General features: G+C 34.7%; 4 protein-coding genes across 6 annotated transcripts; 3 read left to right on the top strand and 1 right to left on the bottom strand.

Annotated features, from left to right (window-relative positions):
- Positions 1-28,236: 28,236 nt before the first annotated feature.
- Positions 28,237-30,148, bottom strand: LOC130798923 (uncharacterized). Its single transcript, XM_057662019.1, has 3 exons — positions 30,141-30,148; positions 29,544-29,641; positions 28,237-29,417 (listed from the first exon to the last, which is right to left on the bottom strand). The coding sequence occupies exons 1-3, from the start codon at positions 30,146-30,148 to the stop codon at positions 28,237-28,239; spliced, it is 1,287 nt and encodes a 428-aa protein (XP_057518002.1).
- Positions 30,149-30,234: 86 nt separating this feature from the next.
- On the top strand, positions 30,235-31,292 carry LOC130798922 (uncharacterized). The gene is made up of 4 exons (XM_057662018.1): positions 30,235-30,276; positions 30,358-30,525; positions 30,622-30,640; positions 30,682-31,292. Exons 1-4 carry the CDS (start codon positions 30,235-30,237, stop codon positions 31,290-31,292), a joined length of 840 nt encoding a protein of 279 aa, XP_057518001.1.
- Positions 31,293-47,031: 15,739 nt separating this feature from the next.
- Positions 47,032-47,486, top strand: LOC130798921 (ATP synthase subunit alpha, chloroplastic-like). Its single transcript, XM_057662016.1, has 2 exons — positions 47,032-47,178; positions 47,223-47,486. The coding sequence occupies exons 1-2, from the start codon at positions 47,032-47,034 to the stop codon at positions 47,484-47,486; spliced, it is 411 nt and encodes a 136-aa protein (XP_057517999.1).
- A 5,876-nt stretch (positions 47,487-53,362) lies between these two features.
- On the top strand, positions 53,363-63,894 carry LOC130799004 (pentatricopeptide repeat-containing protein At2g13600-like). 3 transcript variants are annotated; one of them, XM_057662108.1, is made up of 2 exons: positions 53,363-56,215; positions 63,477-63,894. In XM_057662108.1, the coding sequence occupies exon 1, from the start codon at positions 53,652-53,654 to the stop codon at positions 56,193-56,195; it is 2,544 nt and encodes an 847-aa protein (XP_057518091.1). In that variant the 5' UTR covers positions 53,363-53,651; the 3' UTR covers positions 56,196-56,215; positions 63,477-63,894. The 3 variants fall into 3 exon arrangements, with proteins under 3 accessions (XP_057518091.1, XP_057518093.1, XP_057518090.1); XM_057662110.1 differs by lacking the exon at positions 63,477-63,894 and adding an exon at positions 61,098-62,194; XM_057662107.1 differs by lacking the exon at positions 63,477-63,894 and adding an exon at positions 61,059-62,194.
- The last annotated feature ends 8,195 nt before the right edge of the window (positions 63,895-72,089 follow it).

Genomic DNA, 72,089 nt, shown 5'->3' with positions numbered 1-72,089 from the left:
TTTGGTAACATGGCTCCGGGTATAAGATCAATCTTGTGTTCGATGTCTCTTGGAGGAGGAAGTCCCCGGGGAATTTCTGTAGGAAAGACTTCTTTGAACTCTTATAGTAAAGGGGTTAAAAGTGGGTGATTTGGTTCAGTTCTTGGGTTCTCTTCTTCATCGGAATTGGTAAGGATTAGATCTTTTTGGGCATTGACTTCTTGGTGTTTGGCTGTGAGAAGAGTAGTTAGGGCTATGGGCGGTTCTAGAGAATGGGTAGTATTTGGTTTTGATTTTTCGGTTAGGGTGACAGGGATTAAGGTTATTTTTTTGTTATTTTTTGTAAAGGTGTAGGTGTTACGGTAACCATCATGAATGACTCGACGATCAAAGAGCCATGGTTGAGCTAGAAGTATGTGACAGCCATCCATGAGTATAATGTCGCACAAGAGTTCTTCGTTGTAGGAGTTACCGATTGAAAAACAAACACGGGTTTCGTGAGTGACACTTCGTTAGAAAGATCGATTCACATTATGCCTCCATTCCTCGAGCCAAAGTCAAATGAAGTTTGTATCCAAGTAAAAGCTGGCTCTGACACCAATCTGTTGTAAGATCGCCTATAACTTAGGGGTTCTTACAAGCTTTATCAAAGGAAACGAAAGAAAGAACGATGAAGGGATATTAATGGTGATTTTCGAATGGGAAGAAAACTAAAATTTTGCTGTTTTTTTTAATGATTTTCGAAAGAGAAAGGGAAAAGACAATAATGGCTAAGTTCGATACTCACTATAAATCCATGTAGCAAGTAACGACGCTCTTAAGACACAAATACAATAAGTATAAGAACTTTTGCAAATACGACTCTAATCCAAGAATCATACAAACAACGAGGATTGAAACAAAGCGTTTTGGGTTTTCTTTATCATTAATCATCTCCTAAAAACGTAATGCATTCTGAACTATATATAAAGGAAAGCAAACAAAAGAAAATTAACTAAAAAACAGACTAGGAAACCGTGGGTATGGCCAGCCATGTAACATTTGGTAGTTACCACATTTGGCCGGTTGTAACCTCTTGGTAACCACTTCCTATGTGTCCACTCTGCGAGTAACTTCTCGAGTAATTTTTGTACAATGATTAATTACTTACAAAACCGAAAATAACTTCTAGTATCTTGCAAATAAAACCGAAAAATAACTACCTAAAATAACTAACTAAAATTTCTGATCTTATTATTGCTTACATGGAATAAGTACCTAGTTAATATGGACTAAAAATTAAACTAATTTAAAAACACAAGCTGGAGCTGTGTGACTTGGGTGTTCGAAACCTCCTTGCAGGTTCTTGGTGATCAATTGCACAACCTCATTGTCTTTAAATTCATCCTCAAGGGTATTGCTAACAAAGGAAAAGTCTTTACCAGTAGCTGTAGATCTGATAATAACCAACTGAGTAATAGGAAAACCTAGAAAGATCAATAATGGAATAACTACTAACGGTAAGGGGAAACGTGTTAGGAGGTAATGCAAACCTCTAACACAATTTCTTTTTTTATGAATACTTGTATGTTCATCAATGTTGGGTACGCATGATTTTGTTGCCCTATTGAATTAACTCCTAGAAAATTTCTTAAGATAAAGTAAGCCTTTGTTAAGTCTTCATGACATAAGAAAACCTAGCATTAATCTTGCAAGTTAAAGCCTACAATAAACTTGGAATTAGGCTATATAGGTGATATGGTGATTAAGGTGTGATTAAGTTTGACTTTGGTCCTTAATCCATGGTAAACATAATGTGGTGAAAAGTAGTGAATATGGGGTAAAAAGGATATAAGGTCAATTGGCTTTAAAATGAACAAAATTATTTTGGAGACAAAAGTTAAAGCCGGGTCGGCTTTTCCCTTGGCCATGGGAAAGCCGACTCGACTCTATGTGTTGGATTCTGTTTTGCTTCTTTTCTTCTCGGCTTTTCTTTCCTAGGATATTTTATGTACGTAATTAGGTCCATTAAACTATAAATATTCCTAATTACATAGTTTAGATGCTAATTTTTTCTTAAGCACTCTCTCTACAAATTACTCTTTTCTCTCCTTATTCTCTAATTCTCTCAATTATGATCATCATCATCATCATTGTAACGCCATTAGAGATTCTTGAAGAAGCAATAAGACATTTAGGCTAGGCCGTGGACATAGCCCAATTAAAGGGTGAACCATGTAAGTCTTTGTTTTGGCTTTGTTTGCGCTTTAATTGCTTTGTATTTGGATTCTTAGTTGTATTGCAACAAACTCTAAGTTGGGGTGTGTTTGTGTAAGTCGATTCTTAAGACTTAAACCATTGCTCCTTGGGTAGTGAGGGCTAAATTCTTCGATTGGTATCAAAGTTGTAGGTTGTTAGAGGTTGTTTGGTGGTTTCTTGATTGATTTTGAAGCATAGATGGTATCTATGAAGTTGAAAAATGAGAAATTTGATAGAAGTCAAAATTTTGGATTATGGCAAGCGAAGATGAAGGCAATACTTGTGCCACATGGAGTGTAAAAGACATTGGATAGTGTGGACAAGATGCCATAAGAGATGACTAGGTCAAAATGGAAAGCGATTGACTCAAAGGCATTGAGTGCAATTTAATTATGTCTTTCAAATAAGGTGCTTAGGAAAGTTGTGAAGGAATCTAATATTAAGGGTATATAGACAAACTTGAGTCATTATTTATGGCCTAGAGTGTCACCAATAGGTTGCTGTTGTTAAAGAGTATATTGTATGATCTTAGGCTTGAAAAATTAAGTTCTCTTAAGGCACATTAAGATTAGCTTTTCACAATACTCATAGATTTACACAATATTTATGTAATTGTTGATGGTGAAGATTTGGCTAATTTCTTGTTGTGTTCATTACCCTCCTCTTACAAAAACTTGAGATAGACATTGCTATATTCTAGGGAGAATCTTAGTAGTGATGATGTGATGAATGCTGTGATTCAAAGACACCTTATTAAGAAGCAATTAACTCAAAAAAAGAATGGTTCCAATAAAGGGTTTTTTTGTGAGGGGAAGAGCAAATGATAGTAGCTTTGGGGGGAAGAACCAGAGTAAATCCAAGTTTAGGGCATCCAACAAGTCTAAAACTTGTCCTTATTCCAAGTTAAAGGGGCATATAAAGAAAAATTATTGGAAATGGAAGATAATGCAAAAGGAGAGTGGCTGTAAAGATTCTACATCTAAGGATGCTAGTTAAGTTAATGATAGCGATGATGGTGGAGCCTTTATGGTTACACATGGCTACAAGGGAGATAAAGAGTGGATTCTTGATTCAGGGTCTTCCTTTCATATACTCCTAATAAATATTTCTTTTCTACTTATGAGAAGGTGGATGGTGCAAATTTGACCTTGGGTAATGATGATACTTACAAGGTAGTTGGCATTGGTAGTGTGGCTATCAAGATGCATTATGGGATTGTAAGGACGATTAGTGCTGTTAGGCATGTCTCGGGGTTAAAAAAGAATCTCATATCTCTAGGTACATTGGATGGTTTAGGATGTAGATGTTCTTGTAAAGGTGGTGTGATGAAGATAATGAAGGCTTCGTTGATTTTGATGAAGGGTAGCATGGTTGTGCGCTTTTATGTTCTACAAGGTTCTTTGGTTATCGAGTTGGTGAACATCACCACTTCTACTATGAGTAAGCAAGAAACCAAGCTATTGCACATGAGACTTGGCCATTTGAGTGAGCAAGGGATGAACGTGTTTGTTGTTTCCCTTTTGTAAAGATTGTGTATATGGAAAGCACAAACGTGTTAAATTCAAACCCGTTGTTTATAATACCAAGCGTATTCTTATTACATTGACTCGGATCTTTAAGGTACTTTAAGAAGGATTTCTTTTGGTGGATGCAACTACCTTCTTACATTCATTGATGACTACTCAAGAAAAGTTCGATGTTTCTTCATCAAGATTAAAGATGAAGTGATGGGAGTCTTCATTAATTAAAAAACAATGATAGAGAAGAAGATGGAGTGTGGTATCATGATATTGAGGACCCAAAATGGGCTTGAGTTTGTTAAGAAACAGTTTCTCAAGTTTTGCGCTAAAGAGGGTATCACAAGGCATCGCATATATGTAGGTAGGCCAAAACAAAATGGGGTGGCCGAGAGGATGAACAAGACATTGTCAGAAAGTGAAAGATGTATGTTGAGTCAATCAAAGCTTGGTAATGAGTTTTAGGCTGAAGTGGTGTCAACAGAGTGCTACTTGATCAACCATTCTCCACATACTGCTCTTGACTTCAAGTGTTCCTAAGAGGTACGGTATTCTTCTCCAATCAATTATTCAAGCCTGAAATTTTTGGATGTAATGCATACATACATGTCCATGAGGGGAAACGTGAACCTAAAGCTAGAAAATACATATTCTTTTGCTATGGGTTGGGTGTCAAGGGTTATAGAGTTTGGTGTGAGAAATCTAAAAGGGTAATAACTTGTAGAGATGTCAAGTTCGATGAGTCATCTATATTTTCTTTCCCTTGAGATATTTTTGTCAATAACAATGTAGGTATAACACATGATGTTTTTGAAGAGGTGGAGCCTCCTATAAGTATGAAAACAACAAGAGTTAGAATGACATGTATCCGCCGATGGAGTTAACTCATAATGTACAGCGCAAAGAGGCATGTAAAGCCATCTAGAAGATACATTGAGGAGTGTGATTACATAACCTATGCTCTCACGGTCGCAACAAAGCTAGGAGGTGGAGATGATCCAGGTTCTTACAAAGAGGCCATGGGTATGATAGATGCAAGTAAGTGGCTTGGAGCCATGAAACAAGAGATGGAGTCTTTTGAGAAATATGGTACTTAATCTATTGTGAAAGCTCCCAAAAACAAGATGATAGTAGGATGCAAGTATGTCTTCAAGAAGATTTACACGAAGCAATCAGAAGGGTTTGAGGTGATCAGTAAGGAGGATTATGTGTGTAGGTTGGAGAGGACTTTGTATGGCTTGAAATAATCTCCAAGGCAATGATATGGTAAGTTTGATTCTCTTATACTTGCACATAATTTGGCATGTAGTTCCTTAGATAGTTGTGTCTACATGAGGAGTACGAGTGCAGGGTCCTTAATCTACCTTGTGTTGAACGTGGATAATATTCTTGTTGCTTATAAAAGCATGCTTGAAGTGGAGAGCTAAAGGAGCCATTTTCAAAGAAGTTTAACATGAAGGATTTAGGGGAAGCCAAGAAGATTTTAGGGATGGAGATTTTAGGGATAGAAGCAATGGGTTTTTGTATTTTAGTCAAAACAGATACATTGAAAAGGAGCAAAGAGGTTCTGTATAAATAGCGCCAAAGTTGTTTCTACTCCACTTGGTTCTCACTTATTACTCTTTGAAGAACATTGCCCTCGCACCAAGTTAAAGGAAGAAGACATGCGGGGTTCTCCATACAAAAATGTTATCGGTAGTATCATGTAAGCTATGGTGTGTAGTTGTTCCGACATAGCACAAGTCGTAAGCATGGTGAGTAGGTAGGTAATCCGGGAAATGACATTGAGATGCGATAAAGTGGCTTCTCAAATACTTGAAGGGTACATCGGATATATGTCTCAAGTTTAGGTTAGACAAGACCGGGCTTATTGGCTATTGTGATTCCGATTATGGGGGTGCCTTAGATGGAAAAAAATCGATTTCGGGTATGGTATTCACTTCGAGTGGTTCGGCAGTTAGATGGATGTCTTCTCTACAAGAGGTTACATCTCTATCTACACCCGAAGTAGAGTAAATAGTAGCAGCGAAATCATTTAATGAGGAAAAATGGTTGAATGGTCTCAAAGGGGAATTGTGTCCCAGGTTGAGTTTGATTTGTGTGCATTGCGATAGCCAAAGTGCAATACATTTGGCTAGAAATCAGACTACGTTTCATAGAAGAACCAAAGATATTAATACAAAGTATAACTTCATTCGTGATGAAGTTGAAATGAAGTGAATAACTTTGATTAAGATTGCAATGGAAGACAACTCGGCGGATATGATGACTAAATTGTTACCTCGTGCCAAGTTTAGTCTATCTGTGGACTTGATTGGGCTTGCTCCATTTGACATGTAAGGTGTTAGTGCTGGGGTTATGATTGTATATAGAAGGAAGAGTCTATAGAAGATGCATGTGATTTGTATATAGAAGGAGGATGTGATTTCCTCACCAAAAATTGTGTATGTGTTTACACACTACTCTAGCTCTCGATGATGTCTTAGGATTGTTTATTTATTTATGATGATGATTAGAATATTTCGGATATTTGGCTTGCAGACTCAAGTCAAGGAAAAGATTGTGGTGATTAAGATTGACTTTGGTCCTTAATCCATAGTAAACATAATATGGTGAAAAAGAGGTGAAAAAGGGCTAAAAGAATATAACGTGAATTGGCTTAAAATAAATGAAATTGGTTTAAAGATAGAATTTAAAGTCAAGTCAACTTTACCTTGCCAGGGGAAGAGCCGACCCGGCTTTAACTTTTGTCTCAAAACCAAACTCAGCTTTATGTGCTGGATTCTATTTGCTTCTTTTCTTGTCAGCTTTTCTTTCCTAGGAGATCTTATGTACGTAATTAGGTCCTATTTTTAGCTGCATTTTATTCATATTTTATCCCCATTATTTGGCTTTATTGTATTGGGATTTTGCATAACTATGCTTGCTTCATTTGGGATTTTACGCTTGGATGGGTATTTTGGTGTTTTTATGCATTTAGGTAATATTCAACAAAACCGATCACAAACCAAGTATATTTGGCGCATACAATACTCAGTTAACTCCAATAACTCATGTAATCAAAGCCTTGATGACCCAAGTCAAGGAAACAATGCCAAAAAGAGCTCAAGTAGACCTTTCTAAGCCCACTCGGCCAAAATTGGGTCGAGCCAAGCATGCTCGAACATAAAAAAGACTTGTATTAGAGATAGAAGCTGAGCAGGACCATCCTGAAGGCCGCTCAACCCATCGAGCGATGTTGGCTCGGGTTGAGTGAAAGTACTATTCACTTCCAGTAGCTTTAGAATGTCGACAGAATCATTTTCAATGGGTCGAGCGAGCGAGCTCGGTCGAGCGGAATGGTCAAGTGGAGCCTTTTTTTGGTGACTGCTCTGTTTTTAAAGATTTTGATCTGTGTACCTGATGCTCGCTCGACAGGTCGAGCGGAGTGGCTCGGGTCGAGCGATTTGGGAGCGGAATGGTCAAGCGGAACCTTTTTTTGGTGACTGCTCTGTTTTTAAAGATTTTGATCTGTGTACCTGATGCTCGCTCGACAGGTCGAGCGGAGTGGCTCGGGTCGAGCGATTTGGGCGGTCAGAAATAATTACGGTTTTTAAAGCTACTGATTGGAAGCCCTACCCATTTTTTTATGCCTCTCATACTCTACTGCTCAACCACCCCTATTTGCCACCCATCTATAGCCTATCTATCTCACACATAGGGTGGTGGAGAAATCATAAAGCAACCACCCACCACTTGTCCTCCCTCCTATAAATAAAGAAGAAGAAGGCTCAAGCAAATCATCCAATCCTTCTACTACTCATTTTTCTGTACTTCAAGCTTTCTTTGGTATTTGTTAGTTTTAAACTTCTTTATGTACTTTCCATGATTCTAGTCATGTATTTTCAATTTCATTTTTCTACTCAAACACTTATTAGATAGTTCAAACTTTTGATTAATCATTGAAGATCATTTGATACATTAATGTAATTAAGATTAAGTTAATTCTATTGAAGCATTTCATTACGCATTTAAATTGCAATTGAAGCTTTATGGAGTTTATCATTGGTATTCATTAATTCTTTATTTGGTCGTCTTCCTTGGATTGCATTCCAAGCTAGTAATTCCTATTCTCTACACTTTATTGCTTTTGATTTTGTTGTTATTTATCATGAATTCAATGTCTTTAGTTATGTTCAATTTCAATATGAGTGAGTAGTTCAATTTGGCTTAGGCTAGGTATTATCACCATGTATGTAGTCTAAATTGCTTTCTTTACCTTTGGCTTGGTTGTGTTGTTTATGGTTTGAGATGGATTTTTGCTATTATTGTAGTGTCATTGGATTGCGGGCGAGTGTCGATTTCTAATGATAGTCTATGGTTGAAAATTGAATTATCTCCATGAGAATAGGTAGATATTTTGATTGGAAATGATGAATGTGTGCTCCATGTCTTAAAATATGCTTAGCTCCATGAGAATAAGTAGTTGATTATGTTTTTGGAAGCTTTTGTTGCTCGAGAGAGAACATTAGTATCCAAGATGCGTCCTTCCCCATAACCCATATCCATGACCTTAGGTTGAAGATTAGTAAACACTACTTTGGTGAGAAAGCCTAGCCTTTGCCTCTTCATCATCATATTACCTTTTGATGTGTTTGTATTGCCTTTGATCTTATGTTCTTGGTTAATTAGCATCTTTACTTGTTTTATACTTTGTTTTAGCTTTAGTCTTTATTTTCTTATTTTAGTTAATTACACCAACAAACATCTATATATACATTGTTGAACCAACTAATTGATTGAGAATCCTTTGATATACACCCCACTCCCTGTGGATTCGACCCGTACTTGCCAACGTACTACGCTACGCCGTGCACTTGCGGTATTACTATTGAAAAGTCCCGATCACCTATAAACTATAGATAGGCCTAATTACATAGCTCAGTTGCTAATGCTTTTTTAACCTCTCGCCCTCACTCTATACAAGTTACTCCCTTCTCTACTTATTCTCTAACTATCAATTGTGATCTGTAAGAATACTAATACATCTAGGCTAGCTTGTGGACTTAGGCCAAATAGGGGTGAACCACGTAAATCTTTGGTTGGCTTTGTTTGTGCTTTGATTGCTTTGCATTTAGATTTGATGTGAAAATTTTAATTAATCGCAAGTGCACGGTGTACGTGTAGAAATATGGGTCGAACTCAGGGAAGCGAGTGAACAAATTCATTCTGTTTATGACTACAAGATAGGGATAAACCACTAGTGGAAAAATGTCAATTGATGCGTGACATATGCTGCGGTTTGTGGGAGATGCATCATAAAATATATTGAAAAATTGAAAAACCCACGACATTGAGACTACTCCCACTGAATTCCACCATTGTCTTCAAGCTTTCTAAAATTTCGCTGTTGTCTTCAAGCATTCTTTAACCTAGTATTACTACCCACGCCTCACGCCATTGTCTTCAACATAAATTCTGCCATTTTGTTCAAGCTCCTCTTCATCTTCTTCAAGTACAAAGCTATGAAATTTCAACCTAAACCCATGAAATTTCAACCAACCAAACTCCATCAAGCTATTTTTTAAGGTAATTTTATATTTCAATTTCTTCAATATCTACATTATGTTAGGGCATAGTATTTTTCAAATGTTTGTGTACTAATGTTGTTGATTTTTTCCATTGTAGGTTACATAACTTCATCCTAGAGCACACCATTATCCTCTTAATCACAAAGTAATTTCTATTTATATACCATGTTTTGTTATATTTTTAAGTAGTTTCTTCATTTTATTCATGAATGTATGTTATTGTTTTTAAGTTTTACATTTATCATAATTTTTATTATTAGTTTGTAAATTAGGGTTAATTAGTTTTACATTATCCTCTTAAGCACAAAGTAATTTCTATTGTTTAAATGAATGTTGTTGTTAATATGAATTTTTTAGTTGTCCAAGTTTATGAATGTGATTGTATTTTTATTGTTTTTATATGTTGTTAGTATTAGTTGTTAGTATGAATTTTAATTATGGTTATTAGAATAAACATGATTTGGAAAATTTAAAAAAAGTTGTATTATTATTAGGGTTAATTAGGGTTAAATCAATGTTGTTATTAGTATATACATATTTTTTGAAATATTTATAGATTGTGAAGGTTAATTGATGTAAATGAGGGTTAAATGAATGATTATTATTTAGTTTTAGGGTTAATTAGGGTTAAGTATTTATGTTAAGAAATGATTATTAATTTTGTTTTGAATTAATTAATCATACTTACGATGACAAAAGATCGTTTTTGGATGTATGGAAGCATTGAACCGTCAGAATTTATTGATGTCATATTAGAATTTTGTAGTATTGCCGTTGAACATCAAGTTAGGACGGGGGGAGTTAGTTTTTATTGCCTATGTGTCAAGTGTGGCAATGTATCAAAGGTAGATAGTGTTGATATCCTTAGGGAGCACATGGCTAGTTTGCATGAAACTTGGCACACAACACCATTTGGTATATATTATTGTGTTGAAATGATTAGAATTGAAAACAATAGTCATATGCTTGATATTAAGTACTAAGTTGTGTTTTTAAGATTTTTTTAAAGTGTTTTTTGGCACTTTCTCGCATAAAGTAGTTCAAATTTGGCTTGTTTGGCATGAAACTTGGCACACAACACTACTTGATATATATTATTGTGTTCAAATGGTTAGAATTGAAAACAATGGCCATTTGCTTGAAATTACGTGCTAAGTTGAGTATTTAAGGTTTTGTATGCTTTTTTGGCACTTTCTCGGATAAAATAGTTGAAATTTGGTTTGTTTGGCATGAAACTTGGCACACAACACTATTTGGTATATATAATTGTGTTGAAATAATTAGAATTGAAAACTATAGTCATATGCTTGAAATTACGTGTTAAGTTTCGTTTTTAAGGTTTTATAAGCTTTTTTGGCACTTTTTCGCTTAAAATAGTTCATACTTGGTTTGTTCGGCATGAAACTTGGCACACAACACTATTTAGTATATATTATTGTGTTGAAATGGTTAGAATTGACAACAATAGTCATATGATTGAAATTACGTGCTTAGTTCCGTTTTTAAGGTTCTTTTTAGCTTTTTTGGCACTAACATCTATTATCTTTTAGTGCTTTTGACAAGATAATAGTATTGATTGCGGCTACTATACTTTCAAATGTATGGACGATCTCTTACCAGTCGTGAAAAACGTTGAGTCGAAAATATTGATGCGGTATGTATATGTTATGTTCATAAATTATAATATTATATATTTAATATTATGTAAAATCTAATGTATATGTATTATATAAACTTTTTTAATTACTTCATATAATATTTAGGTTTTATACGACATTCAAAGGGAAACACGCACTTTAACAGAAGAGTAAATGCGCGAATTGAAGAACAAGGTGGTCATGTATGTTTCTTATATATATATATATATATATATATATATATATATATATATATATATATATATATATATATATATATATATATTACCTCCCCATGATTTCATTTTGGCGTACCGGAGGACCAAAATAAATCTTTCCTTTTCATTTCCTTCATTTTGATTGTGTTGTTAAACCTTTTCAGCATATGTATTCCGATTCCCATAGACAAACTCCTAGGTTTTCTCCCCTGGCATAATTTTGTGATTGAATTATTGTAATTTAAAATCAATCTAAAAAAGTAAAAAACCTTATAATTAAAAGAATTGTTAACAAACTTATTACTTTGTGTTAACAATACCCAAGTTGACTAATTTTTTATCACATGTTTCGTCAATATCAACAAATTGGATAACCTCTCCAATTACATCTGTATGACAATCAATATCACATTGAAAAAACCAAAAAATATTACTAGTTTCATAAATAACGTATTTTAAATATACCACATAAAAATTTATCTGGGTTATTATTGCTCAAAATTTCCTCAAATTCGACAAAGTTTATTAATAATTGAGTTCTTCCAGAAATAAAGTTTGAAATCATGTGATGTAGATATCTATTCTCCTGTTTGCTTCATACACAGTAAATTTCGAAAAGAAATAAGATTAGTCAATCTCAATGGTTTTGCATAGGTTGCTACTGAGGATTTTCCAAAAGTAGCCATGATCAAATTATCATACATTCATTGATTGCTGTTTCCCGGTCTGACTTAAGCGTCGGAGGGGTTTTTTGGAAAACTACCTCGGACAAGGCTAATGTTATATTGCATGATTTAAGGTCTCATCAGCGAAAAAATCATAAGCACTTTCTGCATATTAACAATTGTTCCCGACTACACCTTACTTCTAGGTATTTTAAGTGGCTTTTGCATTTCCTAGTTTCATCACCGAAACAATCTCTAAATTAAATTCTTTTGTAGTCAATTTTTATGCTGATTCGTTTTTCCAGCCCAAACCCACTCATTTTCAAAGACTTATAATGAAATAATAGACGAAACCTTATACGGTATTTCGACTGTCGTATCTTTCTGTTATTCGTACCTCATTATTCTGTCAACCTTCAATCTTTCTCGGTCTCAATTCTTCTTCTTCATGTTGTACTTTTTGATAATAGTTTGTAGTATTGATTTTCTTATTTATATATGCATCATTTATGACCGTACGTTGTCTTTTGGTGGTTATTGATAGAGTTTGTTAGCAAAAATGTCTGATAAACATATAGAGAATAGGAGCTTGGAGCATGTGTGCAACTCATCATTAAATGAGTAATCTAAACTTAAATCTATTGAATTGATGTGGCATAATACTCCACAAGCTAACAAAAGTTGTAAATTAGGGGAAAAAAAAATACTCCTACTAAACAAATTAAATACCAGCAGGCTCTGTTAATTGCTGATCTTGTTGAAGTTTCTGAGAAATATAACAGCGGAAGATTGTGTTTAACTCAGTCTTATTAATTCATTGGGTGAATAACCCTTCAATATATATATATCAACTGTGAGACTAAGAAAGGCAATGAGAATATTGGTATGATATTGTTTACATAAATAAGAGAATAAAAATATTATCTATTGATCCTAGAATATACAGAAATATTCTGTGAATATTTCTACACTCCCCCTCAAGTTAGGATGTAGGGTCACCAACACCTAACTTGCATAGAATAGTGTTGAAGGCTTCTGCTGAAATAGCTTTAGTGAGGATGTCTGCCAGTTGATCTTTAGATCTGATGAATGGTAGACTTATGATATTTTTCTCCAACTTTTCTTTGATGAAGTGTCTATCTATCTCGACATGTTTGGTACGATCATGCTGGACTGAATATTCGGAAATGCTGATAGCAGCTTTATTGTCATAGTATAGATTGCTTGCTTCTTGCTGTCGACAGTTCTACTCTTCCAACAACTTTCTAACCCAGAGAATCTCTGTAATTCCTTTCGCAATTCCTCGAAATTCTGCGTCAGCACTAGATAGAGCTACCACCTTTTGCTTCTTGCTTTTCCAAGTGACCAGGTTCCCACCAACCAGAGTAAAGTATCCTGATGTTGACCTTCGATCATCTCTATCACCAGCCCAGTCTGCATCAGTATATGCCAGCAGGTCTAAGTGTTGATTCCTTTTGAAGAGAATCCCCCTATTGCAAGTTCCCTTTAAGTATCTCAAGAGCCTCATTACGGCCTCCATGTGGTGTATCTGAGGTCGATGCATAAATGTGCTCATAACACTTACTGCATAGGCAATGTCTGGCCTGGTGTGAGATAAATATATGAGTTTTCCTACCAACCTTCGATATTGATCTTGGTCAGTCGTTTCAGCTCCCTCAATGAATTGAAGCCCATGATTTGTTATTATAGGTGTTTCTGCAGGTTTGCAGTCAATCATTCCTACCTCAGCTAATTGGTCTAGAATATACTTTCTCTGATTGATGAAAATCTCTGTTTTCGATCTGAGAACCTCTATCCCAAGAAAGTATTTTAAGTTTCCCAAGTCTTTCATCTCAAATTCCAAGAAAAGGCGACCCTTTAAATCATTAATCTACTTCATATCATCTCCTGTAATAACCATGTCATCAACATAAATAACAAGACATGTGATAAGGCCATTTCTCTTCTTGAGGAATAGAGTATGGTCGGAATTACTCTGTTTGTACCCAAATTTCTTCACAGCAGCAGTAAATCTTCCGAACCATGCTCTAGGAGATTGTTTTAACCCATATAGAGCTTTTCGGAGTCTGCATCCTTCCCCTTTATTGTACTCATGTAAGAAACCCGGAGGAGCTTGCATGTAGACTTCTTCCTCAATTTTTCCATGTAAAAAACCATTCTTCACATCAAATTGGTATAGAGGCCAATCTTTGTTAGCTGCGATGGAGAAGAGAACCCGGATAGTATCAATTTTAGCAACTGGAGAAAAGGTTTCAGAGTAGTCTACTCCAAAGGTTTGAGTGTATCCTTTTGCAACAAGCCGGGCTTTGTATCTTTCAATGGTTCCATCTGCATGATACTTTATTGAAAACACCCACATGCATCCTACTATTCTTTTCCCTTTTGGCAATATGCAACGTTCCCAAGTCTCATTCCTTTTAAGGGCTAAGATTTCTTCTTCCATAGCTTTCTTCCATTTTGGATCACTAAGAGCATCATCAGTATTTTTTAGTAGATTGCCTGAGTAAAGAGAAGCATTGAAGGCAACTGCCATTTGGGACAAATGTTCTTGGCTTTCTTGATTTATCGGGTATCGGGACCTTAGAGATTCAAATTCAGGATCATATCTTCTTGGCGGGATACCTCTTGTACTTCTTGGGGACAATTCATATCTCCTGGAAACATTATCACTAGATATCACATCATTATTATTGTCAGTAGAGCTACGGGTTACCTCCGGTTCGGCGGGATACTCAGGGACAGCAATGGAGTGAGTAGGTGGAGGTACTGTAGTTTCGGTGACAGTGACAGTGGTGTCATTTACTTGTTCTTTTGGGTCTCGACCATTTTTCAAAGGGTAGATTAGCCAGCTTAGATCCTCACTAGTACTCTCCCCCTGAGATCGAGGCTGGGTAAAAAAGTAAGAGTGTTCAAAGAAGTCACAATCCATAGTAGTGTATAGCTTATTGTGGAGAGGATCAAAACATCGATAGCCCTTTTGACCGACACCATACCCAAGAAAGACACACTTAGCAGCTCGGGGTTCTAATTTTGTTCTATCCCTTTTTGGAAGATGAACATAGACCACACAGCCAAAGATACGGGGTGGAAGGGAGTGAGAGGAAGGTATAGAATGAAAATTTTCTAAGGTAGCAAGAGGTGTTTTGAATTGCAGAGATTTAGTGGGCAGGCGATTAGAGAGGTAATTAGCAGTGGAGATCGCCTCAGGCCAATAGGAAGTCGGTACATGAGACTCAACATGAGGGCACGGGATATGTTCAATAAGGATCGATTTTTTCTCTCAGCAACACCGTTTTGCTGTGGGGTGTCTGGGCAAGTGGTTTGGTGAATTATGCCATGTTCAAGAATAAAGTCTTTCATTTTATAAGAGACAAATTCCCCATCATTATCCGAGCGAAGAATTTTTAGGCGAGTATGAAATTGAGTAAGAATCATATTGTAAAAGTTAACGAAAACATCAAAGACTTCAGATTTGTGTTTAAGAAAATAAATCCAGCTCACACGAGTACAGTCATCCAGAAACAAAACAAAGTATGATTGTCCTTGAGAATTACTTTTCGGAGCAGGTCCCCATACATCAGAATGAATTAATCATAAGGTCTAGCAGTTTTAGTAAAACTAGAAGAGTACGAATGTTTATGACTCTTAGCTAGGACACAAGTTTCACAATCCAAAGACAATTTACAACTATGAAAAGACGGAAAAAGACGTTTTAAATAACCTAGTGAAGGGTGACCTAAACGTCGATGCCATGTCCATAGTTGTTATATGGGAGTCCAGTGAACAAGTAGTGAGTGACCCTTTTTGACCGTCTTTTCCACATAGTACAATCCGCCTTGCTCAGTACCACGCCCAAGGATCGTCCCCGTCCGAGTATCCTGCACAAGACAACCATCATAAGTAAATAATATGGTACAATGAAGCTCTTTGGTTAGCTGACTGACAGATAATAATTTATGAGAGAGACTAGGAATTAACAAATAATTTTTAACATTAAGGGATGAGGAAATATCAGCCGGCCCAGCTTGATGAACCGGGATAGTTGCACCATTTGCAGTTTGAACATGGGTACGAGGGGTAGGGTGAACGGAGGATAAATCATGTGGGTCATAGGTCATAGTGTCCGTATCACCACAATCAAAGATCCACTTGGAGTACTTGTGGCTTTTGAGGCTAAATTTAGGGGTTGGGTTATGATTTGGGCCGGGTGAGATTTGGGTAAGAGTTGGGCCAAAATTTTGGATAAGGTTGGGGGGGTCTTGGTATATAAAGGAGTTTGAGTAGGGTTTTGAGTAACCCTTTCTCTTCTTCCCTTTTCTGTGTGGTTCTCGATCTCATCTCTCTCCTCTTTCTGTTTGCTTGTTCCCTGTTCAACAATGGATGCTTCTCTTTTGTTTAAATCCATACCTGAATATGATGATGTGATCTCACCGGGATGATCTCCAGATGCAAGGTTGGCCTTGCCGCCGGTCCGGTGTGCCGGTGCCTTGGTGGCGGCCTTCCTCTTTTGTAGGTCATCCCACCAGTCAGGGTATCCCACTAGTTTGAAACATCCTTCCTAAGTATGTCGTGACCCTCCACAGTGACTACATCGGAGTTTTTGCCGGTCGTCGCTTTCACGATTTCGAGGGAAGCCTTTGTTTCTTGTTACTAGACCTGAACCGATCTCTGAGGGATCTATTCCCGGTGATGAGACGCCGGTCATAATTTTCCGGCGTGAGATTTCCCGTCAAATGGTGGCATAGGCTACATCAACTGTTGGGAGAGGGTCCATGTGGAGTAATTCTCTTCTTTCTTTATCAAGGTCCTCATTTAATCCGGTAAGAAACTGGTACAATCTTTGTCTCTGTATAAAGTTATTGAATGCTTGATATCTTGAGGACAAGTCATTAGGTTGGGCATACGCCTATCAATCTTCTTCTATAACGTACTGATTTTTCCATAGTATGCTTCAATTGTACTGTTTCCTTGTCTCAAGGTGGCAGCCGTTGAACTCAAATGATAGATTTGAAGTTCATCACGTCTACTTTTTAAGAGATTTTCAATCCCTTGCCATAAATCTCGAGCAGTATTATAATCGATGAATTCATTGACAATTTCTGCATCAATGTTTTCTATTGGCCTCTCAAGTTTTGATGATGACTTCACTTCTAAATAAACAAACATGTTTTAGAGATTGTTTTGTAGGTGAATATCCGATTGTGTTAATCGTTGATGAAGCTTATGACTTTGTTCGTGGAAGCTGTACGTGTCTTGAATATCCAAGAAGTTGGACAATTGCTTTAGAAGTCAGCTTACTGTTCCTAGAGTAAACATTCTGATGAAAGTTGTAGATGGAGACAGTACGCTGTTCCCCACGAAACAGGTCTGGAGAAGACATTAACTGGAAGTTACGAAAATTATGTTTTCTGTTTTTTAGTTAATGTAAAAGATTAAAAGTTTAATTAGTTGCTTAATTAAATTAATTTATTAATTGGCAAAAAGTTTTTTTTAAACGCCTAAAATGTGGAGAAGACTTATTCTTTATTTTGAATAAGTCTCCTTTCAAATTTGGACGGCTAAAACAAGATCTCCTATTTTTTAGGATCTTGTTCTTTTTAACTCCTATGCTATTTTTAGCTTAAGGAAACTGATTTTATCTTTGAGCAAATGACAGCCGGTCATTTATTCTTTTGGCAATTCCACTATCTTTGTTTTGAGAACGTGGATGATAGTGGGAGGTGTGCCTGAGGTAACTGCTGTCTGTTCCCACTATAAATAGGAGGAACTTTGCTCAAACCGATATCCATCCGAGAGTGTCCATTAAAAGGAGATCATTTAACAAAAATATTTTCTGTTTTTAAATGCCAATTAATTTATTATATTTTTCTTAAGTAATTATTTTGATTTTTAATCTCTTGAGAATTGGCCTTGTAAGGGTTAATGAGTGTTTTGTTGTAATTAGACTCATGAGAAGTCTAAGGGACTAGAGAAGTGAAAAGTGAGAAGAGAAAGAGAAGGAGAAAGTAGAGAAAGAGAATTAGGCCTAGAGAAGAGAAGCTTCAAGTGAAGCAAACTGTTTTATGTAATTGTATTTAATTACCTAAAACATAGTGAGAATTTTGAAATCCCGGGGGGTCGTGGTTTTCCTTCTTATTAGGCCAAGAAGGTTTCCACGTAAAATCTTTGTCTCCTTTTTATCTTTTGCTTTTTACGTTTAAGCTTTATTTTGTTTGTTAAAATTCAGCAAATTAGAAGAAAAACGAAGTAAAGTTAGATACACAACAATTCACCCCCCCCCTCTTATTGCATTCGACCATCTTCATGTATTTCAACAATTGGTATCAGAGCCCTGTTCCTCATTTAATCAGGAAACCCTGAGAGCAGTATCCTGTTCCCTGGCAAGATGTTGAAGATGAACGAACGCATGGAAGAAGGGTACTCTACTCAAAGGCCACCCATGTTTGATGGGAAATTCTATACTTACTGGAAAAATAGAATGGAAATCTTCATAAAAGCCGAAAACTATCAAGTTTGGAGAGTCATTGAAATTGGAGACTTTGAGGTGACGACCATCAACTCCAACAATGAAGTTGTTGCAAAACCAATCACTGAATATGAAAAGGAAGATTTTCAAAAGATGGAGATGAACGCTCTTGCTATTAAATTACTTCACTGTGGACTTGGTCCTAATGAGCACAATCGTATTATGGGTTGCAAAACTGCCAAGCAGATTTGGGACCTGCTAGAAGTTACCCATGAAGGTACTAGTGAAGTGAAGCGATCCCATATTGACCTGCTGATGTTCAAATATGAAAGATTCGTCATGGAACCTAGGGAGAACATTCAAGAGATGTTCACTAGGTTCACAAATATCACGAATGAATTAGTCTCTCTTGGTAAGATCATTCCCGTTGATGAACAAGTTAGGAAAATACTTAGGAGTCTTCCTCAAGACGAACGTTGGAGAGCTAAGGTCACAGCCATTCAAGAATCGAAAGATTTCACCAAGTTCAATTTGGAAGAGTTGGCTGGTTCTCTCATGACCCATGAATTGCATTTGGGAATAGCCGATAGTGCCCGAAATAAAGGACTGGCTTTAGCAGCAACGGATCATGAAGAATCAGAAACTGATGATAAGGAGACTGCTATGTTGGCAAGAAAATTTAAAAAATTCTTCAGGAACAGCAGATATGGAAATCAAAGAAACAACAAAGAAAAGGGAACTGCTAACTTGAAGACAAATTTTGAATGCCACAAGTGTGGGAGCACTGATCACTTCATCAAGGATTGACCTCAATGGAAAAATGAGAAGGGCAAGGGAAAAGCAAGAGAAGTTGGAAGACAATATAAGAAGGGAAACTTCAAAACTGATTTTAGAAAGGCAATGATTGCAGCTTGGGGTGATACGGAGAGCGAGGCTGAGACAGAAGCTCCAGTGGAAGAAGAAACAGCAAACCTATGCCTCATGGCATCTCATCACAGCAAGGATGAAGAGTCCAAAGAAAAAGAGGTAATGTCATCTAGTTCATCTCCTAAACATCTATTTAGCTTAAGTAAGGATAAATTGATTAAATTAATTTTAGAGGCACAAGAAAAGTTGGATGAAAAAACAGCTAAGTGTCTCCAAATTGAAAAAGACCTTAACTTAAGTAAAGATCATATTTCATACCTAAATACCTTTAGGATTGATGTGCAAAGTAGATTTTTTGATTTGTTAGATCAGAATATCATGTTAAAAGAGCAAATGGAAAAAATGAAGCAGGAATTCATCATTCTTAACATTGAATTGAATAAAAACAAATTGCTAGGATTAAAATGGCATGAAAATGATAAATTCACTAATGTGTTTAGCACGGAATTTCAAGAATTAAAATTAAAATTAGAATCATGTGAAAGAGAAAATAAGTTTTTACAAGATCAACTTAATTTAAAAGGAAAAGGAAAAATCAATAAAGTTCCCAAATGGATTCTAAATGCTAAACCAAAGAATAAAGAAGGTTTAGGTTATGTTAAATGTGATAAAAAGAAAAAGGTCTATGTTGATCTCCCTAGTATTAAAATCTTTTCCTTTTGTGGCAAGATTGGACACCTAAAATATCAATGTGTAATCAACAAGGAACCCAAGGAGAACTGGGTTCCTGATCCTAACGCTTAATTTGCTTTGCAGGCTCAAGTGAGGGGGAACAACTCATGGTATCTCGACAGTGGGTGTTCCAAGCACATAACGGGTGACAAATCTAAATTTCTCTCACTTGAAGCATATGATGGGGGAACTGTAACCTTCGGTGGTAATATGAAGGGTGAGATAATCGCTAGAGGAAAAGTTGGAAGGATAAGTTCCCATGCCATTGACAATGTATTTTTAGTCGAGAATTTAAAACACAATCTTTTAAGTATTTCTCAATTTTGTGACAAAGGTAACTCTGTTAAGTTTACTTCTGAAAGATGCATAATTTCTAGGAACAACACAGGAGACCCTATGCTTGAGGGAACCAGAAAAGGGAACACTTATGTTGTGGACCTGAACACTGTTCCCAAAACCAGTCTAACATGTTTAAGTGTTATAGAAGAAGATCCACTTCTTTGGCACAAACGTCTAGGTCATGCTAGCTATTAAATTCCTCAAAAATGAAATTTGTGATCCTTGTGCTAAAGGAAAACAAGTGCGGTCATCTTTTAAATCAAAGTACTTGGTAACTACATCTAGACCATTAGAATTAATTTATATGGATCTATGTGGACCTATGAGAACACAAAGCCGTAGTGGCAAAAGATATGTGTTTGTCATAGTTGATGACTATAGTAGATTTACGTGGACCCTATTTTTAGTAAGCAAAGATGAAGCATTTGATGAATTTGTTTCTTTTGCTAATAAAACACAAAAATCTACCAATAATCTAATTGTTCACATAAGATCAGATCATGGCAAAGAATTTGAAAATTCAAACTTTACGAATTATTGCAATGAACATGGTATAAATCACAATTTTTCCGCTCCTAGAACACCACAACAAAATGGAGTGGTAGAGAGGAAAAATAGAACCTTAGAAGAAATGGCTAGAACTATGTTGATTGCTAGTGGTCTACCTAGAAATTTTTGGGCCGAGGCCGTTTATACTGCATGCTATATTTTGAATCGTGTGTTAATAAGACCAATCACTTCTAAGACACCCTATGAATTGCTCAAAGGTGTCAAACCCAATATTTCCTATTTTCGTGTGTTTGGATGCAAATGTTTTGTTCATGTGAATGGAAAACGAAAAATAGGTAAATTTGATGAAAGAAGTGATGAAGCAGTGTTTCTTGGTTATTCATCACATAGCAAAGCTTACAGAGTTTACAATAAGAGAACAATGTGCGTAGAGGAATATATTCACATAATTTTTGATGAAACTAAGTTTTCAACAAGTGAACAGGAAACAAATAATATTAAAATAGGTCTTGCAAATTTAGAAGATGATGATGAAGGAGTTAAAATGCAAGATCTAGGAACAACAGGTGAACAGCCAATACAAGAAGAGGCAGGAGAAACTGACCAAATCCAGGAACTGCCAGCACAACAGGACCAGCGGACTGTTCCCAATCCAGTTGTTCCTGCAGATGACCAAGATGATCCAGTAGCTGAACAAAATGCAAATCAAGATGCTGAATCAGAACATGCTACTGTTCCCTCCAGAGAATTTGTGCCTAAACCTTGGAAATACCAAAGTTATCATCCTCTTGATCTGATTATAAGTGATATGAATAAGGGAACACAAACCAGATCTCAACTGAGAAACTTTTGTGCACACTTTGCGTTCCTATCATCACTTGAACCCAAAAATCACGAAGAAGCTCTAAAGGATTCCGAATGGATAGTAGCCATGCAAGATGAATTAAATGAATTTGAAAGAAATAAAGTGTGGCACTTAGAACCCAAACCAAAAGGCAAGAAGGTAATTGGTTTGAAATGGGCATTTCGGAATAAGCTAGATGAGCATGGAATATTTGTAAGAAACAAGGCAAGACTCGTGGTCAAAGGGTACAATCAACAAGAAGGTATTGATTACACTGAGACATTTGCACCGGTAGCAAGGTTAAAGGCTATTAGAATTTTAATTTCTTTTGCTGCTTTTATGAACTTTAAGTTATATCAAATGGATGTGAAATGTGCTTTCTTAAATGGATTTCTTGATGAAGAAGTGTTTGTTGAACAACCTCCTGGTTTTGAGAATGCCTCTTGTCTTGATCATGTCTACAAGCTTGATAAAGCTCTTTATGGGTTGAAACAAGCTTCAAGGCAATGGTATGAAAGACTATCAAAGTTTTTGATTCGAAATGACTATGTAAGAGGGAAAATTGATAAGACCTTATCTTTAAGAACAAAGGTTATGATATTTTAGTTGTTCAAATTTATGTTGATGATATTATTTTTGGTGCTACCAATGATTTGTTATGCAAAGAATTTGCTAACCTTATGGGCATAGAATTTGAAATGAGCATGATGGGAGAACTAAATTTCTTTCTTGGTTTGCAAATTAAACAAACTGAAAATGGTATTTTTATTCATCAACAAAAATACATCAAAGAACTTCTTAAGAAATATGGACTAAACAATGCTAAAACCAACCATACACCCATGGCTACAAATGTTAGATTAGATGAAGACCAAAACGGAACTAATATAGATCAAACTATGTATAGAGGTAAGATAGGTTCTTTATTGTATCTAACTGCTAGTAGACCTGATATTGCTTTTAGTGTTGGTTTATGTGCTAGATTTCAATCAAATCCTAAAGAATCACACCTCACTGCAGTAAAAAGGATTTTGAGATATTTAAAGGGAACAGACGACTTGTCCCTATTTTATCCTAAAAGTGATGTCTATGATTTAAAAGGTTTTAGTGATGCAGATTATGCAGGTGATCTAGTCAATAGAAAAAGTACATCAGGTATGGTACAATTTCTTGGGTCATGTTTAGTTTCATGGAGTTCCAAGAAACAAAACACTGTTGCATTATCCACTGCAGAAGCCGAATACGTAGCAGCAGCAGCTTGCTGTTCCCAAATGCTTTGGATAAAACAGCAACTAAGAGATTTTGGTATTAAGGTTGAATGTATTCCTATTTATTGTGATAATACCAGTGCCATATGTATATCTAAAGATCCAGTGCATCATTCAAGAGCTAAACATATACATATTAGACATCATTTTCTTAAGGATAACGTGGAACACAAAAACATTGTATTAAAGCATGTCAATACTAATGAACAAGTTGCAGATATTCTGACCAAACCGCTTCCAAGGGAACAATATGAGAAGATGAGATTGGAACTTGGTATGATCAAGCTCCGCTAAAGTTGGTTGCATAAAATTCCCAATGAAGCATCATAAAAAAAAAAAGGGTCAGGAATCAACCTCAATATTTTGATTGAGAATCAATTATTGCATGGATCAGGTAAACACGTAATAAAGTTTGTACTATGAATATTCTCTTGTTTGCATGTTGTTAATTTGATCAGACCAAAGCAATATGTTCGTTATTTTCTGTATAATATTTCATAGTATCATAATTCATTTTTTTAAATTACTTTATTTTGATTGCGTATTTTATTTTGATATCATAAATTATATTATCATATTGTTTGAAAAATGTTTAGCCATTTTAAACTTAAATAAATAAAAATTTTAAGGGAAACGGTTTAATCCAAAATTCAATCCCAACTCCACTCAATCCTTCCATATCAAAAGCCATGATGAATGGCATTGATGAGATGGGACGTGAGGTAACCGTCACCCATCTTTAAAAAGCCCTACCACATCAAATCACTCAAACTATCATCTTCCCTTCTCAAAACCGTCTCAAGAAACCGTTCTTCTTCTCTCAACCTTTCAAAATTCAAACATGAAAACACCAAAATCAAGCAAGAAAACTTCTAAATCAGGAAAGAAAGCCTCTACATCCCACCAAAACATCCAGCCAAAACCCTTAAAAATTGTTCATCCACCCCCATTACTGAACGCTGCACCATTACCATCCCAAGAAACTACTGAAAATGTTGGAACAAAACGAAAAATATTCTCACCAAAAGGTGAATCATCCTCCAAAGCGGTCAAGCGTTTGAAGCAAGTTGATCCTAACAGTGCTGAAGAGATTGCAAAGGAAATGTCCGTCAGATTTGGGGTAGATAAGTACTGGTATGACTGTACACACTTTCCTCAACTTCATACTATTTTAAAATTTCAAGAATGGGAGGTTTTGATGACTGAGTTTAGTTGTAATCCCATTTTCCCAAACATTATGCGAGAGTTTATTTCAAACTTTTCCAATGACTGTGGAATGTGTTCTAGTATGGTTAGGAACATAAAATTAGAGTTTAATAGCGCATTGTTGGGGGAATGGTTCAATGTTCCAAATGTTGGGTTTGATACATATTGTGTTGGTACAAAGATAGTTTTTTCAGGAATAAATGAAAAAACGATTTTTAAGTTTTTAGGGGTTGCACAAAAGAAGGGTAAAATCAGTCACAATATCTTGTCTCCAATGCATAAATTACTTTACAATGTTGCACGAAGATTCATTTTGCCCCGAAACTCCAAGAGGAGTGAGGTGAGTCTACGTGATGCAACCTTGATTTATTGCATGGATAATCAAATAAAAATAAATTTTCCATCTTTGATGATATCACATTTATCTGACTGCATTGAGAAAAAGAATGTTGTTGGCTATGGGGGGCTGTTAACATGGATTTTTCGCAAGTTTCGGGTACCATTGGATGGGCTGGAGTTCCCAATGGGACCCAATATGAAAATTGGTGCAAGATGTCTGAAGAATTTGCATCTCAAACTAAATGATGAAGGGGTGTTAGTAAATGAATCAGAAGAAATAGTTGATGTAGATTCTAATGAGGAGGAAATAGATGAAGAAGAAGAAGAAATTGAAAAAGAAGTAAAAATAAAGAAGGAAAAAGGAGAAGAAAGAGAAAAAGAAGAAAAAATAGAAAAAGAAAATGAAGACGAAAAAGAAAATGAAAAAGAAAAGGAAGAGGAAGTAGAGGAGGAAGAACAAGGGCCTGTTCCCACTGAAGAAGGAAAAGAAAGGGAACAGGAAGAGGGGGCAAGAAAAGAGGGGTAACAAGGAGAGGAAGAAGCTTTAGGAGAAGAAGTGCCTCATGATCTCTGTCATGATTCCAGTGATGAAGAGGTTGTGATTGCATTAAGGAGGAAGGGTAAAGCAGTTTAAAGAAAGAGTAAGAGGCTTGCTTCAAAACAAAAGGCTGCATTGGTTGATGATATCACTTCTGAAACCATTCCTGAGCCTACTTCAAATGAACCTCTCTCTCCCAAGCCAACCACTCCACCACCAAATCACACTCCACCACCAAATCACTCTCCATCACCACCTCCATCACCTATTCACTTTACACCACCACCATTTCCATCATCTCCTGGTATTGGTTGTGCTGATCCTATCTCTACAGCTTCCTCACATTCTGTTCTCTCCAAGCTCATTGACCTACAGTCTCAATTCAGTGCTTTTCAAGATGAAGTTCGTGTCTCACTCGCTTCAATTGTTGATCAACTTACTATGATGGAGAATCGTCTTGGTGCAAAGTTGGATACAGTAGAAGTGCAGACCGAATATGTGGATGAAGAAGAGACTGCCCCTTGAACCCTCTCCCTATTTTTTTTAAGATTTGAATGGCTGTTGCATTTCACAAACAATTTCACTTTTTACTTTGTACCATCTGGGGTACATTGTTGTTGTTACGTTGAACATTTGCTACTTTTCTTTGCTTTTATTAATGGTCTGTGGCAACTAACTTTATGCAGGTTTGATTATTGTTCATGGCACTTACTTTTATTATTGTTTCTTGCTTTCATCACTGACAATTCTATATGTTTTGTGCTGAGGATTGATATTTCTTATCTTATTTTTGATTAGTGACAAAAGGGGGAAGAGAATGCACAAACTTAAGAGGAGCTGTGTGAATTGACAGTTACATATCTCAATTGATTCATATTGATTAAACTATGGGAGATAATGTGTTGTGTGCAAGGATCATGCTGCTAATTATCATGCTGCTAATTATGTTTATGCTAAATTTATCATCTGTGTTGTTTTTAACATTATGGATATTTTGGTTATTTGTTTGTTTTGGTTTAACTGTTTTAAAGTTGTTTCTCTTGAAAATACTTAATACTTTTTGTTAGTCTATTTTATATTAGTTCTTCTTAGTTTAATTATTTTTGAAAATTTTAAAACATATTTGATATTATGTTTTATAGAGTAAGTTGGTTTATGATATGCTTGGTAAATTATATTTACTAAGTTAAGAAGAGTTGTTTTAATCTCTAACATGCTCTTCAACATTTGCTTTACTCTAGTATACTTAAGTTTGTTTATAAAGTTTGTCATCATCAAAAAGGGGGAATTTGTTGGCCTCTTAGGTTTTGATGATGACTTCACTTCTAAATAAACAAACATGTTTTAGAGATTGTTTTGTAGGTGAATATCCGATTGTGTTAATCGTTGATGAAGCCTATGACTTTGTTCGTGGAAGCTGTACGTGTCTTGAATATCCAAGAATTTGGACAATTGCTTTAGAAGTCAGCTTACTGTTCCTAGAGTAAACATTCTGATGAAAGTTGTTGATGGAGACAGTACGCTGTTCCCCACGATACAGGTCTGGAGAAGACATTGACTGGAAGTTACGAAAATTATGTTTTCTGTTTTTTAGTTAATGTAAAAGATTAAAAGTTTAATTAGTTGCTTAATTAAATTAATTTATTAATTGGCAAAAAGTTTTTTTAAACGCCTAAAATGTGGAGAAGACTTATTCTTCATTTTGAATAAGTCTCCTTTCAAATTTGGACGGCTAAAACAAGATCTCCTATTTTTTAGGATCTTGTTCTTTTTAACTCCTATGCTATTTTTAGCTTAAGGAAACTGATTTTATCTTTGAGCAAATGACAGCCGGTCATTTATTCTTTTGGCAATTCCACTATCTTTGTTTTGAGAACGTGGATGATAGTGGGAGGTGTGCCTGAGGTAACTGCTGTCTGTTCCCACTATAAATAGGAGGAACTTTGCTCAAACCGATATTCATCCAAGAGTGTCCATTAAAGGGAGATCATTTAAGAAAAATATTTTCTGTTTTTAAATGCCAATTAATTTATTATATTTTTCTTAAGTAATTATTTTGATTTTTAATCTCTTGAGAATTGGCCTTATAAGGGTTAATGAGTGTTTTGTTGTAATTAGACTCATGAGAAGTCTAAGGGAATAGAGAAGTGAAAAGTGAGAAGAGAAAGAGAAGGAAAAAGTAGAGAAAGAGAATTAGGCCTAGAGAAGAGAAGCTTCAAGTGAAGCAAACTGTTTTATGTAATTGTATTTAATTGCCTAAAACATATTGAGAATTTTGAAATCCCGGGGGGTCGTGGTTTTCCTTCTTTATTAGGCCAAGAAGGTTTCCACGTAAAATCTTTGTCTCTTTTTTACCTTTTGCTTTTTACGTTTAAGCTTTATTTTGTTTGTTAAAATTCCGCAAATTAGAAGAAAAACGAAGTAAAGTTAGATACACAACAATTCACCTTCCCTCTTGTTGCATTCGATCATCTTCGTGTATTTTAACATTTTCAATGATCCAGGAGATGACTATAGAATCATGGCGGGCCCATCGTGGGTAATTTGGGTCGGTGATTTTGAGGGATTCATTGGTTATATGGTTCAATTTGCCACGACTGTTAATAGCAATGTGCATTAATCTGCTCCATTTTGTGTAATTGTTGTAATTCAGTTTTTCAGAAAGTTGAATTGCGGATAGGTTTTCTGTGGGATTTGATTTATTGAGTTTCTGGAACATTTGAAACATTTGAAACATTTGTTCCATGGTAAACATCTGGTTTTGCATCGTTTCATTTACTGATTCATCCATTTGCAAGTAGAGGGTAGATGATAAGTATAATGAACGGTTTATCGGAGTTTTCCCGGATCTGAACCATTCGGCTCTGATACCATGAGAAATATAACAGCGGAAGATTGTGTTTAACTCGGTCTTATTAATTCATTGGGTGAATAACCCTTTAATGTATATACATCAACTGTGAGACTAAGAAAGGCAACGAGAATATCGGTATGATATTGTTTACATTAATAAGAGAATAAAAATATTATCTATTGATCCTAGAATACACAGAAATATTCTGTGAATATTTCTATAGTTTCATGCAAAATTCCTTATATGGCTTAAACCCATTTTGGCAGTGTAAAAATTGTTTCTTCAACATTTTAAAGGAACTTGATTTCTCAGCCATCAACTTTTTCATTGTTACTCAGAATCAAATTTCAGCTCGATTGGACACAGCCCACCAAAGAAATCAGTATCATCTTCAGCAGATTTGGCAACTATTGTATTGTATCTCTCCTCTAGTTTTTCTGTTCTTCCACTTCATCCATGAATGAAGTTGGTTTATACCACAACAGTAGTCCTGTTTCGGCCGAATCATCAACCCAGGTCTCCTCTAAGTTTTTGTCCTGTTTTTTGTTTAAATCATCAGTGAATTTTTTCATGGTGAAATTCACCACATATTCACATAGACGAGTGAATTTATATTCAGTTGAAAAGTCATTTACTTGGTCCACAAAAGAATTACCATGTTTTTTGATCTCTTTCAAAACCAGGGATACAGAGAGGGGAAGAACAGGACCCACAATATCTTCTCCTTGCTTATTACTGCACCCAGAATAAGGTTTTCTTAAAAAGAAGGGAGGTAACTGATTTCCTTCAGGAATGACGGGAAATTCCGGGGGTACCTTTTTACTCTTTATCGCAACAACTTCACTATGATCTGGAAAAGCTTCCTTCAAAACATTAACATGTAATGCAGTCCACATTAATCTACTGACAATCTCGTATAAGCTAGTGGGCATGTTGACATCCATGAAAACATCAACATCAAGGTGAGACACTGTTGGTTCATATTCACATAATCTACCTGCAGAACCGCTAATAAATTTTGTAAACATTGATTTCCCAATTTTATCATTCAAATGAGCGTGCAGATTCTCAAGTTTAATATAATGGAACCTCCTGCGATATTTATATTCCTCATCACCCATGGAGCATAGCAAAGAATCTCTACAAGGCTGACTCATTTCCCCATGCGCTGTTGTCAAAATGCTGCAGGTCATTTCCCAAGAGGCACAGTACTGTTGGGATTGAAGCGTTCCATTGGACATCAATCGGACAAGTGTAAAACCACCATGCTCTCCGATTTCGGGTAATAAAGAACAGAGATTCTTCCTAAGAATGAGAAAACCAAGAACTAATTGCCGTTTACTTTGCCAAGCGATCCATCCAGGAAGATTTTCCTTTGAAAACTCCTCATTTATAAGGCAATCACCACAGGGGCAATCTTGAGCAGATACCAAGAAAGCTGATGGAAGCTCCCACGCATAAAAGGAATTAGAAAGATATAAATTAAAATTTGCATAAAAAGAGTTTGTAGATGTAGTAGCAGGAGCTTGACGCCCATAACAGAAAAAACAAAACTCGTTGTTCCATAAAGATCCAAGTATAATCGCTGACGCCTCAGCATGAACATCATCTGGAAATGATCACATCTCAGACAGAGGCAACACAGACATGTAACGTGGCTCATTCAAATTGTGAGCCCATTTCAGCAACGGTGATTGTGATTTGCGAATATCACATAAGAATAGCCATTGATCACCAGCCATTGTGTATAAGAAATCATCACTTCCAGCCTTGGATAGTAAAACAATATTATCTTTTTCGGCCAACTCATCCACTCCAAGTCTGTTGGAGATACTGCAACTCCATTAGCCTCAGCTGTCTCTATTACTGCTACACATCATGTAGCTACAACATTAAGTGCACGTGCCTTTTAGCTATTATCCTAATTAGTTATCTGTCATTATCACACATAACAGATAAAAATGATGTGGCATTGTAGTAACAGAATTGGTTAATATATATTGTAGTAAAAGGAATATTCAAAAATACACACAGATTGATTAAAATAAATATTATTCTCTCTTTCTCTTAAGGTCTCTGCTCTTTTGCAATATGGTATCAGAGCTAAAGGATTGCTAATTGAATTTGATTCTTTTTTTCCTGATCTTATTCTTGCAATGCAGATTGTTGTAAGTTGAATTGTTGAAGTTCCTTGTTCCTGATCTGTTTTCTTGTTCATAATTCTTGATTCTTTCTCTTCATTTCTTGTTCATTGATTTATGTTGAAACATCTGTTCTTTGATCATCTGTGTTTGACTCTGCAATTTTCTATTTCTGATTCATTTCTGATTACTGATTCATCATTATTCATCAATTCCAGTTCAATTTCGTTCTAAGTTCTTGATCAATTCTTTTCTTGTTTTTCATCTTTCTTACATTCTTCTCAAATGTCTTCTAATCCTATTAATCCTAATCAAGATCCTGAAAATGTATACTTCATTCATCCATCCGATCAAACATCACTTCAATTAGTTTCTGTGAACTTCAATGGCTATAATTTTGCTGATTAGAAAAGGTGTATGGTGATTGCCTTATCAGCCAAAAATAAGTTGTCTTTCATCAATGGCCACATTCCTAAACCATCTAATGATGATTCTTGTTATCAGCCTTGGATCAGATGCAATGACATGATAACCACTTGGATTCTCTTCAATTTAGACACTCAAATTGCCAAAAGTGTAATGTATTTTGACGCTGCTGCAGCTATCTAGAATGACCTAGAAGAGAGATTTGGTCAAACCTTTGCAACTCAGATTTACTCCTTGGAGCAACAGTTGCATGATATCAGTCAAGGCAATTTTTTTGTAATGGCATTTTTCACTAAAATAAAGTAGTTTGGGATGAACTTTCAGCTGTGAATCCACTTCCTTACTGCACTTGTCAAAAATGTACTTGCGATCTGACCAAAAGAGTTCTCACACAGCAGCAAGATCAGAGACTCATGCAATTCATGATGAAGTTGAATGATAATTTATCTAGTGTAAGAGGTAATATCCTTATGATGAGCCCACTACCTAACATTTCTCAAGCATACAGACTTTTCACTCAGGAGGAGACTCACAAAGAGCTATCTCATTCAAATACTGAGTCAATGGCTTTTCAAGCTAATAGGTCTCAAGCTTCTGATTCTAGAAATTTCGCTAATAGATGGAATTCTAGACAGGACAGTGGTGGTAATAGGTGGAACTCTGGTTCTAATTCCTTCAACAACAACAACAACTCTAAGAACAGGTTCAATAACCAAAACAAAAGGCCTGCTTCTTCCTATTACTGCACTCGCTGCAAAATTCCTGGACATAGCTATGAGAGATGTTTCGAGGTTCATGGATTTCCTCCATTTTTTAAAGATTTCAAAGACAAAAAAATAGCAGCAACTGTGCAAGGTGATATTGGCGACACTTCTAGAGCTGATTCCAATAAGGACATTCCTACTTATGAGCAGTAGAAGCAGTATGTTCAACAGATGCGTAAAGGAGAATCTAGCTCAAACTCTCATGCTCCTGATCCAGAAGTGACACATTCTGCTAATCTTGCAGGTAAACTTTGTTTACTTACTTGCCTAAAATCTCCTTGGGTGATTAACAGTGGTGCCACTGATCATGTCAGTCATGATTTGAGTTATTTTTCTAGCTATGAGCCTCTTAATGCTACTATCCTTGTTTCTGATGGTAAAAGAGTTGATATTACACATATTGGGACAATTTTTCTCAATAATGGCATCACCTTATCTAAAGTTTTATATGCTCCCCATTTTCAGTTCAATTTGATTTCTGTGAATAAACTATGTAAAGACATGAATGCTAGCATGTCATTTACTCATGCTGAATGTTATCTTCAGGGGCACTTCTTGAAAGGGCCTCCACTTCTACTTGGTAGCTTAGTTGGAGGATTATATCATTTGAAGAGTGATTTCACAGTTCAGGGAGCATCACCACCAAATTCACCGTCACAAGTAGTCTTGAAGTATGCTAATACAAGTGTTGTAAATAATGCTCAACTATAGCATGTTAGATTGGGTCATTTGCCTTTTTCTCAACTGAAGTACTTACTTTATGTAAATAGTTCAAATAATAAACAAATTTGTCAGATTTGTCCTCTTGCTAAACAAGCAAGATTGTCTTTTTCCAGTTAGTAGTATAAAGACAACAAAGCCTTTTGAGCTACTTTATATTGATTTGTGGGGACCATATAAGGTCAAGAATCATAATAGTTGTAATCAATTCATTACTATAGTTGATGATTTCAGCAGATTCACTTGGGTTCATTTGATCAAATACAAATCTGAAGTTTCAGTTGTTTACCACAGTTTGCTATGTTTGTTGCTACACAATTTGCTGCTTCTATTAAATGCATAAGAACTGATAATGCATTGGAGCTCTATGAGGGTGCTATGAAAAATTTTTATCTTAGTAAAGGCATTAGACATGAATCCAGCTGTCTTCATACCCCACAGCAGAATGGGGTGGTTGAGAGGAAGCATTGGCACATTCTTGACACTGCCAGAGCACTATTTTTTCAAGCCAAATTGCCACCACATTATTGGGGTGAAGCTCTTCTTTGTGCCACTTACTGAACAGAATGCCCTTAAGACCTTTACATCATTCAACACCATATCAACTTCTTTACAATACTCCTCCATCCCTTGATCATCTCAAAGCTTTTGGGTGTCTGTGCTATGTGTCAACATCTCCAGTTCAGAGAACTAAATTTGATGCAAAAGCCACAGCTCATGTGTTCCTAGACTATCCAGTGGGCCAAAAAGGGTACAAAGTACTAGACTTAACCACATACAAAATCAAAATTTCGAGGGATGTGGACTTCCATGAGTCACATTTTCCTTTCCATCACAAAGCTTCCTCCTCCCCTTCAACAAATCCTTTCTATTTGCCATCTGTAACTCCTTTCACAGCCTTGGAGTATCAGGACATCCCTGATATTTTTGTTTTTCACTCTCTTTTTCCAGATTCCACAGATAACGATGTCATAGATCTTTCATCTACTTCAGATTCTTTATCTACTGATGAACCATTGCTATACACTTCTACTTCAGAACCTACTATCCCACCTGAGCCATCTCTTCTGTCTGAACCTTCTTCTTTCTCACTTTCTACCAATACACCCTCAATTACCAGTTCACATCAACAACTCCCTGAACAACAAATTGATTCTTTGAGCAGGTCCTCTAGACTTTCCAAACCACCTGTCTATCTTGCAGATTACAAGTGCAATGCTGTCACTGAGCACTGGTGTAATCTTGTTTCCTTTAAACACTTACCTAACCAGCACCATGCCTATCTTACTACTTCAAGTGTCATCTCAGAGCCTACCACTTACTCACAAGCTGCTACAGACCCTTTGTGGATTGAAGCCATGAACAAAGAGTTTTCTGCTCTGCAGGACAACAAAACTTGGGAAGTTGTAAATCTTCCATCACACAAGAAGCCCATAGGCTGTAAGTGGGTTTATAAAGTGAAGTATAAAGCAGATGGAACCATAGAAAGGTATAAAGCAAGACTAGTAGCTAAGGGGTATACTCAGAAATGCCAACAATCAGGGCAGTCTTGGCTTTAGCTGCATATCATCAGTGGCCTCTATACCAACTTGATGTCAACATTGCATTTTTGCATGGAGACTTGTATGGAGAAGTCTATATGCATATGCCACCAGGGATTCCTAACCCATATCACAAGGTTTGCAAACTTAGAAAATCCTTGTATGGCCTTAAGCAAGCTTCAAGGCAATGGTATGCAAAGTTGTTGGCTGAGCTACTCCTTCAAGGTTTTCAGCAATCTAAAGCTGTTTATTCTCTCTTTGTGAAAAGATCAGGCACTTATCTCATAATTGCAACTGTATATGTTGATGATATACTACTTGCAGGAACAAATATCCGTGTTATAGATGAACTCAAGAAGCATCTGGACACTATTTTCAGCATCAAAGACCTAGGTGAACTATCATATTTCCTAGGTATGGAGGTAACTAAGACTAAACAAGGCATCATTCTTTCTCAAAAGAAGTTCACAAAGGAGCTACTTGAAAATTGTGGTTTTGATCTACATACTGTTGCAGCAACTCCCCTTCCCATCAACCTTAAACTCTATTCTGAAGAAGGTCACTTGTGTACTGATGCTGAGCATTACAGATCAATTCTTGGTAAATTAAATTTTTTGACAAACACAAGACCAGACTTATCCTTTGCTGTTCAAAGTCTGAGCCAATTCATGCAGGCACCAAGACAACCTCACTTACGGGCTCTACACCATGTCCTCAGATACATCTATGGGACAGTTGGGCAAGGGATTTTGTTAAATGGTCATAGTGAGCTGAAGTTACAAGCTTTCTCTGATGCAGATTGGGCTTCCTGTCCTAACTCAAGAAAGTCAGTCACTGGATACTAGGTTCTACTAGGTGGTTCTCCTATCTCATGGAAGAGTAAAAAACAATCAACAATTTTCTAGAAGTTCATCTGAATCAGAGTATAGGGCCATGGCATCAGCAGCTAGTGAAATCATTTGGGTGATCAGGTTACTCAATGAGTTAGGGGTGCATAATCTACAACCTGTTACTCTACATTGTGATAGTCAATCACCTATACACATTGCAAAAAACCCTATTTTCCATGAAAGAACCAAGCATATAGAGGTGGATTGCCATTTTACTAGGGACAAAGTGCTAGAAGGTCTCATACAATTGACCTATTTACCTACAAAGTCCCAAGTTACAGATTTGTTCACTAAGGCTTTGCCTTGTCCTCATTTCAAAGAGTTATTGTCCAAACTAGGAACGGTTTCATCACCCACTCCTAGTTAGAGGGGGGATGTTGGAGATTCTGCAACTCCATTAGCCTCAGTTGTCTCTATTACTGCTACACATCATGCAGCTACAACATTAAGTGCATGTGCCTTTTAGCTATCATCCTAATTAGTTAGCTGTCATTACCACACAATAACAGATAAAAATGATGTGGCATTGTAGTAACAGAATTGGTTAATATATATTGTAGTAAAAGAAATATTCAAAAATACACACAAATTGATTGAAATAAATATTATTCTCTCTTTCTCTCTTTCTCTTAAGGTCTCTGCTCTTTTGCAATAAAGTCTCAATAAACAGGTGTGTTGACATTTACCAAATCTTAAATCAAGCACATAAATTGCTTCATTGTTTGCAACAACCAAAATTCTAGGATGCCAACTGAATTCACAGCTAAACCACCCATTGGCCGACTCACTCGTTTCATCCCATGACACACTAATTCTTTTCCCTCCAAATCTCGTTTTGGAACAAGAGTCCATATCAAATAAGAACAATGCTCCACTTTTTTATAAGACCATGTGGGTTCCAACAAGCATGGGCCACCATACTTGTTTTGAATTTCTTACTGTCCATAAAAACCAAAGCAGCTGGGTTCTTGGAGTCTAAAGGATTTCCACTCTTGTGAACACTGAACCAATTAGCGGCATACATATTACAAGCTAATAAGAAACCAACGCAAGGAGAAGTAGAACCACCCACATTGGGAATAGGGAAATCACTAGAAGGGCATGCGGTTAGTTTTCAATCTGATGATCAAACTTAGTTTGGGAAGTTAAAACAGAACCCTTAGAACAAAAATCAACAGCCAATTTGGAATCCTTCACTGATAACACGAGAAATCCAACATAATCCAGATTAGAACCTGTTGGAAAGAAGAGAATAAGCTGATTGCTGGGGCAGTAAAGGGGCTCAAGACGGTTTCGGAGGGGGATATTGGGAGTTTTATGATTGTGTTGAGAGTGAAAAGAAGAAGAGATGGAAGAGGCAAGGGTAGGAAGAACAGAGGAGGTTTCGAGAAATTTGTTTAAGGAGAGATGAGGAGGAGGAAGGAGGATAAGAGGACAGAGATGCGAAGAAGAGAAGATATGGCATAAAGAGTCTGCAATGGGGTTGAAAAACAATGGAATCCTGGATAAGGAGAGGAGGAGAATGAAACGAGGAAATTGGTAACAATGACTTCCATTCTTGAATCTTATTGATGTACATTGTGTATGTTGTTTCATGGAATTTAATTGCTGGGCGTCAAGCTGTGGGTTTTAAAATGGAATTTGGTGGGGTTTTTGTTTTTCTAACTCGGTAATCAAAACAGTAAGATAGATTATTAATTACTAATTAGTAATCAAGTCTTTATTAAATGGGTAGACCAGGAATTGAAGATTACTAGTAGAATTTAGAAAGTTGGATACTCGCCAATTTCAAAAAAGGCCAATCATATCCTCTTTTGCTAAAAACAAACTACTGACTACAAAACCTTCCAAAACAAAAACATATTTTTGCTCAATATATATCATTCTTCCATATAACTATGCATACTTACATTGATCCGGCATCACTACTAAAATTAAATTAGGAAATTTTATGTGGTAATCCTTAACATTTGGCTTTTTTACATGGTAGATAAATCTTTTTTTAATCTACATAGTGATATAAACCTTTCAATTTTTCCACGTGATAAATAAAAAAAAAGTTTTTTTTGTTAATTCTACTCTATTTTTACCCCAACGTAATGACATTTTTTTCAAGAAAACAAATGTCGTGATCACTCTAATTGATCATATATTTCGAAATTCAGTCGAAATAAGTACTTAATTTAACTAAAAACTTAACATTTTACATGGAAAAAAGTTATAAACCAAATCAATTCAAACCGAAAAAGAAATATAACTTGGACTTATTATCATGGAAAAATTGTCGTGAATAATACAATTTTTTGTTAATTTCTCTACAACAATACCAACTATTGATTAACCATGAATAATACCAACTTAGGGGGTTCTTTCCTAGAATAATACCAACTTTAGTTTATTAACTAATTTACTAATTTTTTTTTGTCTTATAATCACCTATAGTTTATTTTTAACATGTAAGGGATTTTCAAGCAAAGCACCCCTTTAAGTTGATATTATTCATAGTTAATCAAAAATTAGTATTATTATAGGCAAATTAGCAAAATATTGTATTACTGGTAATTTTTCCTACTATAATTTGGTTTGGATTTATATTAGAATTTTCAAATTCAAAATAAATTGTTTCGATTAGAGTTGAGCCTCTAACAAAAAAAAAAACTCGAAATTCCAAATGAATTAAAACGAATGCTCACATTTAACATTGAGCTAAACTACTAGTTGAGTCAACTTTGTACAACCCAACATACAAAAATAAGATTTTAATTGATGATGCTAAATGAAACTTAATCAATTTTACAATTTAAAAATAAGCCTTGATTTTGTCATTCCTATTTTTGCTACCAGTGATTATTCATTTTTTGGTTTACTATTTTGATTTTTATTACTTGTTTTTCAATTTAGATTTGTTATTAAGTAAAAATTTTTGTTTCCATTAGAATGAAAACGTCAAAAATCGAATTAATTTAGTTTGACTTGATTTGGATTGTGATCAAATTTGGTTTGATTTAGGATGAAAAATCAAAAATCAAATTAAATTTAATTTGATTTTGCTTTATAAAAAAATTAAACTGCAAACCAAATTTTCACTTCCTATTAGCACATTGCACGAACATTTATGCTACTATACTCCTAATAACTAAAGAAAAAACAGTTTAGGGCACTTGTTGATTTCTTATATAAAAATTTTCCACCCACATCTTTTGCAAATTAGATTTTAAAAAAATAGAGTCGTTGAAAGATGACCAATGATATTCCTTCTGATAGTGGACACAATCAAGATATGTAATGATCAGATATAAATAACGTTTGATGTAATGTTGGTGACAGATTTGTTTATTAATCCTTAGCTCGCTAGTCACTGAAAATGCACAACTAACAAACATCAAGGGGCCCAGAGGGGGTCTCTGGAAACTAATTCGATGTCTAAATCAAGTGAAGAATTTAGCCCTCACTACCCATGGAACAAAGGTTTTTAAGTCTCAAGAATTTAGCCCTCATTTTTATACTCCTTTAGTGATGATTATTGGTTTCTAGGTAGGTTTGATAGTAGGATTTCATATTTTTTGCCTCATGTGTTTAATTTTATATTTCATGTTATGTTGAGGTGAAATCAGAGTTTTATTAGGTTTCTGGAGTGATAAGAGGGTGAAGGCTTGGAGAAATGGCCTAAAACCACTAAAGAAGTGAAGAGATCGAGCCAAACAAGCTCCAAGGAAAAGAAACGAGTCATAGCTAAGTTGTGTCAAAGAGCCATGACTCGTCGCTGAGCATTTAGAGTCCAAAACAAAAGCGACGAGTCGTCTCTAAGATGCCACGACTCGTCGCATATCCACTGAAGTGGGCATAATAGTTCAGAGCTAAAGCGACGAGTCGTCCCCCATTTGCCACGAGTCATCGCATATCTCCTGAAGTCAGATCTCCCAAGCAGAACAAAAGCGATGACTCGTCGCCCTTGTTGTCAAGAGTCGTCATCACTTCTTCACTCGTTATTTCGTGTCTTTTTCAGTTATTTTTTTAGGAATTAGTATAAATAACGGTAGTTGTATTTTTATTAATCATCAGTTTTCTTAGTTTAGTTTCAGAATTCTCTCTTTTGTGTTTTAGAGTTTTCATAGTTGAGAAACTCCATTGTATTGGTTATTATTCATTGCAATTTACATTTATGTTCATCTCCATTAGTAAGTATTTTGATTCACTACTTCATTACTTGTCTTTTTGTCTTGAATTATTCATTATCATTATGTTTAGCATCTCATTTAGGTTTCCATTCATCATTAATTGCATGCTCATCACCATGTCTAGTGAGTAGTTTTCTTCTCTAGGGTTAAGGGATTAACCCTAATTCGAAGCATGGAATGATATTTTATCAATTAATTGTATGAAATTTGGGTCTATGATTAAACCTATGCTTAATGAACCTTAGTTTAAATATCTTTATTAACCTCTTCAATAAAACAGAAGTTTGAGATTATGATTAATTTAGGATTGAGGTATATTTAAGTTAAATTCCTATTAATTTAACCAATAAAACAAAAGTTTGGTGATTAATACTAGTAAGGTCTTAAACCGATATTGATCAATAGAGTGGAATCTTGAAATTAATTAGATCATGTTCAAAGACTCAATTTCATACAATTATGAGAGTAATTGACCCCCATGTTAGAAATAAATGATTCCCGACACCCTAGATTTGCCATATTATTATCAACTTTGTATTGATTACTGTCATAGCTTTATTTATTAATCTTATTTACATCATTTTAGTTATTGCTTATAGTAGTGTTAGATTCTTAAACCAACTATTTTGTTCACTAGTGGAAAAAAACCTTATTTGCAGCGGTTTTTTGGCCACCATATGCTACGGTTTTGACCCCTAGCATTAGTGATAGCAGTAGATGGCTTATTTTAAATGCTGCGTTTCAAAATTCGCAGCAAAAAAAGTACACTATATGCTGCGGTTCTTTGGGAGAACCGCAGCATAAATATATATATATATATATATATATATATATATATATATATATATATATATATATATATATATATATATATATATATATATATATATATATATATATATATATATATATATATATATATATATATATATATATATATATATATATATATATATATCTATATGTATATATATATATATATATACATATATATATATATATATATATATATATATATATATATATATATATACATATATATATATATCTATATGTATATATATATATATGTATATATATATATATATGTATATATATATATATATATATATATATATATGTATATATATATATATATATATATATATATATATATATATATATATATATGTATATATATATATATATATATATGTATATATATATATATATATACATATATATATATATATATATATGTATATATATATATATATATATATATATATATATATATATATATATATATATATATATATATATGTATATATATATATATATATATATATATATATATATATACATATATATATATATATATATATATATATATATATATATATATATATATATGTATATAAATATATATGTATATAAATATATATATATATATATATATATATATATATATATATATATATATATATATATATGTATATGTATATAAATATATATATATATATATATATATATATATATATATATATATATATATATATATATATATATTTATATATACTTACATATAAATATATATATATATATATATATATGTATGTATATATATATATATATATATATATATATATATATATATATATATATATATATATATATATATGTATATATATATATATATATATATATATATATATATTTATATATATATATATATATATATATATATATATATATATATATATATATATGTATGTAAATATATATATATATATATATATATATATATATGTATATAAATATATATATATATATATATATATATATATATGTATATAAATATATATATATATATATATATATATATATATATATATATTTATATATATATATATATATATATATATATATATATATATATATATATATATACTTACATATATATATATATATATATATATATATATATATATATATATATATATATATATATATATATATATATATATATACATATATATATATATACATATATATATATATATATATATATATATATATATATATATTTATATACATATATATATATATATATATATATATATATATATATATATATATATATATATATATATATATATATTATATATATATATATATATTCACCTGACTTGGGGGATCTGGGTTTGCTTATCTTGTGGCTTGGATGACTACCTTTTGAAGCACATTTCGACTAGCCTGTGAGGATTGAGCCTTTTTGGACTCCTTACGAGTTCCATTGATTTTGAGTGCTAGTTAGGGGGTCTAAGTATTGTGTATGTTCTCCTCCAGCACAGTCGGCTTTTCCTAGGGCCAGGTATAATAACACGTTTATTAGATTTGAACTAAATAGCCAAATAGCCTACCATGGACGTAAATTGACTTTAGGTTAAGCCAAGTTCTTGCCTTTACCTTTTCTTTTGTAGCCACGCTATTTAAACTCCACAAGAGCTAAATATTCCCTCGTTTGACCTAGAGGATAACGTAGTGATGGTGGGGTTGGTGTGAGTTACATTATGTTGTGGGCTTTTTGGTTAGTCCAGTTGTTGTTGGTTTATCATGACTCTATTCATTCATTTGTATCTCATATTATTTCTCCCTTTTCCTCTTGTGCTGCACATAGTGATTATCACATTTATATACTTACACATTCATTGAGTGAGGAGACCTTCCTCTTGGTTTTCATATATATAATGGGTAATATTTGAGTGAGGAAATCTATACTTTCATTTGGGAGATGAGCTTGAAAACACAAATTGTTATAAAATTCAAAATTTTTCATGGTGTTTTATGATAGAGTTCATTCGTGCTTATTTGTGATTTTTGGGTTGATATCATTATTGGATACGGTGTTTATTGTTATTTCATGAGGTGTTTGTGTTATCTTTAGTCTTGGGTCACTTGCTATCCTCTACTTTAGCGCCACATTCCCAAATGTATCCCACCTTAACCCAAAGCCAACGTTACAACCCTTCATAAACCTGTTCAACTTGGTCTGATTAGTATGTTCTGTGCTGGAGTGTAGATATGACACAATCCCCAAGATTTTCCCCTATTAGGTGTTTGATTCCCCACTCATCTTTAGTCGGATGATTATGAGCGAGACACGAACCATAATCAAACACATGAGCGTCATTGCATATTTCTCACACCTTTTGAGAAATAACCCAAGGAGCGTAGACTTGTGACCTCTCTAGGTAGTGGGTGGCATAACCTGTGTTGTAGCTTACCTTGTGATCTCGAGTCCGTGGAATTGGTCATTCTTCTTGGTATTGCGCTCTTGTGAGACCATTGTAATTGCACACCCATGGCTAGGGAAGATTATTGCTCGTGCACAGCTTGCATTGTTTTGTTTTCCGCTCACCTTGCATTGTAGTGCATTAGATTTGTGGGTTTCCTTCTGAAAACCCTCACGAGACCTTACTCGTCCTCTACGGGAGACCTAGGGGTTTAAATGGCTTGTCGTACATGCTAAGTGCGATCGTGGTTCCTACGAAAGTAAGTCTTAGGTTTTATTGCATTCTGTAGTTTTGTTTTGTTTTTGCCTCGCGCTCATCTTGCCCTCCTAGTTCTTTTGCTAGGGACTATCAAAGGTTTAGCTTGGGGGAGTTGATGAGCTTGTTTTTAGAGCACATTTATCTCCTCATTGTAGTGTCAAGTCTCGCGTTTCAGAATGCTTTTTACACACTTTACGCGTGATTTCACCTTGCTCTTGTCTACATGGTGTTTTGAGGTAATTTTAGGTATTTTCGGAGATTTCAAGGTACTTTACGTCGCGTGCGAGACTTAGACACTTTGATCGAAGATTAGAGGCGCGTATCGGAGCCATGACATGCTTTCCAAGCCCTACTCAAGGTCCTCGCAAAGTCCGGAAGCCATCTATGGCGTCAAAGATTCGATTGGGCGAAGGAGAAGAAGGATTCGACCAAATCCAAATACCATTCGGTCGAATGGAGCTAGATTCAGGCGAACCAAGAAGCAATTCGGGCGAATGAATTCAAAATTCCAAGGAAACGAGCTCAAAACGTCTAGAAAGCCCGAATGCATCTCCATTCGGTCAAATGAGGTACTATTCGGGCGAATCATGGTCCCATTCGGCCGACTGGAGGCCCCAGACTGCGTAACTTCTTCTCTTCGCAAACCAAACTCCGAGGGCTTTTAGGGCTTTTTACCCCATTTGTCTCTTAGCTTATAAATATCCCTCATTTCTGTAAAATCCCATGAATGCTTGGGGGGGGGGGGATGCCTAGGATGAGTGTCTTTGTGCCTCACTCTAGAACATCATTCTTTCATTGCTCTTCTTTACTTTTTGCCCTAGTGTAGATTTATTGTTCTTCATTTATGCTTCTATCTACTTTCATGTAACTTCATTTATGTAAGTTTATTTCTTTAATTCTTTGATGTCTTTATTGATTTCCTCTATTGCTTTCCTTTAATGCTTTCCTTTAATGCTTTCCTTTAATGCTTTCATTTAATGCTTTTTTAGTTTAGATTTAATGCTTTCATATTCTTCAATTCCTCTAATGCTTTCCTTGTTTATTGCTTTTATCTCTAGTATGTTAGAGTAGTTTCTTTAGGGGTTTTAGGTTAGAGAAACCCTAGGTTTGGCCTTATCTTTAATGTTTAGGATTAGGGTTGAGGTTGATGATGGTTGTTGATAGATATTCGATCCGAATCTTGTCCTGCCACTCCTAGAGAGACATAGGGCGATTATAGGTCGTTCGTGTGGCTTATAGGATCACCAACTTCCTCTCGATATCTAGAGTGTCTAGTATGGATTATCGTTCGAACTCCCCTTACCTAGCTTATCTTTATTTCCAATAGACCATCCTAGGGTGGACATAGTCTACTCCTCGCTTATCTTTCATTGTTGAGTTTTGCTTTTTATTCTTGTTATTACTTAAGTTCACCCACCAACCAACCTTCCATATAACCTTCCCACACCAAGTCTTTAGTCTAGCATTGTAACAGACCGTTTTCCTTAATCTTAAATATTTTGACAAATTCAATAATCGTTTTTCATTTTATTATTTTCTTTTTAATGCCGTTTCGAAATTTTATTCCAATCATTTTTAAGCTCTTGATTTTCCTTTATATAAAATTTATTTCTCTTAAAAAAAATTACCTAAATATTAGGTCTAGCTAAATCACCTACAATAAGATAATCTTTTTATTTCCTATATTAATTTATGATTAAATATAAATATATATACAATAATAATTAAAAAAAAAGTAAAAATCTAAAAAAATCTTGAAGTTGGCGGCTAAGAGGAATAGGTGGCAAAATTTTAATTATCCTTATCCTAATTTGCTTGCCCATGAAGGAAAATTAATATAATAAAAAAATTACAATCTTAGCCTATAAATAATCTAAAGCTACCGTGGGTAAATAAAAAGGGAGAAGGAAAAAAAAAAAAGCAAATCAGAAATTTATTTCCCAAATATAAGCTAATTCCTAAAATAATTCTAAAAACCCTAGAAAAATTTCTAAAAATCCTCAAAAATTTCCTAATAATAGTATTTAGTGTTAATTATAGAAATTCAAGGGGAGGAAGCTAATATTGTGGCTAGAAATTCTACAACAAAGGAATTTAATTAATAGTGAAATTATTAAAGGTATAAATTCTTACATATATTTATTTACATAAATTTATGCTCATAAATTTTATATGTGTTTAGTATATATAAATTAATATTTCTGGAAATTTTGGTGAATTAATTCGTCATAATTTATTTTATATGATTTATTCATTGAAATTGTCAAAAACCGCATAAACCGAAATAATTTAATTAAAATAGTAAACATTAATATTTTTAAATGAAAATTTTTCTGTACATATATATATATAAATGAAATATAATTTGTGTATTAATTTTGTGAATTATAGTGAAGTATAAATATTATTATTAATTTTTGCTAAAAAACGCATAAAATAAGGAAATTCATAAATTTGGGTTAAAAAATATTATTTCTGGAAAAAAATAATTTATTTTAGTTTTACTATATTTTCATTTCATTTAAATTATTTTTTGTAAAATTTTGCGATATTTAAATTTTAAAGAAATAAATTAATAATCTAAATTGTTATTGTACGCAAAAAGAAAGAAAAGTGAAATAATAATTAAAATTAATTTATTTTGGTGAATAAGAATATACGCCAGCTCATTTAATAAATTATTTATTTTAAAATATTTCGTGTCGATTTCGATCTTAAAGGAATTAATTATTCATGTACTAAATCTAAAAAAATAAGTTATTAAGAAATTACTTAAATAAAATAAAATTTTATTTTCTAAAAATTTGGATAAATGGGCTAGAATCTATAATAAACCCAATATGCCCTTTTTAAGACATTTTTAGTATTTATTTATGATGGAACTATTTATTTTATCATTTAAAATAAATAGACATTTAAGAAATTAATTACTAAGAAATTAATAAAGCTTAATTGAAAATTTATCTATAAATGCTAAAAACCCATTTTAGTTTTGATTTAGTTTAATAAATGATTATTTATATGTAAGTTATAAATTTATTTCTATTATATGTTATTGTAATGTTGCATTTATATGAAAACAGTAACATGATAATAAAAAGGCTTGATAGTAAAGAAATGCCGAACCATATTTCCGGCATGTAAAAAACGTGGGACGTGTTTTCCGGCACGTAAAATACGGTGAACACAGTAAGGTTGTTTACCCTGACCTGTGGCTCGAGCAATATTGTACTGGAGGAGTGACGACTCCCACTAAGTTAGGGGTTTTGGTTTACCTCACCCTAACAGGCCCTTACATATATCAAACAAAGATCATATGTGTTGCATTCATTAAATAAGTAATCGGATTCCACGCCCTAACACTCAAGCAGGAGTGTTAGTAAATCACGCCCTGGTACTCAAGCAGAAGAACCAGAAGTTTAATATATATAAAAGAATCTAATATAAAAATGAATTCCCTATAATACATAAGATACCTTGCATATTATTTATTGCGATGCACTTATCTTTGCACATTACTATTTGCAATGCATATATTCTCTATACTTGTATAATTGCAGTTAGTTATATACTCGGTTTTTTTTAAAGCTGACCGATTTCTATCGGCTGTTCCCATATTTCGGGAGCAGATGCTGCAGGTAACTTTACATGAAGTTATTAAGAAGTAATTGTATTGTCTATGTGATGCTAATATATATGTAGTCTATATTACGGGTATGTAAAAACGATAATTATGTATTAAAGAAAGATGTAATACGTAAAATTATATTTTAATGATTTGAGTTTTCTTTGTTTTTTTTTGAAAATTCTATTTTGTTTTATTTCTTTTTCGCAATAATCACGGTTCGATAGACTTCCGCTTAGCATTACCTACTATTATATTATTATAAACCTATATTTGGAAAAGGACTGTCCGTTACAAGCATCCATTGTCCTTGTGGTTCGACCCCCGACTTACCATTACACTCGTTGTAGTAGTATCAGGGTGATTATAAATATTGTTTGTATAACTTGGTTCTTAGTATTAACGACGTGCTAGAGACCGGTTATCATAAACGTCATCTAGCTTCGAACGTGCATAAGAAGTTCAAAAACATAGCAGTTAGAAACTTATTTGGAAAAGCTTCTGAACAAACAAAGATTCGGAAATATAATTTCTATATGAATCGCCTTAAAGAGTTTAATGAGGACGCCTATTAGTACTTAGTGGATAGTTCTATTCCTGAGTGCCAATGGACTTTGATTCATGATGGTGGGCATCGATATGGAGTGAAAACTACAAACATGTCTGAAGCGTTCAATGGCATAATGAAGAGGGCCAGGTGTCTACCAATCACTTCATTGGTTAGGATGACATTCTTCCGGGTTAACGAATACTTTGCCACAAGGAGGGATTCAGGGAGAAACAGAATGGACATGTGTATGCCAAGAAACCAACTGATACGATTGATAAGAATGCTGAAAAAGCACGCTTTCATGATGTTAGGATATATGACACAGTATGTGGGATATTTGAGGTCACCACTGGCTGTGGCAACAGGATAGCAGGAAAAGGTGGAAAATGCTACATGGTTGACCTCACAGCAACATCATGCTCCTGTCAGAAACCAACCATGTTCAAGTTACCGTGCTCACATGTTCTTGCAGTATGTCGAGCTCGTAACATTTCGTATGATGCTTTTGTGGACCCTTCGTTTCGCACTACAAACTATGTATCCAGATATAAGAAGACCTTTATGTCTGTTCCAGACATGTTCACCTGCGATCCTTGGAATGGTCTTACAGTTGTTCCAGATCCCTCAACTAGGCGTGGAAAGGGTCGTCCGCGATCAACTCGTATACGGAACGAAATGGATGCACCGTTGACGCGTCCTCGTAACACATGTAGCATTTGTGGATTTAGTGGTCATAATAAGAAAACATGTCCTCGAAGGACAACAAAGTATTTTTTTTTTAATATTTTGTAATATCATGTTGAGTCTGATAATATTTTTGTGAATTTTATAACACTTATGTATGTAACAGCAATAATGGCGATGCCGGGCCCAGTTGAGTCATCAATGGTTATGCTTCAGGCGACACACAGGAGCTTAGCTGCCTGGGAGGGCTCCACTGCCAAGTTGGTTACTCGTCAGCACTACCAAGCGAGTACGTTACATTGGGAGGTGGATGACAGGGTATTAGAGGTAGTGGAATTAGCTGGTTTCAGTTACATTCATAGGTTGTTGGAGATGTTTCGGCTTATATTCCTACGAATGTAATTTCCATTACAGATGGACAAATATTCTTATCTGCCGATCTATTCAATGCTGGAATCAAACCAGCAATTAATGTGAGTATTTCTATTTCTAGGGTGGGGTCCGCAGCTCAAATTAAAGCTATGAAACAAATAGCTGGAAAATTAAAAATGGAACTGGCCCAATTTGCAGAATTAGAAGCCTTTATCCAATTTGCTTCCGATCTTGATAAAGCTACTCAGAATTAGTTGGCAAGAGAGCAATAATTACGTGAATTACTGATACAACCCTAATTAGCTCCCCTATTTTGTTATCTTGATTCATTAGAACTTGAGCAAGTAAGAAAATTTATTGTTGAATTACGTACTTATGTAAAACCTAATAAACCGGAGTTCCAAGAAATTATATCTTCTACCAAGACATTTACTAAAGACGCGGAAGCCCTTTTAAAAGAAGCTATTCAAGAACAGATGTAACACTTTCTACTTTAGGAACAAGCGTAAAGAAATCCATTCCTCTGCATTTTTTGTATTATTAAATAAAAAGGAAAATACCATTTTTCACATGGATATCTAAAGAAAATATATGGAAATAAATTGCGTCCAATAGGATTTGAGCCTATACCCAAGGTTTAGAAGACCTATGTCCTATCCATTAGACTATGGACGCTTTTCATTCCGATTTTTCGGATTTTTTCTTATTTTGTGTTTCCAAAAAAGAATCGGATTGTATGTGATGGGCGATTTGAATTTTTCGTTTGAATTGCATATTTAACTCAATGATGCATTAATTAATACAAAATGAAGCGAGTATATATATATATATATATATATATATATATATATATATATATATATATATATATATATATATATATATATATATATATATATGGATTATAAAAAAAATTAATACTAGCGGCCTGTTTGGTACATGGTATTAGAGGCCGGTAATGGTAATAAAATTAAGTAATAGAAAATTTGGTTGTTTGGATGCCTTTAATGGTAATGGATGGTAATAAAATAAGGTAATGAAATTACCAAAAAGGGCCATTTTTATTACCATCAAACAACCTGGTATTAGGCTGTAATGGTAATGAAGTATTACTGTGGTAATAAAATAAGGTAATGTTATTTCGAGCTGAAGAAAAAAATAATGAAGAAAAAAAAGGTAATGTATGTAATTATTCAAAAAAATATTATTATTAAAAAAAGAATCATTAGATAGAATAATTTAGATACAATAATGCTTTTAGATACAAATATACAATAATGAAACTAAGAGTCATTACCATTTTTTATTACTAACAACCAAATGCAATTAATGGAATATTATCTTCCATTACCATTCTTTAGTCATGCACACCAAACAAAAGAATCTTTATTACCAATTCTCATATCCATTCCTTCATTACTATTGCCATTACAACATTTCATTCCCATTACTTCATTACAATCAACCAAACAAGCCGTAGAAGTATTAAATTTCAGGGTATATGTATATTAGAGATCAAGAGTCATTGTGTGAATAATGTGGTGCTAATATGCGGTGTCTAGAACGAGAAAATAAGAGAGAAAAAAATTACCTTTCACAGTTTTTCATTGTGTTGTAGAAAAGGGAAAATTGCACTTTCAACCCTACAATTTCCTCTTGAGTTACTTTTACTTCTATGAACGAAGTAAGCATTTTATGGAGCGTATAAGGGGGTATAATATGATATTTACTTTTACTTCTATGGGTGGACAAGTAGATGAAACCATCAACATGGATCGTGAGCCATATATGTTTCGCGTGCCATTAGGTATATAAAATCACACTTTATTGCCTTTTGTTTTAATTACAACATTTAATTATTGTTTCTCAAATTATTGTAACATTTATAAAAAAAAACAATTTTATGATCCACTGCAGCATGAGAAATCAAGATGGCTTTGATGATTCGATTGTTAAAGTTTTGAAAAGTATATTGGATTTAATGAATTCATATGTTCAGTCATGTAGGATGGCGCATGACAACCTACGCCATGCAGATAGTGTTGACATTCAATTAACGCTCATTAATAAACGAAGTCATGATGGAAGGACTCACAATCTGCCATCTGCATCTGAAGTTGCTGCTTTGGTTGTTGGAGATATCAAAAGTGTCTCAGAAGAGCGTGATATAATTGTTGAGGGTCGTGATAGTAGATTACATTGCATTAGTGAACTTCATCCATGCTATCTGGCATTTCAATATCCCTTGTTGTTTCCCCCTGGTGAGTATGGGTATAAGTTAGACATTTCTCATAAAGGAGTTCAGTTGGACGTGAATGGTCTAACTATTGAACTAATACCGACATTTGTTAAGAAGCGAGTATGATTGACAATGAGAGAATGGTTTTCCTATCGACTAATGGACACAACGAATGAAACTGACACAATTTTGCGTTCTGGTAAACTATTCCATCATTTTTTAGTTGATGGATGTACAATGATAGAGTTTGAAAGGCTTCTATTCATACAGAGGAGTTAAAATGTACTCAAGGCTAATAAATATGTTAACCTTCAAGGTGCTACATCAATGTCAGATAGTCCTTCACACATAGCTGGTAAACGTATTGTTTTACCATCTATATATCTTGGGAGTCCGCGATTCATGACCGAGATATATCATGATGCAATGGGTATATGTAAGACGTACGGGTTTCCATATGTATTTATAACATTTAGGTCTAACTCAAAATGGCCAGAGATTTCCCATTTTGTTCAGTCAATAAATCTGCGTCTAGAAGATCGACCTGATATATTGTCTCGAGTGTTTAAAATAAATTTGGATATTTTGATTAAGGAATTGAAGAACGAAAATAGGTTTGGAAGAGTAATTGCATGTAAGTAATTATCCCAAATAACCTTTGTAAGAAAAAATTTATATTTGATGTTTTTTCATCTTATAATTATATTTTTACATGCAGTGGTATATAATATTGAAACCCAAAAGAGAGGTCTTCCGCATGCACATATAGTGTTGTTTTTATACATTAAGATGATAAGATTTTAAATCTAGTCGATATTGACAAGTTTATGTTTGCTGAGTTGCCTAACATGGAAGAGACCACCCTTTAATGTACTCTTTAGTGACAAATTTAATGATTCATGGCCCGTGTGGATCATCAAATCCTCGATCACCATTCATGCCAAATGGAAAATGTTCAAAACACTTTCCTAAAAGTTCAATGTTGAAACATATGTTGATGGAGATGGTTATCCATTTCACAAAAGAATAAATAATGGTGCAACAGTATTCAAAATTGGTGTTGAAGTGGACAACATATTTGTTTTTCCTTACAATCCATCTTTATTTTTGAAATATAAGGCACATATTAATGTTGAGTGATGTAACCAATCTCGAGCTATTAAATACCTTTTCAAGTACAACAACAAAGGACAAGATAGGATTATAGCGAGTTTGTCCAAAACACGGAGAGAAAATGAATATGATGAGGATGTTGATAATATTCAGGAATACTATATCGTATATATGTATATGCAAGCGAAGCTTCATGACGTGTCTTAGGATTGGATATTCAACATCGAACTCCACCGGTTGAGAGGCTTAGTTTTCATTTGCAAGGTGAACATACTGTTGTGTTTAATGTTGGCAACACAATCGACGATGTCATATTGGGGTCGATGAATGAGAGATCAATGTCCATGTCTTGGATGGAGTGTAATAAACAATACGACCATGCTAGGGAATCTTCTATACAGTGAGTTTCCAGGAAGTTATGTATGGCAAAGAAAAGAGAAAATTTAGACATCGTGGAAAAAAGAATTCAGTATAGGAAGATTGTATCACGTTGCACCAAGCTGTGTCAAGCGATACTATTTGAGAACTTTACTCAACTTCGTCAAGGTTGCGACATCATATGAAGACATTAGGACTGTTGATGGAGTCGTAAATCCTACATTTAAGGATGCTTGCTATTCTATGGGCTTACTTGATGACAATAAGGAATATATTGATGGAATCATTAAAGCGGGCTTTTGGGGGTCAGCATTTTATTTGGGTAAATTGTTTGCAATGCTGTTATGTTCGGAAGCATAGCAAGGCCAAAATATGTTTGGGATAACACATGGAAATTGCTCTCCAAGGATGTGTTGAATAAACAAAGAAGCATATTACAAATGCCAGGTAATATAATTTCTATGATATATAACGTCGATTATATAAATATATAAATACATTTTGAGTATGTCATCTATAGACAATTTATGAATTTAATTAAAATATATTTCAGATTTAAACCTCACTGTAATCAATTTATGAATTATGCTCTCCGTGATATTGAGGAGATTCTTGCAAAATGAAAATTCTTTGATGAAGATATGCCCAGAGATGTGCCCAAGTTATCATCAAAGATGGTCATAATAAGTTGATCATGGAGGAGCTTAATTATGACAAAGAGTCTGAAATCTGAGTTTCAAGAGTTAATCCCATTGATGACTGAAGAGAAAACTTGGATATACGATGAAATTAATTGAGCTATTGAAAGAGGTGAGGGAGGTGTATTTTTTCTATATGGACAAGGTAGCACAGGAAAGACATTTATATGGAGGATCTTATGTGCAAGTCTAAGATCAAAGGGTGAAATCATCCTTCCTGTTGCCTCAAGTGGCATAGCAACTTTGTTATTTCCTAAGGGAAGGAATGCTCATTCAAGATTTGGGATTCCACTTAATGTTACCAAAGATTCAATGTGTAAAGGAGTAGAGCCTAACAGTCATTTATCAGAATTTCTTAAAACAGCTAAGCTTATAAATTGGAATGAGGCTCCAATGACACATATTACGACCGTAAAAAAGCATTGCTTTAAAGCACTAGACTTAAGTTTACGGGATGTCATTCGTTGTCCTAATGGTAAACCATCTGAATTAAGCTTTGGCGGCAAGGTTGTGGTCTTCGGTGGTGATTTTAGACAAGTTTTGCCAGTTATTCCTAAGGGTACAAGACAGAATATTGATGAATTTGGGATGATTGCAAGTGTGCTACGACTTACAAAGAACATGAGATTAAGACCGGGGTTAGCCAATGTTGATGAATTTTGAGAATTTGTAGATTGGATTCTCAAAGTTTGTGATGGAAAACTTAGAGGACCTAACGATGGAGAGGCTATTATCGATATACTTGAAAATATATTAATAAAGGATGCATCAAATCCTATGTCCGCAATCGTAGATTGCACCTATCCTGGAATTCGTGATGGTTTAATTGTTAATTGGTATTTTCACGATAGGGCAGTTCTAGCACCCACAAACGAGATTATCGATAAGATCAATGAACATGTTTTATCACTTTTTTCAGGAGAAGATTTGAGCTCCGATGCAATCGACAAATCTGATGGTAATTATGTTAGCAATAATGATGCCTTTTCAATTGAATTTTTCAACTCTATACGTGTATCTAGAGTTTCAAACCATAAATGAATGATTAAAGTTGGTGCTCCAATAATGATGCTCAAAAATATGGATCAATCAGCTGGATTATACAATAGTACACGTTCATTGGTTGATCATCTGGATATAACATTGGTTACAAGGTTTTCATACCAAGAATTACACTCACATCTACAGATAACTCCAAAATCCCAATTGCTCTTCAGAGAAGACAATTTCCTGTATCTCTATGTCTTGCAATGACGATTAATAAGAGTCAAGGACAATCACTATCTCATGTTGGTTTGTTCATTCCCAAGCATGTTTTCGGTCATCAACAATTTTATGTTGCCGTTTCCAGAGTGACTAGAAAAGGTTTGAAAATTCTCGTATGCGACAAAGATGGTGAAATTTGTCGTCGCACTGAGAATGTTGTATACAAAGAGGTGTTTCAAAACTTATAAATGTTATTTTCCCCTAAATTTCTTTATTCTTATATTATGTATTTTTAACTTTCATAAAAAATATATATGTGTAGTACTTGCATAATTATTCACATTCATCTTTATGTTCACAAAATAAGAGATCGTTATTATATTGATTGCGATATTCCTATGAAAAAATTTTAGCTTCAAAAAATATAAAGTAGAATAACATATTTGTGTTTTAAATATGTACTAATATACATTTAAAAAAAAAAATCCGTGCGTGCACGAATTCCTATCCTGGTAATGAATAGGAAGGAGTACGAAGAAGAAACTACCGCCTACAAATATTCACGTCTACAATTCTGCAATTGTGAAAAATCATTAATAAAAACAGGACAATTGAGATGGAGTGATAAACGGGACATTGAGAATGTGATCCATGATGTGATTCACGCTAAATCTCAACAATTTGCTGCGCCTTTCCATAAAATTTTGATTGGGTAATTTGGGAATTGGAGTCAATGAGGGGATTTACATAGATATAAAACTACTCTCTTTGTGCATGAACAAGAAATGCATTTCAAATTCTTGACATATCCATGGACTCTTCCTTCTCCATTTCTTCTCTTTCGCTTGTTCTCAACCCATCAAACCCTCTCCAAATTTGCAGTTTCCCACATTCTAGCTTCCCAACAATCTTACAGGGAGAAATCCCAGAAGTTTTCGGAAGCTATAAAAGCTTGTTCATCTACAAATTCTGTACCCATTGCCCAAAACCTCCATGCCCAGATGATTACTTCAGGTTTAAACTCATTATTCCTCCAAAACCATCTCTTAAATTTGTACTTTACCTTACGTTTAGTTGATGAAGCTTGTTGGGTCTTTTCCAAAATTGAATTTCCTAATGTTTTTAGCTGGAATACTATGATTAAAGGGTTTTTCGAATGCGGGAAGATTCATAATGCAGCTAAGATATTCGATATAATGCCTGAAAGAGATGTTGTTTCATGGAATACCATGATGTCAGGCTATTTTAACAATGGTAGACCTTTAGATACTATAAAAGTGTTTACTTTACTATTGAGAGATTGTTTCATTTCTCCTGGATTGCCCTCTTTTTTATGTGTGATGAAGGCTTGTTCTAGTTTTGGTTGTCTTATATTGTCACTTCAATTGCATTGTTTAGCAGAGAAACATGGGTTTTGTAATGACGAGCAACTAAATGCTTCTGTACTTGATATGTATATAAAATCTGATGCTATTGATTATGCTGAACAAGTCTTGTATTTGATGCGAAATCCTAATTTGTTTTGTTGGAATAGTATGATTTATGGTTATTCAAAAGCATATGGTGTCGAAAGTGCTCTGAATTTGTTCCTTGAGATGCCTGAACGTGATGATGTTTCGTGGAGTACTATTATTTCCTTATTGTTTCAACATGGGTATAGAGCTCAATCACTTGATATGTTTGTTGAAATGTGTAATCGAGGCTTTAAAGTGAATTCTAGGACATATGCTTGTGCTCTTGGTGCGTGTACGAGCTTGCAGTATATGGCTTGGGGTTGTCATTTGCATGCTCGGATTCTTAGAATCGTATCTAGCATTGATGTTTTTATAGGGAGTGTGTTAATATCCATGTATGCCAAATGTGGGTGTTTGGAGTACGCAAGACGGGTATTTGATTGCTTGGCTACATGTAGTGTGGTGTCATGGACGTCCTTAATAGCTGGTTATGTGAAGCTAAATCTCAAGGAGGAAGCTTTAACATTGTTGAACCAAATGAGGAAGGTTCCTCTTTCCGCTGATGAGATCACAATTGCAACCATTCTAGGAGCTTGTAAAGGTTATAACGACAGAAATTTGGGGGTACAGCTTCATGCTTACACATCAAAGATAGGGGTTGATTCTTCAATACCTGTTGGAAATGCACTTATTACAATGTATGACAAGGTTGGTGATGTCCAGAGTGCAGAAATTCAGTTTCGTACGATGCCCTCTAGAGATATAATTTCATGGACAGCAATGATAACTGCATTTTCATATAATGGCGAAGTTAAAAAGGCTCGTGAACACTTTGATAAAATGCCTGAGCAAAGTGTTGTATCTTGGAACTCCATGATGGCAGCATATTTTCATAACGGTTTTTATGAAGAGGTTTTGAGGTTGTACATATCAATGCTAGGACATGGAATCAGACCAGACTTTGTTATTGTTGTAACTTCAATCAGTGCCTGTGCAGATTTAACATCATTGAAATTAGGAACTCAAATAATGGCTCAAGCTGAAAAGTTGAGCTATGGTTTACATATTTCTGTAGCAAATTCCGCTATCAATATGTATTTCAAATGTGGACAGATCCTTGAAGCAGAGAAGGTTTTTGATGCAATAGCTCAGAAAAATGTTATATCTTGGAATTCAATGTTAGCTGGATATGCTCAAAATGGCCAAGGGAAGAAAGTGATTGAGATGTTTCAAACAATGTTGATGCAAAATTATACACCCGATCGCATAAGCTATGTATCACTTTTAATAGGTTGCAGCCATGCCGGACTAGTGCAGGAGGGATGCCAATATTTCAACTCCATGAAACAACTTCATGGTATCTGCCCGACACATGAGCATTATGCATGTATGGTGGACCTGCTTGGACGGGCTGGACTTATTGAGCAAGCCTTTACTTTGATAAATCAAATGCCTTTTAAACCAACAGTTAGTGATTGGGGAGCTCTTCTTTCTGCTTGCCAAGCTCATAAAGATGCAAAAGTAGTAAAATTTGTTGTGAAACAATTACTTGAACTGGAAGGAAAAGGATCAGGATGCTATTCGCTTCTGGCCAACACATATTCAGAAGTAGGGGAATTAGAACATGTAGCTAGTGTCAGAAAATCAATGAGGGAAAGAGGAATCAAATGGAACCATGGATGTAGCTGGATAGAAGTTCATGACAGTGTGCATGTGTTTACTGCAAATTGCTGGAGCCATCCTCAAATGGCCGAAATTCTTGACATGCTTGACAAGCTATGGGTAATAATAGACACAAATGGTTTAGAGAATATTGGAGTTTTTCTGGATCCCGATGGTGACAAAGTGATTTCAGTTCAAGAGCAATCAATGTGAACTCTGCAATATGTTTCCGGGTAAGAACACTAAGCTAAGAAAACATGTTCAATTTCAGTATCAGATTTACTCGTGTGGCCCTATTGGTGGAACAGGTCATTTGAATAATTTTTTATATGATTAGTATGATTAATTGTGAATTTTCTTATGGTGCGTTTGCAGTATTGCTACATATATCATTCTTCACACCATGTTTAATCACCACCATCATGCTATTTGATATTGTTTTTGCATATAGTTCATTGATTTTTAGTGTTTTAGATGACATTATCAAACTAAAAGAATGAGAGCCACATTTGTACATCAGCCTTCACCATCATAGATACATTTAAGAATCATGAAATACTTCCAGTGGATAGAAGAAAATAGATTGTGCAAGGTAACTATGTTTGATTAGAGAATCTATGTGATAAAAGGATGCAAAATTTGGAGCTTTCTACATTGTCCTGACCTAGGAGTCTTTGAAAAATGCAGTGATCAGTTGATCCTGAAAAATGAAACTTATTGAAGACATATGATATGTGCTTCATCTAATTGTTAGCCGGAAAATTCTTTCCTATCCTGAATAATCTTCATTGGTTTAGCAAATTTATAAGTGTCCCTATTAGCAGATAGTATGGGAAGTGTAGCTTAATTACCTGAAATTTTTCATGGTCTTTATCGCATAAATGACCCTGCACTCACTAGATGTAGTGAGCAAGCTAGGGTTCATGTTTCTTCAGTGGCAGACCATTATTCTCACTGTAATATGGTAGAATCTGTTGAAGTAGAAGAGTAACAGAAAAAACATAGAGTTAAAAAGAAGAAAAGATTACTGGAAAGAAAGTAATACATTACTTCAAACTCTTTAATGAAGAGGTACATCCATCTCTTGAATGGAAATATCATTAACTAAGTATCCTAAAACAAAGCTACTAACGTAGCAAAACATGGGTAGTGGAGAGCTAATAACCTAGTAATACTAAGCAATTAACAACTAGTAACTAGCAACTAAGAAAACGTGGGATGATAGTAAGTAGAACCCACTAATGTACTGTTACTAACTACTTACTAAAACTAAAAACTATTAATTACTACTACTAGCTTGAAATTAGGAATCAGAAAATTTTCAAAGCATACCCCAACACACGCACTTGCTCCAAAATTCTCTTCTTCATTTTCACGGAGCACTTCTGTCCATATTCCTGTGAAGCACTTCTCGTCACCAATCTATATGGAACACTTCTCGTCACCAATCTATATGGAACACTTCTCTCCACAATCTTGATAGAGCACTTCTCTCCACAATCTTTGTAGAGCACTTCTTTCTATCCATCATGGTGCACTTATCACCATAACATCTAAAACAATGCCATGTTTGGTTTCTCTTTTCCCCAACAATTAGAGCCAAATTTCTTACAACTAAAAAAATGAAATTTTCACTTATGGCAACAACCATTCTTGATATGACCATACCTCTTGCAAAGGTTACACAAAGCTCGACCTTTTCCTTTAGAAAATGTACTCTTAGCCAGAAAAGCCCCTACACTATTTTCTTCTTCCCTCGTTAATTTTCTTTGATTAGTTGCACATAGGGTTTTTACCATTTCCCTTAAAGTAATCTTGGACAAGTCTTTAGAATCCTCAAGTGAAGAAATTTTAGCCTCATAATCACTAGAAATAGAGAATATAATGTTCAACTATAGCTCTATCATTAGAAAATGTTTCTCCATTCAATCTAATTTGATTCACAAGTCATAAGCTTAACCACATAATCTTTGATGGTGTCCGTTTTCTTCATCTTTTGCATCTCCAATTCCCTCTTGAGGTTGAGCACTTGCATCAGTTTGGTTTGTTCATTGCCTTCAAACTCATCTTTTAAAGCATCCCATGCTTTATTGGTCGACTCACAAGTCATTATACTTGTGAATATTATATTTGATACAACATGATGGATACAAGAGAGTGCTTTTGAATTTTTTGCCTTTTTCTCATTATGCATTTTAATTGGTTTATATTTGGATTTTTAGGCAAAGGACCCAGCTCAAAATCAGACTCAATAACCTCCCACAAATTTAAAGATTTCAAATAAGCTTTCATTTTGATGATTCATGATTGAAAACTATCTTTCATAAGAATTGGGTATGGAAGGGAAAATTAGTGTTTGATGCCATTTTTGTTTTATTAAAAATATAGAAAGCTCTAATACCATATAGAAGTTAAAGAGTAACAAAAAAAATTGAGTTGAACAGAAGAAAAGTCTACTAGAAAGAAACGAATCCATTACTTTAACTTATTAATGACGAGTTACATCGATCTCTTAATTAGAAATGTCAATAACTAACAATCCGAAAACAAATCTACTAAAGTAGCAAAACATGGGTTAGTGGAGAAATAATGACCCACTAATACTAAGCATTACCAACTTGTATTAGCAGTTAAGAAAACGTGGGGTGATAATTAATGTGTATTTGTCAAGATTAGTTTCATGAATCCTTGGAGAAAATCATCCTAGAAGAAGAAGATTAGGCAATTATCTGGGAAGGGTAAATCAGTCTAAGATACTGAGAACAAATAGAACAATGAGTCTGGGAGGAAAAGATGAATGTGAGATAAAAAGATGTGGTGTACGTGTCAGACGCTAAGGCAATAAATACCAATTAAAAAATTAAATGTACCACTAAGAGGAAAGATAAAGATTTGACACTTCAAGAGACATAACAACCTTGACAAGCTAGTAATGTTGAGGATTGCTGAAGACAGTGATGGACGTGTTAGAACATTCCTTACATCCAATGATAGGCTATAAATACTCCAAAGTACACCATAAATAAGGTAACTAATTTTTACAAAGAAAAAGACAACTAGAACAAAATCTCAAGAACAATTAATACTTGAGCATTGAATAAAAATTGGTTTTAAGTACTCACATTGATCTTCAAAAAACAATTTGAGACATTTTAAGATCATTTAATAAATAAGACAAGGTCTTATTTAATAAATTAAAAACAGCCTCACGCAAAACAAGCCTTAAGTAGTAATCCACCTTATGAACACCCCTACTTCTAATGGTTTTAAGCAAATAACCACTTTGATTTTCCACAAGATTCTTCCATTTAAGGAAAATAGAGAAGACTTGTGACTTTTCTCTCATAAAATATACCCTAGTCATTCTTGAAAAATCATCTATAAAAGAATAAAATACTTATTTCCATCAATTGAAAGTGTCTTCATTAGACCACACACATCTATGTGTACAAGTTCTAATTTTCTGGTTGCTCTCCATGCTCCATCTTTAGGAAATGGAGATTTGTGCTTTTTTCCAAGCTGACATGTTCCTCAGAGATCTTTACACTCCTGTAAAAATGGTGTATCTTTAACAAGCTTGGTATTCGATAAAATATGAATAGATTGACTATTGCTATAACCCAATCTTCGATGCCATAACCAATACATCTCATTACTTTCAGCTTGTAAGCATATGTCCATTTCATAGGGAAACTCTTACTTCTCATTTGCACTTTGCAATTTCCTTATTTGAAGAATTAAAGATCTTACAATCATTACCTTTAAAGTGTACTGAATATCCATTTTTCATCATTTGAGAAACACTAAGTAGATTTTTGTCTAATTTTGGAACATACAAAACATTATTGATTAATCTTCTTCCTTTATTAGTTTCTATGGCAATAGTCCCTTTACCACCTGATTGAACAATTGCTCCATTACCCATCTTTTTTGGGATTTTTATAGAATTATCTAAAGTGATAAACCAAGATAAGTTATTGGTCATATGATTACTGCAACTACTATCGACCAACCATAGATCATCTTAGAATGTGTGTTTTTTGGTATATGCACAAAACAAATGATCTTCTTCATGACATTCAGACATTTGGGCTTGCGCTTGTTTGGGCTTCTTTCTACAATCTTTCTCGATGCACCCAAACATGTTGCAATAATTGCATTGAGGTTTACCTCTCCATCTACAATCCTTTTCTAGATGGTTATTTCTCTTACACATCCTACATGTAGGATATCTTCCTTTATTGTAACCGCCTCGAATCATGAAGGCAAATACTAACTAAAATTTAGTACTAATCAAGCGGAAGCTTAATTTTGCCAACACAATTAAGGGGTTACTTAGAGGTTAAGCCAATGCAATATAACAGAAGTCTTAACTGTCCAAAATAAAGGAAAATTACAACCAAATCGAAATAAGTCCTTCGACGGTTCTGGTTTAGAGGCTGTGATGTAGTGGCATTACTTTGTGCAATGTCATTATCTACAACATCCCAAAGATCTCTCTACTTGAGAATGATTCTCATTTTAGCCACCCAAAAATCATAATTATCACCATTAAACATAGGGACAATTTGATGATTATTTATTGAGTTGCCATGTGGAAGCTAATAAGATATATTGCTCAAAATAATTTTATATTTTTATATGGCTCTGATACCAATTGTTGGCTTTTATAATAGTCTTTGTGACTATATGACATAAAATAACTATGAAGAATAGGATTAAAGTATTTATTAATGAAAAATCATAAATATATAATGCTTCTTAAATATATAATATATTCTTGTTATTTTTCTGTTATATTCTTTTACAGGTTAAGGTTATATATATAAAAATACAACAATGTAATTCAAAGGCTAAAGTTAAGGAGAAATTATCTCTTAACCTCCTAATTGTAATGATTGTTATTTTGGTTAAATATCAAACATAGAAAACAAATATGCTTCAGTGCTTTATTGTGCTTTATTTAGAAGAGAGATGAGTGGCCAATATTTTAACAGAAATACTTGGTCACCTACAATTAAAGACACATCTCTATTCTTCTTATCTTGTCTTCATTTGCTTTTTCATAATTTGTAGAGCTCGCAATAGGTGGAACTTAACTCATCTAAATCGCAGCATGCTCTTGTAATAAAACTTCTAAACTTCCCACAACATTGGATTCATGATTCACCCTTCCAATGTGGGGAGGTATCCTTCATTAAGGGCTTCGAAAGGCTTCATCTTAATGGAAGAATAAGGGGAAGTATTGTAGCTATACTCAGCCCAATGTAACCATACGTACTATTCTTCAACAAGGTGCCTTGAAGCTTGAACAACTCTCTCAAGAAATTACTCATAAAAAGTTTATTTTTGTCCTATATTATGGACGTAGGAATCCATGCAAACAATCAACCTCACTATGACTATCATTGGACATAGCATTTGGTATCATAGCAATTTGTTTCCCGACGATCGAAGACATTCCAAAAATCAAGAAATTAAAAAGCACCCTGATTCTTCTTCCTTATCCTTCCAAAAAAAAATCAGGAAACAAGATCAAGTTGACATATAAGGAATTTCACGATAAGATGAGGATTTTTTTATGTTTTTGATGCAATGAAAGATGGCTAATGAATCAATGCAAGAATCGTTATTAACCTTGCAATTAGTTCACGTGGATGAAGTGCCTCCAAAAGAAGTAGTGAAGAGAATATTTTGACCCTTGAAAAGAAGGAAGGAGTGAAAACTTCTTGGGAGGGACTGAAAGAGGTGTTCAAATGCAAGATAAAGAGGTGCACAATATGACGAGGAACTAAGGGAGAATTGAACAAGAAGCAAATGCAAGACAAAGAGAATGGTGATGTATTTGTACAAGATAGATGTTTCTTTATACAGATGGATATGGATGAATTTTGCTCATGGAGGCTGTTTCAAAATTAGATTTTGTAAAGAAGTTAACGAACCGAGTGCCTCTTAACCATAATTTATTCGTATAAACTACCATTGCTAGTTAGCTATTATCGTGAAGAAATGAAATTGTTTTGCATTCCAGATTTGACTTTGCTGCGTTTTTCCTGGTCAATGTATCTTACCTTGTATTTCTATCAGTTCTTAGGGGCTTAAACTTATTTTTTGATACGTAGTTGTGGCGTATGGCAATAATTCTTGGTATATGGCTATACGCTCTCATGCTTGTTACTCATGCCAAAACAAAATGGTCCGAAATTTATATACCCGACACAATTTGGATATCTAGTTCTAGATCCACGTACATGTTCTTTGCTTGTGCCTATGATTTTATTTTTCATCTTTCAATCTGTTGGATACTTACATATGATTGATTTCCCTTGGTATGTGTGTCGGTTTGAATTGTGTCATTTTGTCTCTCCGCTGTTTGATTTATATACATCCATATGTGGAACTTATTTACATTGACTTCAGTGGTAAAATTTGGAGGGGAATATCAATAAGGGTGTTGCTAAACTTCGCCATCCCTTTTCATTTTATCGCCACCCCCAAAATTACGTATTTGTCCCTGGAGTTTAAAAAATTACAAAATTGCCACTGGACTTAAAAGTTAATTAATAAATGTAAATCACGCTTAATAACACTATTAAGAATTTCATGCGGAAGATTTTTCTATTTATATCGAATTATGAGATGCGTATGAAGTACGAATTCAAACACGGTATTATCTCTCTAAAAACTGGTACTATCTCTCTAAAAAGTGTTAAAGAAGTTGTAACCCGTAATTGGTTAAATATGGCTAACGAAAGCGACTATAAGTCGGATGCGGTACGTAAAGTTTTCGTTGGAAATTTAAAAAAAAAAAAGAAAAAAAGTCGCACAAAAGTAGGCGATTGAACCATGGTTCAAGTGCACAAAATTGGGCGATTGAACCATGGTTCAGTCACACAAAACTGGGCGACTGATCCTAGGTCCAGTCGCCCAATTTTGTGCGACTGTCCCATGGTTTAGTCGCCTCATTTTGTGCGACTGTTTAATTTTTTTTTATTTTTTTATTTTAATTTACGTAAATTTTTTTTATTTAATTTACGTTTTCATGTTTTTTTAATTATTATTATTATTATTGTTAGTACTATTATTATTATTATTATTGTTGTTGTTGTTGTCATTATTATTATTTTTATTGTTGATAATTTTATTTTAAAATTTTTTTAATTTTTTTATTTACGTAATGTTTTTATTATTATTAAATTGTTATTGTTCTTGTCATTATTAATTTGACTTTTCGTTATTTATTTATTTATTTATTTATTTATTTATTTTTTATTATTATTATTATTATTATTATTATTATTATTATTATTATTATTATTATTATTATTATTATTATTATTATTATTATTGTTGTTGTTGTTGTTGTCATTATTATTATTATTATTATTATTATTATTATTATTATTATTATTATTATTATTATTATTATTATTATTATTATTATTGTAGTCATTAATGTACTTAATTTATATTATTTATATTTCAAATTTGCAGGAGTTTGAAAACTTTGGAGACAACGTTGACTACTCCGGTAGCTTTGTTACGGATAGGGAATTTATCTCCGTAGATGAGTTACATAGTTGGGCCGATGCGATAGCAATAACAATCGATTTTCAATTTACACGTGCTTCTTATAAAAAGAAAGAAAGACGTTCTAGAGTTAGTGTCTATTTAAGATGTCACCACTATGGTAATATTAGGGGTGATGTACATAATCTAGATAATACTGCCCGACCTGGTTTTAAAAGTAGAAGTTGCGGGTGTAAATTTATGATTGTAGGAAGTAGTCGTAAACCACCAGAAAGACCTTGGACGGTAAGGGTGTGTCCTGGTGAAAAGAGAAAACATAACCACCCGTTCTGTAACATCTCGGAATAACTCGGGTCGTACGAAAAGAGAAGATGACCTTTTAAAAACGAGACAACTATAATCCGAGTCAAACCGGGATATTAGAAAACAGTTTAAAACGATTTTGAAGTTAAGGAAAAACGTGCGGATCGAGTTCTATTAGCGTTATTATGAACTACTAGATAATAAGAAATTCTTAGCAGCGGATAAGAAGGAAAAGTTAAATCTACTTATTACAACTTGAGAACGAAAATCGCCTCATAAAAACCAAATGTTCTTTAAACTAAATTTTGAAGTTCTTATCAAGACTTCTCTATCCTAGTAATTTATTTCTTCAAGGGACAATCCTCACTCCCCAGACCTGCAACTTAACTTACTGCTAGTCATTGCCCAGATAGGTAACAACATCATCGCAGGGTCGTTAAGACCAAAAGTACACGTCAGCAAACGTCGAATATCAAATAAATAATAACACAAGAGAAAGTTTTAATTTATTAGCTGACAATTCACAGAACCTTATGCTTCGATCATGCTTATTAAGAATAATTATTTTCATGTAAAGGTTAGTCAGTCATACTGCTGTACTATCCAGCCATACTGCCGGTACACTCCAAACTCCATAAGTGAAACAATACATTAGGGGGAGCTAACCCCTAAGCAAGTCTCTACCATAGACACTCGCTTTACTTCGGTGCCTATGGTTAAGTATGCATACCCCCACGGTGGCTCATAATGCCCTCATAAACCGCGAGTAATTCATTTCCACCAATTGACGTCATACTACGTCCACTTTAAAGTTAGTGAGATCATACTACCTCTGCTTATCAAAACAATGTATAAAAATTATTGATTCGAAAGATAACATTATTCGTACTATATATCCATACTTTACTTTTGTATACCATTATTATATGATACATCGGACTAATGTGAACCACGCTGCGTGTACATACCTTAAGCAAGATAACCAACTCACAAGCGTCTTAATCAATTCCCGATCACGAATCGACTTCCTACAAGGTTCAATCATATTCGGGAAATAAGCACACATACACATTTTCCTCAAATCATCCAACATACACATATACAATCACATCCATACCTAGAATACTACACACAATCATGAACATCTATCACATACTATAACATGATAAATATACAAAACAGGACAGCCTATACAATATGTCCAGAAACTCAACTTAAAATTGTCAAATTGAAAATCCGACTACACCGTTGCGTCCGGAAGGCGTCAAAACCCCCGGGTACCAATTTTCATAATTTATAACATAGTATAAGTATTTTTAACTTAATTTCAAAGCCAAAAATTTTCCAAAAACACATTTTTTCACCATTTTCAAAACCTACGGGATTTTGTCATTCCATCATTTTTTTTATCACAAAAATATAAATATCAATGCTTTATGTCCTATTAAATCTAAACAACAAAATTTACATAAAAATAAATTTTAATGAATTATTATTATATATTTTTTTTTCAATATAATTCTTTTTACACAAATGTTTTCACACATACACATAACATATATACATGTATATTTTTTTTACCAACATTATAAATTCCTTCTATTAATCAAAAATAAATAAATTTCTAACACCACATACATTTTTTCTATATATATATATATATATATATATATATATATATATATATATATATATATATATATATATATATATATATATATATATATATATATATATATATTTTAATCATCCATCAAACAAATTCTTCACACACATGTAACATATCTAAAACCCTAAAAAAAACATACATTAATTTAGATAGAAAAATACATCATACTGTCACACATGAATTTTAAATCATGAACAAATCATAAACCATAAAATAACACACATAAAAATCATACAAATTTAAATTAAAACTTAAAAAATAAAAACTAGATTAAGAATTACTCTCAATTGCTCAAGAACAAAACACCAAAATTGATGAACCAATGGAGGATTAGGCGTGAGGATTAGAGGGTTTTGGGAGTGTTTTCTTACTTGCAAATGGTTTGAAATGAAAAGATGTAAGGAAATTAGGAGATTAAGGAAATAAAGAAATTAAGGAAAATTAAGGCAATACTTATGGAAGGCAATAACTCCTTAATCTTTCAATATCCTAAGAAGTTACAAATCCCCCCCCAAGATACTCCATATGGCCGGCCAAAATGATTCAAATTCCCACTTTTATTCTTTTTTTTTTTTAAGATAGGTTAGGAAAAAGGTTTGGACTTAAAATGGTTTTAATTGCCTTAAAATTTGAAGTCTCATGATCTAACCTACTAACAAAATAAATAATAAAAAGAAATATATTCTTCTAAAAAGAATAATAATAATAATATTACTAGCAAATCATTTAATATATCGGAAAAAAAAAATATCGGGGTGTTACAGACTACCCCCCTTAAAAAGGTTTTGACCCCAAAACCTCAACGTACAAACACAAAACACACAACAATCACACACATAAAAACGACAAAACAAGCACACAACAAAAGAAATAGATCAAAAATAACTCAAAGCACGCAAAATCCTACCGCTTCCTACCCCCCTTAAAAAGTTATGTCCCCGTAACTTACTAACCTAAGGAAAAAGGTACGGATACTTCTCTCGCATTGAAGCTTCTGTTTCCCAAGTTGCCTCTTGTGACCGATGATTGGACCATAGAACTTTAACCATTGCAACATCTTTTCGCCGAGTACTGCGAACCTTTCTATCTAAAATCTGAACAGGTTGTTCTTCATAGGTGAGGCTTTCATCAAGCTCTAACGGTTCCGGGTCCAAGACATGCGAAGAAGCCGCAACATAACGTTTTAACTAGGAGATATGAAAAACAACATGAACCTTACCCCAGCGCATTAGGTAACGCTAACCGGTAAGCTAACTTCCCAATCCGCTCCACAATATCATAGGGACTAATGAAACGCGGGCTTAACTTCCCACGAGCACCAAAACGAACCACACCTCTCATCGGAGACACACGGAGTAGAACTTTGTCGCCCACTTCGTACTCATCAGGCCGACGTCGGAGATCGGCGTACGATTTTTGTCTATTCTGGGCTGCCTTCATTTTATCGCGAATTAACTTTACTTTCTCAGTCATTTGCACAAGCATATCAGGTCCTAAGGTGACAGATTCAGTAAAATCATCCCAACATACAGGACTACGGCACTTACGACCATAAAGTGCTTCAAACGGAGCCATTTGAATCGTTACCTGATAACTGTTATTATAAGAGAATTCTACTAAATCCAAATGTTCGTCCCAGGAACCTTGCCATTCCATGGCTATTTCTCTCAACATGTCTTCTAGTATCTGATTGACACGTTCAGTCTGACCATCCGTCATAGGGTGAAAAGACGTACTATGAAGAAGAGTGGTTCCCAAAGTCTGCTGTAAAGATTTCCAAAAATGTGAAAAGTATCGAGTATCACGATCAGAGACAATAGTACGAGGTATTCCGTGATATCGAACAACGTATCTAATATAGGCACGGGCAAGTTGTTCCATATCCCACTTACAGTTCATCGGAATAAATCTTGCAGACTTAGTAAGCCTATCCACAATCACCCAAAGAGTATCATTACCAGCCTTAGTTCGTGGCAACCCTAACACGAAATCCATAGATATATCATCCCACTTCCATACCGGGACTTCCAGAGGTTGCAGTAACCCAGCTGGTCTTCGATGTTCACTCTTAACCTTTTGACATGTTAAACACTTGGAAACAAAATCAGCAATATTCTTTTTCATACCAGACCACCAAAACATGCATTTTAAATCTTGATACATCTTATCCCCACCAGGATGAACCGAGTATCTAGAATAATGAGCTTCGTTCAATAATTTTTCCTTCAAGGAGTCACACCCATCCGGCACGCACCACCGTCCTTTAAAACGAAGACTACCATCCTCATGAATTGTAAAACCTTCAGCTCTCCCTTCACTGATCTGCTCCCGAAGTTTAATGAACTTTGGGTCTTCCAGTAGCTTAGCCATAATCTTTTCGAAAAAGGTAGGTTGGATAGACAAGGCACTCAACTTGGCTTCCAATTCCCCTTCTTGGATTATCTCCAAGTTCATTCTCCCAAACTCCTTACACAACTCCTCAGAGGTTATTAACGCTGAGACTGAATGCCTCGATTTCCTACTCAAAGCATCAGCGACTACATTCGCACGGCCTTCGTGATAGGAAATCTCCAAATCATAATCACTGATAAGTTCTAACCAACGTCGTTGGCGCAAATTCAACTCGGATTGAGTGAATAAAAATTGCAAGCTTTTATGATTCGTAAAGACCTTGCATTTGACACCATAAAGATAATGTCGCCAGATTTTCAATGCGAAAACCACAGCCGCTAACTCCAAGTCATGTGTTGGATAATTCACCTCATGAGTCCTTAGTTGACGTGAAGCATACGCCACCACTTTCCTATCTTGCATTAAAACACAACCTAATCCATGTTTGGAAGCGTCACTGTAGACGGAGTATTCCAAAGATGGATCAGGTAAGGTCAACACAGGGGCTGTAGTTAACTTCTCCTTCAACAACTGAAATGCCCTCTCGCACTCCTCAGTCCATTCGAACTTCTTTTCCTTCTTCATCAAGGCTGTCAGTGAACGAGCGATGCGAGAAAAGTCCTTCACAAAACGACGATAGTATCCTGCTAATCCCAAGAAACTCCGGATATCTGTAACATTCCGAGGTGTAGACCAATCCCGAACAGCTGCTACTTTTGCTGGATCAACGGAAATTCCTTCCTTAGAAACAATGTGACCCAGAAAAGCCACTTGCTCTAACCAAAATTCACACTTCGAAAACTTAGCATACAACTGATTCTCTCGCAGAATCTGCAAGACTATCCTTAAATGCTCTTGATGTTCTTCTTGGCTCTTGGAATATACCAAAATATCATCAATGAACACCACCACACACTTATCGAGGTACGCGTTAAAAACCCGATTCATCAACCCCATAAATGTTGCAGGTGCGTTGGTCAACCCAAAAGGCATCACGGTAAATTCGAAGTGTCCGTATCTGGTTCTAAAAGCTGATTTACTAATATCCTCCTCCTTGATACGTAACTGATGATACCCTGACCGCAGATCAATCTTGGAAAAGACTCCTACCCCTTGCAACTGATCAAAAAGATCATCGATCCGTGGTAATGGGTACTTATTCTTAATAGTGACCTTATTAAGTTCTCTGTAATCAATACAGAGACGCATCGTTCCGTCCTTTTTCCTTACAAACAACACTGGGGCTCCCCAAGGCGACACACTGGGTCTTATATAACCCTTCTCTAACAATTCCTCCAATTGGACTTTCAATTCTTCCATCTCCTTTGGGGCCATTCGGTAAGGAGCTTTTGAAATTGGCCCTGTCCCAGGGATTAAATCAATTGAGAAGTCCACGTCCCTTCTTGGCGGCATACCAGGAAGTTCTTCTGGAAAAACATCTCTAAAATCACGGACCACTGGAATGTTCTCAAGCTGCAACTCCCGCTCCCCTACTTTACTTATACTACACAGAAACCACGGTTGCCCTTGCTTGATTAACTTCCTGACCTTCAATGACGATACAATTTTTATCCTCGGTCCCTTAGGAAGACTCCTATATTTAACCTTCTCCCCCCTAGGTCCACTTAAGGTCACTGACTGTTCTTCACAATCTATTATTACTTTATACCTACTTAGCCAATCCATCCCAAGAATTACATTTAAATCATCCATTTCTAGAGAAAATAAATCACTTGGAAATTTTACTTTCTCTATCTTAACCGGCACTTCACGGAACAACGTATTACAATGAAAAATCTCCCCGGAAGGAGTAGAGACTGAAAAAGATGTTTCCTCGGGGTTCTCCAATTCTAAATCCTTAACTCTAGACTTTGAAACAAACGAGCACGATGCACCAGAATCAAAACGTACTTTAACGGATTTTGTATTAATACAGAACGTACCTATGACCACATCCGACGCCTGCGCTGCCTCCTTCGAGTTAACTGCCGAAAGCCTGCCGTCGTTCTGGGTAGAAGTAGTAACACCTCCTTGATTACCACGTTGGCTTGAAAAGAAATTCTCGTTTCTAGCATTTCCCGGTCGTTGCTGAACACCGGAGTTATTTCCCGAAAACCTAAGGTTTGAGGCACCTCCCAAGTTTCGGCCAAAACTTCCACCATTGTGATTCCCCCTACCAGCTTCATTACTACTCCGTCCGTTAGTGAGTCTTTGTTGTTGGAAACCTCTATAATTTCCCCCTTGCAACTCTTGTTGTCCTATGCAAGTATAACACTCGTACATTCTATGGCCCGGCTTACCACAGTAAGAACAGTCCACTAACGCACCCCCGCAGTCCCTTCTTGGGTGGTTCTTTTGGCACCTCCTACAGTTGAAGATTCTTTCTTTCCCATTGCGATCGTACAAAGGCTTCTGCATTCTAGCCTCTAGTCTCGAATTTCCCCCATTCTTGCTGTTTTGACCAAAATGGAAACCTTTCTCCTGAAAGCCTCCAAACGGTTTGTGCTTCTTAAATTGATTTTGGACTTGATTACTCGCATTCGTATCATTCTGAAACACGGGTTCTTTTCTCTTTTCTCCGCTATGGCCCAACTTCTCTTTTTCCTTCCTGATAACATTTCCAATTTGCGCAGGTCTCTTGTATAGTTGGTCTAACGTATCATATCTATCAGTCTCAATGTGTTTTTGGATCTCATACGATAGACCTAACTCAAAACGCTGTATTTTCTTTCCCTCAGTTGGGACATCCTCAGGACAAAACTTCAATTATTCCATAAATTTCTGATAATATTCATCTACCGTTAGGTTTCCCATTTCGAACCTAGCAAACTCATTTGATTTGTCCTTCCTAACATGAGGCGGATAGAATTGGTCCCTTAACGCCCCCTTAAATCCTTCCCAGCTTAAGTTACCGTCATTTTCTGATATCAGCCTCATCTTACTGTGTGTCCACCAATAGTCAGCGTCTTCCACTAGGAAAAACGCGGCTTGGTCAACCATAAGCTCAGCAGGACATCTCACCACGCTAAAAAGCTTGTCAAATTCTCTCAGCCAGTTTTCCAACATAGAAGGTTCACCTTTTCCACTATAAGTCGAGGGTTTACTCTGGGCTATTCTCTTACTAATTGACGAAGCCTTTTCCTCCAAAGATTTCGGTCTCGGATTCGTTGCGCCAGCTAAGGTCTTAACTAGGTTTCGAAGCACGCGATCAGAGTTTCCTCTTGGCACCGACCTTTTCAAAAAGGGTGGCATGATGGCAGGTATACTGCATTAGGTTAATTAAGGTATGTAAATACATTTCTACAGCGTTTGAGGTTAAGGAAAAACTCATTCTGTTATTGTTCTAAAATATACAAGGTAGTAGCCCTAAAGGAAAAAGGGTGGAACAAAGAGTCTACAATCAAATCTATTCATTTTTTTCCATAAATACAATACTGAATCGATTCTAATTACTAAAGTTTAGACTTTTAAAAACAAAAATTCAAATTCAAAACAATAATACCATATAGTTCCAATCTAAAAAGAATACTTGGGTATAAATTCCCACATAATCATTGTTCAAATACTACAAAAGTCCAAGATAACCAACCAATTCACTTAACCAACAGAATAGTTCACAATTTATTCTACTAAGGAACTAGACATACGAACTCGTACACATGCATAATCAAATAAAGTAAAAAAAAAAAACAATCAGGCAAATAAAGGCGACGCATCCAGACGGTCCTGATCCTCCATGTATTGATCAAGGTCAAAATCAGCATCACCAGAGTCATCGCTAGACGCGCTATCGGAATCTGAAGGGGTTCCTACAGATAAGGAATCACTCATAGTAAGTCGCGCAACGGAATCAGAAAGCTCTACAATTATTGGCTCAGGTGGTTCCTCCTCCCACATCATGATCTCACTTTCTTCCTCACTCATGAGATCCTCTCGCCTCACCGGCCAACCCCCTAGAATAACTACTCCGCTATCAGTATCGCTCAGAATTCTCTCTATGTCAGCTATTTCCCCCTCCTCATCAGCATTATATCCATCCCCTAAGTTATCCTCATCAGGCTCTTCTACCACTCCTAAGGAATCCTCCTCCATAAATTCTCCCTGCTCCTCATCAGAATTTTCTTCGAAATCCTCCTCAAATTCTTCTTCTGGGTCCTCATCGGGGTCCTCCTCCGGGTCCTCTTTTGGATCCTCCTCGGGATCCTTCTCGAAAT

This window comes from Amaranthus tricolor, chromosome 13 (assembly GCF_026212465.1).
Source record: "Amaranthus tricolor cultivar Red isolate AtriRed21 chromosome 13, ASM2621246v1, whole genome shotgun sequence".
In the NCBI taxonomy this organism is placed as follows: domain Eukaryota; kingdom Viridiplantae; phylum Streptophyta; class Magnoliopsida; order Caryophyllales; family Amaranthaceae; genus Amaranthus; species Amaranthus tricolor.
The sequence above is the reverse complement of the archived record's forward strand: the minus strand, read 5'-3'. Positions and strand labels throughout refer to the sequence as shown.

Bases quoted from the DNA above. Each gene is read 5' to 3' on its own strand.
- LOC130799004 (XM_057662108.1), top strand. From the start codon at position 53,652: ATGCATTTCAAATTCTTGACATATCCATGGACTCTTCCTTCTCCATTT.
- LOC130798921 (XM_057662016.1), top strand. From the start codon at position 47,032: ATGGCGATGCCGGGCCCAGTTGAGTCATCAATGGTTATGCTTCAGGCG. The intron at 47,179-47,222 runs GTATTAGAGGTA...TTACATTCATAG, and splicing joins ATTGGGAGGTGGATGACAGG to GTTGTTGGAGATGTTTCGGC.
- LOC130798923 (XM_057662019.1), bottom strand. The intron at 29,418-29,543 runs GTGATCAATGGC...GATCATTTCCAG, and splicing joins TTTCTTATACACAATGGCTG to ATGATGTTCATGCTGAGGCG.
- LOC130798922 (XM_057662018.1), top strand. From the start codon at position 30,235: ATGTCTTCTAATCCTATTAATCCTAATCAAGATCCTGAAAAT. The intron at 30,277-30,357 runs GTATACTTCATT...TTTGCTGATTAG, and splicing joins CTAATCAAGATCCTGAAAAT to AAAAGGTGTATGGTGATTGC.